Consider the following 72,089-nt stretch of genomic DNA (forward strand, 5'->3'; position numbering starts at 1 on the left):
GGGGATTGTAGGGAATGCCTGTGGTATGTTTAATTTGTAGGGTATTACAGAATTGTAAAAGGCTTTGGCTATATAACCAGGGCCATTATCTGTTTTGATTTGTTTGGGTATTTCTAAGATAGAAAAGCAGTGTAATAAATGAGCTTATGACATGCTTGGTGGCCTCCTGCTTGGAGAGCGCAATAATGAACCCACTATAGGTGCCTATACATGGATATATTTTAATTTGGACCTAATTTGAGTGGTGGAAAATTATCGCCAAATTCTTCCTTGTTGGGGATGAGTCTCGGGGTTAACTCAATGAGGAACAGATAAATACGTTATGCAGTTACGCATTGTTTAACTACTATTTGTCGAAGCTTGTTCTCTGGTAAGTTTAAATTACGAGCCTTAAGGTTTGCTTAAATGATGTAAGGCGCAGGCGTTGTTGTAAATTGTCTATAGTGACTGTGGCTATGGTTTTTGTTAAGCCGCAGTCGGCTGTTATGCTATCTGTGTTAAAGGTCCCGTAATCCTGAATGTGCTCTAATATGCCCAAGGAAAGGAGTAGTCCTTTTTGGAATAAGTTGTTGACATTGTAAAACAGGTTAGCTGTGTCTGAAATATGTTTAATTTGGAGGCACGGCTCTAAGAGGGGTATTGAATGAGCCAGGTAGGCGCTGTCTGTGTAAATGTTAAGGGCTGACAAGGAAAAGCTGATAATGCTGCAATTATAGCTTGCAATTGACCAGCTGAGCTGATGTAAGGGTGGTCTGGAATTTAACGACTACATTATTGTAGGTGTAAGCTGCAAGCCCTGTGGAAGATCCACTGTGCGAAAATTAGTAATGCCGCCATTGAGAGGTTCTTTATCGGTAATATGGGGAAACACAAACGCAGATGAAGTTTGCAAAATTGAATGAGTTTGTTAGGTGGGTAATGGTTGTCAATTGTGCCAGTGTAAGAAGCGCAAGCAATTGCCAGCCTGCATTTTGTAACAGCCAATGAATGTGTGATTGAGTGTAGGGCTGTATAATGGTAGAGGGTTCTATTCCAAAGTATTTTCTACTGTTTTCTCTTCCCAAAGATAATTAGATCAGCTATTGCATTCACATTAAGGCACAAAACCTTTTAGGAGTGAGGGTAGGTACCCACATAATGGGATTGTTCTGCCAGAATAAAACCATAGGGGTTATTGTTGTGCTAAAAATAATGAATATTAATGGCTGAGAATAATCAATACTGGTAACAAATTGTGTTGCAATGGTATACGCTCTTACCTGTTGGAGTGCTATTAATGCTTCTTTTGGTAATGGACCTGGGAGATTTTGGATTAGAGCCTCTTTAATATATCGAAAAGAGGTTTTAACTCTCCTGTAGTGAGTTTTAAATAATGGCCGGCCAATTTATGTCTCCAGTATTTTGGAAATCATTTAAAGTTTTAAATGATCACTTACGATAACGGCCTTTTGATTAATGATTTTGGGTCCATTAATTTGGAAACCAAGATAGGTGTATGGATCTTGTAATTGTACCTTTTCTGGGGCTATTTGTAGTCCCGCTGCCGTTAACTCTTCTTGTTTGGATGGGCAAAACACTGTAAGAGACTTGTTCGCCAATTTCTCTCTGCTATTAAAATATCATCCATATAATGTATAATATACATTTGTGTCCATGTTTTTCTGACTGGCTCTATAGCAGCAGCTACATTTTGACACAAGGTAGGGACTATTGGCCATACCCTGAGGTAAGACTTTCCATTGATAGCTTTCATTGGTTGCTTTTAAAATTTGTAGATGGAAGACTAAAGGCAAATCTTTTTGGTCAGCAGGTGAAGGGAATTGTAAAAAGCAATCTTTAAGATCAATAATGATTTTAAAAATATTTTTGAGGAATCGCGAACCCGTGAAGGCAATCCTGGTTGTAAGGCACCCATAAGGACCATAGTGATATTTACTGCTCTTAAATCTTGTAAGAGTCTCCATTTTACCAGACTTCTTTTTAATAACAAAAATAGGTGTATTCCCAAGGAGAATTACTTTCAATATGTCCTGCCTCCAGTTGTTCCTGCACTAACTGTTGGGCGGCACTTAAATTTATCATTGGAGTAGCTGCCACTGATCAACCCAAACGGGCTCATCTGACTTCCCAAGTATCGGGGTCAGCGACCTTTGGGGTGCAGGTATGTCAGTGACCTGAGCTAAAAATTTCCAAACCCCTTTTTATCAAGTTGTCCTGAAACCAGTATAGGCTGTGGGATACCGCTTTTCTCCCTTTTTCAAGACCTTTACCAGGTGTATCCTTGAGTTAACATTTGTGCAGTAACTATATCATTTGACTACACATTATATTCTTTTCATTTGAGCGGTAGCAGATTCCCACAGGTTAACAGGTAGGTAAGGGATGACAAATGGCTTAATGAGTCTGAATTGTTTCTTTATCTGTCCATGTTAGGTATTTAGAACTTTTGTTTAGGATTACTGCTTTGCCCACCTCTCAAGTGAGTTAAAAATCTCTGTGGTAGGCCAATGAGAGGGCCAATCTTCTTGTTTAATGATAGTTACATCGCCCTGTGCCTATTGTACCCAGTGAATGTACTCTCTCTTTCCGCCTTTAACCATAAGGTTAGAGATTTTGATTTGTAATTGGTTGCACCCAATATATATCTGATGATCCTAAACCTTGGTATTTCTAATTAGAGTGTTGGATATTATTATCTGGTTTTAACCAAAGGTAGTAGGATTAACTGAGCTTATTCTAACTCCTTGAGGACAGTAATATTATCAATAGCTCTGGCCATAATTTTAATTTCTCCTCATAATCATTATCGATAACTCCAGGGAGGACTTGTAAGTTTCTCATGGTGACACTACTTTCTTCCTAAAAAGTAGCCCAAAAGTGTTAGGTGGTAAGGTCCATATATTCCAGTATTTAAGGTTTGTGGTCCCATTTCAGGTGTTAGTATCAGGAGGTGGAACTGGGAGGTCCAGTCCTGCACTTCCTGGGTTGCTCTACTAAGCTTTGAATGGATTGTTGCTGGCTGGAACAAAGCTGACTGCCCCATATGTTTGTTTCTGGGCCTGGGCTGGCCCTCATCCCGTTTCCCTGCCTGGGGAGATAAAGGATTTCCCTTGACTGTCAGTTTTAGATTTACATTCGTTTGCCCAGTGCTTTCCTCTTTTTACACCTTGGGCAAAGGCCTGGGATTTCGCCTTGGATTTTATTTTGTTTTCATGGCAATCTTGCAAAGTGTCCCTTTTACCACACCTAAAACATCCTTTATCTTTACCTTTGTTAATGAGGAAGTCTTCACTGTTTGGCCACTGTGCCGGGCGCCATTGCTAGGGCCTTGTTGATATGAGGGCCCAATATCTGAACAAAGGCTTAATGTATCCTGTTAAATCTGTTTCTTTTCGATATGTTTGATTGTCAGCTTGGCAGGCGTAAGGTGTTTTCATAAGCTAACTGTTTAACATACCTACACCCGTTTTTGCATTTCCAAAATTCTACCTGTCAGTCATAAGTCTATGCACAAAGTCTGAAATCGCCATCGGTCCTTGTTTAATCACGGAGTGAGTTCCTGATCTCCTTCTTTAACGGAAGTTTTCTCCAGGCTTTTGTAGCAGTTCTGGATTTGTGAGAACAATCCAGGATCATATTGCATTTGGGCCCGAGTGTCTGCATAATTACCTGAACCAGTTAACATATCAAAATCCCAACAAGCTTCCTGCCTGTTGATTTCTTTTAGCTGTATCTCTAAGCAATTTTCAAAGAACCTGACTTCCAAATTAGTGGTTCCCCCAGGACAACTGCCCTAACTAAGGTATTCTAGTCTGTAGGAGTGGAGCCAATTATCACACAGATTCTACTATAGCAAGAGTATATGGAGCAGTAGCCCCATACTGAGAGGCAGCAGTCTTTAACTCTTTTATAATAGTAAGGTCAAACCCAGTATGATAACCCCAAGCCTGTCCCTGTTCATCTATGGTTTCAGTGACCGGAAAAACGCCTTTGGGGAGGTGAGTCTTCTTACGCTGCTAGCAACCAACCCCTCTTGAACATACAGTTGTCCAGGTCAGCTGAGGTGGGCGAAGGAACCCTCCATAGCTCTGAGTTGGGTATTTTTCATTTCCTGTTTTAGCTTTTGGAGCCCACTATTATCAATGATTGATGTAACTCTTCAGTTTAATTTGCTCTTCTAGTTGAGCAATTTTTGTTTTAATTCTTCTTTGGGATCTATTGTTGCCATAACAATGGCACAGAAGCCTCATTATATGTCTTATTATATGGGGATGGTATGAAGTAAAGGAGGCAGATCAGGCCAGGATATTTAGCCGCTCTCTTCCTCTAAATCATCCCAATTTATGTCTGATTGATTAGCGGCTAATTCTCCTCCTCTTTTGAAGCATCTGTAAAATTGGGCATTTTTGGTTTGTTTCGTGGCATTTCTTTTATCTGTTACTGAAGGAGACTTTAATTTCATGATCACTTTCAGGAAATGAGATCCTCCTCCGTGATCTTTGGCGGAGGCTTTATGCAGGTTAGAGCGGAGCTAACCTTTAAAATATGTTTGTCTGAGCCGGACTACAGCCATGACTCTGTTATGGATCGGCCTCTTTCTTATCTATTAAATCTCTAATGAGGTCTCCATTAAGAGAAGGCGGTCACAGGAATTTTTTCTGGCCCAAAAGTATTATAATAGTCCTGAAAAACAATCCCCTACTTCCACGCCATCTTTTTAATATCAATAGTTCCTCTTCCCTGTGGGAACCAAGGCGCGTCTTTTACAAAATCAAAAACTTAAACAAATCATTACCTTTAACCTTTACTTCCCGTATCTTTAAAGCCTCTTTTAATTGTCCTACATAGATCTGATGCCATTTAATTCTTGTCCCATTTCTCGACGCATTCACTTACCTTTCGGACCAGACGCTGCAGGTTCCCAAGGTGGTCGGAAGAGCTTCATCTTTTGTCTGCTAGCTGCCCACTGGCCTTACGCCTCCTTTCACGGAGTCTCTCGCTTCCAGGTCCCTGTTCGGCCACGCATCCCAGCCCGCTGATCGCCGGGCAGGCCCTGAGGAGGAGTGGGAATTTGGGGACAAGAGACACGCAGAAATGGAGACAAGACAGTTTGATCAAGTCTCATTTAATGGCGTAATGCAATGCCTATATACACTTTTGGAGGGGAAGGGGTTGGGCCAGAGGCGAGATGATCCATCGCGGAGGGTGTGGCTAGGTATTGGTTTGTCGGACGCCATGTTGCGCCTAAGCTGTCAGTTGGTAATTTTCCGGCGAGATGGTGCCTGCGCTTACAAAAGTAACAATTTGTATGCTGGGGAAAAACAGGTGAAGAAAACAGGAAGAGCACCATCTTTATGAGGTATTGATACAAAAGAGAAACAAATGTGGGAGAGGTAGAAGGTGGAAAGGAATAGAGCTCGGCTTTAATCATTAATTATTATTTGCTATGGCCGGGCCAAGAGCCCGACAGGATGGCTGGGTCATATGGTAATTTAGTTATAGATCCTTGAGGAATCGCCATACTATAATGGTTGAACTAGTCAACAATCCCACCAACAGTGTAAAAAGTGTTCCTATTTCTCCCACATCTTCTCCAGCACCTGTTGTTTCTGATCTTTAATGATCACCATTCTAACTGGTGTGAGATGGTATCTCATTGTGGTTTTGATTTGCATTTCTGATGGCCAGTGATGATGACATTTTTTCATGTGTCTGTTGGCTGTATGAATGTCTTCTTTTGAGAAATGTCTGTTCATATCCTTTGCCCACTTTTTGATGGAGTTGTTTGTTTTTTCTTGTAAATTTGTTTGTGTTCTTGGAAGTTCTGGATATTAGCCCTTTGTCAGATGAGTAGATTATGTGTGTAAAATTCTTTTCTCCCCGCTCTCTAGGCTTTTCTGCCAGTTCACTTGATGTAGTTTCTTTGCTGTGCAGAAGCTCTTTAGTTTAATTAGATCCCATTTGTCAATTTTGGCTTTTGCCATTGCTTTTTGGTGTTTTGGAATGAACTATCCATGCCCATGTTCTGAATGGTATTACCTAGGTTTTCTTCTAGGGTTTTATGGTATTAGGTCTAACATTTTAAGTCTCTAATCCATGTTGAATTAATTTTCATATAAGGAGTAAGGAAGCGATCCAGTTTCAGCTTTTCTACTTATGTATTAGCCAATTTTCCCAGCACCATTTATTAAATAGGAACTTTTCCCATTTCTTTGTTTTTGTCAGGTTTTGTCAAAGATCAGATGGCTGTAGATGTGTGGTATTATTTCTGAGGACTCTGTTCTGTTCCATTGGTCTATATCTCTGTTTTGGTACCAGTACCATGCTGTTTTGGTTACTGTAGCCATGTAGTATAGTTTGAAGTCAGGTAGCGTGATGCCTCTCCAGCTTTGTTCTTTTGCCTTAGGATTGTCTTAATGCGGCTCTTGGTTCCATATGAACTTTAAAGCAGTTTTTCCAATTCTGTGAAGAAAGTAATTGAAAGCTTGATGGGGATGGCATTGAGTCTATAAATTACCTTGGGCAGTATGGCCATTTTCAAGATATTGATTCTTCCTCTCCATGAGCATGGTATGTTCTTCCATTTGTTTGTGTCCTCTTGATTTCACTGACAGGTTTGTAGTTTCCTCCTTGAAGAGGTCCTTTACATCCCTTTGTAAGTCAGATTCCTAGGTATTTTATCCTCTTTGAAGCAATTGTGAATGGAAGTTCATTCATATTTGGCTCTTTGTCTGTTACTGGTGTATAAGAATGCTTGTGATTTTTGCACATTAATTTTGTATCCTGAGACTTTGCTGAAGTTGCTTATCAGCTTAAGGAGATTTTGGGCTGAGACAATGGGGTTTTCTAAATATACAATCATGTCATCTGCAAAGAGGGACAATTTGATTTCATCTTTTCTCACTGAATACTCCTTTGATTTCTTTTCTCTTACCTGATGGCCTTAGCCAGAACCTCCAACACTATGTTGAATAGGAGTGGTGAGAGAAGGCATCCCTAACTTGTTCCAGTTTTCAGCTGAAATTTTTCCAGTTTTGCCCATTCAGGCGATATTGGCTGTGGGTTTGTCATAAATAGCTCTACTATTTTGAGATATGTTCCATCACTAAACGGTTGAGCATTTTTAGCATGAAGGGCTGTTGAATTTTGTCAGCTGGGCCTTTCTGCATCTATTGAGATAATCATGTGGTTTTTGTCTTTTGGTTCTGTTTATATGTTGATCATACTTATTAATTTCATATGTTGAACTTTCAGCCTTGTATCCCAGGGTTGAAGCCCACTTGATCATGGTGGATAAGCTTTTGGATGTGCTGCTGGATCCGGGTTTACAGTATTTTTATTGAGGATTTTACATCAATGTTCATTTAGGATATTGGTCTAAAATTTTCTTTTTGTGTCTCTGCCAGGCTTTGGTATCATGGGATGATGTTGGCCTCATCAAATGAGTTAGGAGGATTCTCTTTTCTATTGATTGGAATACTTTCAGAAGGAATGGTACTAACTCCTCCTTGTACCTCTGGTAGAATTCAGCTGTGAATCCATCTGGTCCTGGACTGTTTTGGTTGGTAGGCTATTAATTATTGCCTCAATTTCAGAGCCTACTATTGGTCTATTCAGGGATTCAGCCTCCTGGTTTAGTCTTGGAAGAGTGTAAGTGTCCAGGAAATTATCCATTTCTTCTTAGGATTTTCTAGTTTATTTATGAGAGGTGTTTATAGTATTCTCTGATGGTAGTTTGTATTTCTGTGGGTCGGTGGGTGATATCCCCCTTTATCATTTTTTATTGTGTCTGTTTGATTCTTCTTTCTTCTTTTTTTATTATTCTATAGAGATCTATCAATTTTGTTGATCTTTTCAAAAACCAACTCCTGATTCATTGGATTTTTGGAGGGTTTTTTTTGTGTCTCTATCTCCTTCAGTTCTGCTCTGATCTTAGTTATTTCTTGCCTTCTGCTAGCTTTTGAATGTGTTTGCTCTTGCTTCTCTATTTCTTTTAATTGTTATGTTAGAGTGTCAATTTTAGATCTTTCCAGCTTTCTCTTATGGGCATTTAGTGCTATAAATTTGCCTCTACACACTACTTTAAATGTGTCTCAGAGATTCTGGTATGTTGTATCTTTGTTCTCATTGGTTTCAAAGCACGTCTTTATTTCTGCCTTCATTTCGTAATGTACCCAGCAGTCATTCACGAGCAGGTTATTCAGTTTCCATGTAGTTGAGTGGTTTCGATTGAGTTTCTTAGTCCTGAGTTCTACTTTGATTACACTGTGGTCTGAGAGACAGTTTGTTATAGTTTCTGTTCTTGTACATTTGCTGAGGAGTGCTTTACTTCCAATTATGTGGTCAATTTTGGAATAAGTGTGATGTGGTGCTGAGAAGAATGTATATTCTGTTGATTTGGGATGGAGAGTTCTGTAGATGTCTATTAAGTCTGCTTGCTGCAGAGATGAGTTCAATTCCTGGATATCCTTGTTAACTTTCTGTCTCGCTGATCTGTCTAATGTTGACAGTGGGGTGTTGAAGTCTCCCATTATTATTGTATGGGAGTCTAAGTCTCTTTGTAATTCTCTAAGGACTTGCTTTATGAATCTGGGTGTTCCTGTATTGGGTGCATATACATTTAGGATAGTTAGCTCTTCCTGTTGAATTGATCCTTTTACCATTATATAATGGCCTTCTTTGTCTCTTTTGATCTTTGATAGTTTAAAGTCTGCTTTATCAGACACTAGTATTGCAACCCTTGCTTTTCTTTGTTCTCCATTTGCTCGGTAAATCTTCCTCCATCCCTTTATTTTGAGCCTATGTGTATCTCTGCATGTGAGATGGGTTCTTGAATAATGCAAACTGATGGGTCTTGACTTTTATCCAGTTTGCCAGTCTGTGTCTTTTAATTGGAGCATTTAGTCCATTTGCATTTAAGGTTAATATTGTTATGTGTGAATTTGATCCTGCCATTATGATATTAACTGGTTATTTTGCTCGATAGTTGATGCAGTTTCTTCCTAGCCTTCATGGTCTTTACATTTTGGGCATGTTTTGCAATGGCTGGCACCGGTTGTTCTTTCCATGTTTATGCTCATTCAGGGTCTCTTTGTGGCAGGCCTAGTGGTGACAAAATCTCTGTAGCGATTTTTATCTCTTCACTTCAGAAACTTGTTTGCTGGATATGAAATTCTGGTTTAAATTTTCTTTACACTGTTGAATATTGGCCTCACTCTCTTCTGGCTTGAGAGTTTCTGCCGAGAGATCTGCTGTTACTCTGATGGACTTCCCTTTGTGGGTAACCCGACCTTTCTCTCTGGCTGCCCTTAAGATTTTTTTCCTTCATTTCAACTTTGTGAATTTGGCAATTATGTGTCTTGGGAGTTGTTTTCTCGAGGAGTACCAGGCGTTTCTGTATTTCCTGGATTTGAATGTTGGCCTGTTCCTCCTAGGTTGGGGAAGTGTTCTCCTGATGATATCTATTCTTCCACTTTTTTCAAGATTTTAGTTTCTTTTGCATCAAGTACATAATTCCTCCCTTTAGTTTGAGAAATTTGATGGACTGAAGCCTCTTCTTCATCTCTTCAAAGTCATTCTCCATCCAGCTTTGATCCCATTGCTGGCTTATGAGCTTCGCGCGGCTCTCAGCAGGAGATGCACTCTTTTTTTAATTTCCAGCTTTTCTGCCCTGCTTCCCCCATCTTTGTGGTTTTATCTGCCTCTGGTCTTTGATGACGCAAGACGCATTTCCATGGGCTTTGTGTGGGTGTCCTTCCTGTTTGTTAGTTTTCTCCTTCTAACAGTCAGGACCTCAGCTGTAGGTCTGTTGGAGATTGCTTGAGGTCCACTCCAGACCAGATTTGCCTGGGTATCAGCAGCAGAGGCTGCAGAAGATAGAATATTGCTGAACAGCGAAAGTGTACCTGTCTGATTCTTGATTTGGAAGCTTCCTCTCAGGGGTGTACTCCACCATGTGAGGTGTGGGCTGTCGGTCTGCCCCTAGTGGGGATGTCTCCCAGTTAGGCTACTCAGGGGTCAGGGACCCACTTGAGTAGGCAGTCTGTCCCTTCTCAGATCTCAACCTCCATGTTGGGAGATTCACTGCTCTCTTCAAAGCTGTCAGACAGAGTCGTTTGCATCTGCAGAGGTTTCTGCTGCTTTGTTGTTGTTGTTTTTGTTGTTGTTTAGCTGTGTCCTGTCCCCAGAGATGGAGTCTACAGAGACAGGCAGGCCTCCTTGAGCTGCTGTGAGCTCCACCCAGTTCGAGCTTCCCAGCAACTTTGTTTACCTACTTAAGCCTCAGCAATGGCGGGCGCCCCTCCCCCAGCCTTCCTGCTGCCTTGCTGTTAGATAGCAGACTGCTGTGCTAGCAATGAGGGAGGCTCTGTGGGCGTGGGACCCTCCTGGCCAGGTGTGGGATATAATCTCCTGGTGTGCCCGTTTGCTAAGATCCTTGTTAAAGTGTAGTATTGGGGTGGGAGTTACCCGATTTTCCAGGTGTTGTGTGTCTCAGTTCCCCTGGCTAGGAAAAGGGATTCCCTTCCCCCTTGCACTTCCCAGGTGAGGCGATGCCTCGCCCGGGCTGCAGCAGCTGACCAGCACCAATTGTCTGGCACTCCCTAGTGAGATGAACCCAGTACCTCAGTTGAAAATGCAGAAATCACCTGTCTTCTGTGTCACTCGCACTGAGAGCTGGAGACTGGAGCTGTTCCTATTTGGCCATCTTGCTCAAAATTTAAATATTTTAACAAAGAAAACAGATAGATCAAAGTAAGACAATAAGAAATGACAAAAATGACATTACAACTGATCCCACAGAACTATAAAAGATCCTCAGAGAATACTATAAACAGCTCTATGCACACAATTTAGAAAACCTAGAGGAAATGGATAAATTCCTGGAAGCACCCAATATCCAAAGATTGAATTCAGAAAAGATTTAAAATCCTGAATGAACCAATATCAAGCTTTGAAATAAAATCAGTAATAATATTTTTTTAAAAAGAAAAAGGAAAAACACTACCAACCAAAATACAATCCCTGGGCCAGATGGATTTACAACTGAATTCTACTAGACATACAAAAAAGAACTGTTACTAATTTTACTGAAATTATCTCAAAAAATAGAAGAGAAGAAACCCCTTCTTAATTCATTCTTTGAAGCCAGCATCAGCCTAATATCAAAACCTGGCAATGACATGATGAAGAAAGAAAACTTCAGGCCAATATCCCTGGTGAACGTAGACACAAAAATCCTGAGAAAAATACTCACAAACAAAATCAGGCAGCACATGAAAATGTTAATACACAATTATCAAGTAGTCTTCATTCCTGGAATGAAAGGCTGGTTCTACATACACACATCAATAATTGTGTTTCTCCACAAGAACAGAATTAAGAGCAATAACCATATGATCATTTCAATAAATATGGAAAAACTTTTGATAAAATCCAACATTACTTCCTGATAAAAACCCTTAACAGACTAGGCATCAAAGAAACATACTTCAGAATAATAAGAGACATCTGTTTCAAACCCACAGCCAACATCATACTAAACAGGCAAAAGCTGATATTATTTTAAGCCTATACCTAGGAAACCCTAAAGACTTTGCCAAAAGGCCCTTTTAACTAAATATGGCTTTAGTAAGGTTTGAAGATACAAAATCAATATACAAAAATCAGTACATGTTTATACACCAATAACATCTGGGCTGAAAATCAAATCAAAAACACAATTTTATTTACAATAGCTGCAAAGAAAATGAATTACCTATGAACACAGCTAACCAAGGAGGTGCAGGATATCTACAAGGAGAACTAAAAAACAATGCTGAAAGAAACAAGGAACAACACAAATAAATGGAAAAAACATTCTATGGTCATGGATGGGAAGAATCAATAGCACTACAATGGGCATACTTTCCAAAGCTATTTACAGATTCAATGATATTCCTATCAAAATATTTTGAACTAAATGAAAATGAAAATACAACTTATTAGAATTTGTGGAATGCAGCAAAATCAATGCTTTGGGAAAGCATTATAGCATTGAATAAATACATTAGAAGAGAAGAAAATCCAAATCAATATCTAAACTTCAATCTTAAAGAACTAGAAAAAGAAGAACAAATTAAATTCTAAGTAAGGAGAAGAAAAGAAACAGAATTAGAGCAGAAATAAATGACATTTAAAACAAGGGAACAATAAGAAAAATCTACAAAACCAAATACTGGTTCTTTGAAAAGATTATTAAAACTTCTTGCCAGGCTAAGAAAACTGAGAGAAAACACAATTTTCTAATATCAGAAATGAAACAGGGAATAAAACTACAGATGTCATGGTCATTAAAAGGATAACAAATAAATATTATGAAAACTATGCCCACACATTATCAAATGTTTATCAAAATTAGATGACATGCACCACATGCATGGAAGTCCTGGAAAAATGCAGTCTACTAGAAGTCACAGAAGAAGAAACAGACAATCCAATTAGTTTGATACCTATTAAATAATTTGAATGAATAATTAATAGCCTTCCAAAATAGAAATCACAAGGCCCAGATGAGTTCACTGGTGAATTCCACCAAATGCTTAAAAATAAAATTATACCAATTTCTATAATCTATTCCAGAAGATAGATGCAGGGGGAATACTTCCCAACTCATTCCACGAGACCAGCATTATTCTAGTATCAAAGCCCTCCAAAAATATTACAAGAAAAGAAAACTATAAATGAATATTTCTTATGAAGATAGATGCAAACATCCTTGGCAAAATATGGATCCATTATTGATCAAAGGAATTATACACTACAACAAGATAAGATGTATCACAAGTATGCAGGGCTGGTTCAACAGTCAAAAATGAATTAATGTAATCCACCATATGAAGAGGCTAAAGAAGAAACATTATGTAATTATGACAATGATGCATAAAATGCATTTGACAAAATCCTGCATTCATTCATGATAAAAATTTCTCAGTAAACTAAGAACAGAAGGAAGCTTCCTTAACTGATAAATAGCATCTACGAAAAGCCTATAGTTAATATTTTACTTAATGATGAAAAACTTGTTTTTTTTTTCTGCTTCAATCAGGAATAAGTCATGGATGTCTCCTCTCACCACTGCTTTTCAACATCATATTGGAAAGCCTAGTTAGAGCAATAAGACAGGAAAAGGAAATTAAATAGTATATGAATTGGGAAGAAAGAAATAAAACTATCTTTGTTTACACATGACATGATTGTGTATGTAGAAAACCCAAAAAAAAATTCACAATAAAAACTTCCTGAAACTAATAAACAATTATAGCAAAATTGCAAAATACAAGTTTAACATAAAAAGTCAATCCCTTTCGTATATAACAGTAACAAGTGGATTTTGAAATTTAAAAGACCGCATTACCATTTATGTTAGCACTAAAAAAAATATGTAAGTATAAATCTAACACAATAGGTACAAGATGTATATGAGGAAAACCCCAAAACTCTGAACAAAATAAAATAAACAAAAAAGGGGAGATACTCTATGTTCATGGATAGAAAGACTCAATATTGTCAAAATGTCAGTTATTCCCAACTCAATCTATAGATTCAATGTAATCTTAATCAAATTCAATTTATTTTGTGGCTATAGACTAACTGATCCTGTATTAGTCTGGTCTCATGCTGCTAATAAAGACATACCCAAGACTGGGTAATTTATTTTAAAAAGAGGTTTAATTGACTCACAGTTCCACATGACTGGGGAGGCCTCGAAATTACAGCAGATGGCAAAAAAGGAGCAAAGTCACGTTTTACACAAAGGCAGGCAAGAGAGCCTGTGCAAAGGAACGCTCCTTTATAAAACCATCAGATGGCATGAGACTTATTTGTTATCACAAGGACAGCATAGGAAAGACCTGCCCCCATGACTCAATTACCTCCCACCAAGTCCCTCCCACAACAAGTGGAAATTATGGGAGGTACAATTCTGGATGAGATTTGGGTGGGGACACAGCCAAACTATATCAGATCCTAAGGATAATATGCAGAGGCAAAGACTCAAAATACACAATATTGAAGAACTAACACTATCCTACATCAAGACTTACTATAAAGCTACAGTAATAAAGACAGTGTCATGTTGGCAAGAGAATAGACAAATAGATAAATGGAACCCAACAGACAACCCAGGAATGGACTCATATAAGTACAGTCAACTGATCTTTGACAAGGGAGTAAAGGCATTATAATGAAACAAAGATCATCTTCCAACAAATGTTGCTAGAACAGCAGGACATCCACATGCAAAAAAAAAAAAAAAAAAGAATCTAGACACAAACTTTACACCCTTTACAAAAACTAACTCAACATGGATCATAGACTTAAATGTAAAATGTAAAACTAAAATTTCTAGAGGATGACATAGAAGAAAACCTAGATGACCCTGGGTATGGCAGCAACTTTTTAGATTCAGTAGCAAAAACATGATCGATGAAAGGAATAACTTTATTCAAATTTAAAACTTCTGCTCTGCAAAACACTGTGTCAAGAGAATGATTAGACAAGCCACATACTGGGAGAAAAGATTTGCATTACAAAGCACTGCTCAAACAAATCATAGATAACACAAATAAATGGAAAAAACATTCCATGCTCATGGATAGGAAGAATCAATATTTTTAAAATAGCTATACTACCCAAAGCAATTTATAAAATCAATGCCATTCCTATCAAACTACCAATGACATTCTTCACGGAAGTAGAAAAATACTATTTTAAAACTCATATGAAACTAAAAAGAAACACAAATAGCCAAGGCAATCCTAAGCAAAAAGATCAAAGCAGGAGGCAATGTGTACTACAGGGCAACAGTAAACAAAATGTTACTGTCACCAAAATGTTACTGTCAAACTACAGTATAAGACTATATTAACCAATACTACATGGTACTGGTACAAAAACAGACACATAGACTAATGGAAAGGAATAAAGAGCCCAGAAATTAGGCCACACAAATACAACAATCTTATCTTCAACAAAGCAGACAAAAATAAGCAATGGGGAAATGACTCCCTATTCCATAAATGGTGCTGGGATAAATGTCTAGCCATATGCAGAAAATTGAAACTGTATCCCATCCTTACACCATATACAAAATCAACTCAAGATGGATAAAACACCTAAATGTAAGAACCCAAAACTTCAAAAACCTAGGCAATACCGTTCTGGACATAGGAACAGGTACAGATTTCATGAGGAGGATGCCAAAAACAATTGCAGCAAAAGTAAAATGGGGAAATGAATTTAATTAGACTAAAGAGCTTCTGCACCACAAAAGAAATTATCAACAGAGTAAACAGACAACCTACAGGATGGAAGAAAATATTTGCAAACTATGCATCTATTGGAGGTCTAATACCCAGCATCTATGAGAAACTTAAACAAATTTACAAGAAACAACCCAAATAACCCCATTAAAAAGTGGGTAAAGTTTACATTCAAAAAAAAAAAAAAACTTTACTAAGTTCTGGGATACATGTGCAGAATGTGCAGGTCTGTTACATAGGCATATGTATGCCATGGTAGTTAGCTGCACCTACTGATCCATCCTCTAAGTTCCCTCCTTTCGCCCCCACCCCCTAACAAGCCCTGGCGTGTGTTCTCCTCCCTGTGTCCATGTGTTTTCATTGTTCAGCTCCCATTTATAAGTGAGAACATGTGGTGTTTGGTTTTCTGTTCCTGCATTAGTTTGCTAAGGATGATGGTTTCCAGCTTCATCCATGAACCTGCAAAGGACATGATCTCATTCCTTTTTATGCCTGCATAGTATTCCATGGTGTATATGTACCACATTTTCTTTATCCAGTCTATCATTGATGGGCATTTGGTTCCATGTCTTTGCTCTTGTAAACTGTCATCATGAACTCCTTTGGAGCATAGGTCTTCATACATATAAATGTTTCCTTGACAGTTCAGAATGACTCTGCATGCCCTGCTAGCCTAATTATTTGGAATGAATCATTACCTTCTATGGTCACTAATCTCCATGTGTTCACATTTATCAATATATTTTATTCTTATTTAAAGTGCTATTTTTTCTGTTTATTGACTATATATATTCTCTGCTTTAGTGCCTTGTAACAGTCCTGCTCTTCAGTTGCAATCAACAGAGGCTAGCTCTCCCTGAAATAAGGAAAACAGCAACTTATTAAGAAGACATTGGCTAGCTCATAAAAATATTAGGAGGGCTAGACAACTATACATACATTAAACAGCTAGGAAAACCACCCTAGATCATACACCAGATCATATTTGCTGAAAAAATTGCTGTTATCACAAAAATAGCAGGCAGGAAGGTCAGCGAGAGAAGAAGAAGGAGGAACAGGAGGTGGAGGAGAAAGATGGAGAGGAGAGATATTTTATCATTTTCTTTTTGGCTTTCTACATCTCATGTCAAAACTCTCTGCACCCTAACTGCCAGGCAGACTGGAAAAGCAGGTATGCTGCATTCTCCACTCTTATTGCCATAACTAAAACTTAATTTTCACCAAACCTCATAAATTGGATATTTTCTCATACACAGAAAAGGATGCTGGGAGGCCAAAATTAATACCACCTGCATTCTACAGCTCTTTAGTACTATTTCATAAGTTGTGGAAGGCTCATGTTACATGATTTATAACAGTATAATAAATTTACATATGAGATTATAACATAATGATAAAACAAGTAGAAAAAACAAAAATGTAGAATAGGAAGGAAAATGAAACATGTTTTGCCCCATCTTGTAGATTTATAATGACCACGAGCATCAAAAGTACCCTAAAATTTCCATGTCAAAGAACATTTGAAATAAAATTAAACCCAAAATGTTCTAAAAAAAATAAAGTGAGCAAAGGACATGAACGTTTTTCAAAAGAAGACATACATAGGGCCAACGATCATATGAAGAAAAGCACAACATCACTGTTCATTAGAGAATGCAAATCAAAACCACAATGAGATACCATCTCACACGAGTAAGAATGGCTATTACTAAAATGTCAAAAAATAACAGATGCTGGTGAGGTTGTAGAGAAAACGGAACGTTTATACACTGTTGGTGGGAGTGTAGATTATTTCAGCCATTGTGAAAGACAGTGTGGTGATTCCTCAAACACCTAAAGACAGAAATACCAGGCCGGGATTCGTGGTTCATGCCTGTAATCTCAGCACTTTGGGAGGCCGAGGTGGGCAGATTGCTTGAGGTCAGGAGTTGAAGACCAGCCTAGCCAGCATGGCAAAACCCTGTCTCTACTAAAAATACAAAAAATAGCTGGGCGGCGTGGTGGTGCGTGCCTGTAATCCCAGCTACTCGGGAGGCTAAGGCACAAGAATTGCTTGAACCTGGGAGGTAGAGGTTGCAGTGAGCCGAGATCGTGCATTGCACTCCAGCCTGGGTGATAGAGTGAGAGTCTGTGTTAAAAGAGAAAAAAAAGAAAGAAATACCATTCAACCCAGCCACTCCATTACTGGATATATGCCCAATGGAATATAAATGTTTCTATTACAAAGACACATGCACACATATATTCACTGAAGCATTATTCACAGTAGCAAAGACATGGAATCAACCTAAATGCCCGTTGATGGTAGACTGTATAAAGGAAATGTGGTACATACACACCATGGAATACTATGCAGCTGTATAAAAACAAGATCATGTCCTTTGCAGCAACATGGATGGAGCTGGAGGTCATTATTCTAAGCAAACTAACATAGGAACTGAAAACAAAATACCGCATGTTCTCTCTTACAAGTGAAGGCTAAATTATGAGAATACATGGACACAAATAGGGGAACAATGGGGACACTTGGACCCAGCTGAGGTTGGAGGGTGGAAGGAGGGAGAGGAGCAGAAAAATAACTATTAAGTACTAGAATTAGTACCCAGATGAAATAATCTGTACAACAAATTTGTGACACGAGTTTACCTATGTAATAAACCTGCATATGTACCCTTGAACCTAAAATAAAAGTTTTTTTAGAAAGAAAATATACAAAGAAGTTGTAGAACACAACAGTAAGAAAGCAAATAACCTGGTTAAAACATGAACAAAAGACCTAAGCAGACATCTCCCCTGAAAAAAACAGATAAACAGATGGCAAATAAGCATATACATGGTTATTCAGCATTATATGTCATTAGGAAATTGCAAATTAGAACAATGAAATATGTACTATATGCCTATCAGAATGGCCAAAATCCAAAACAATGACAACACCTAATGTACTCAAGGATGTGAAGCAACAGGAACTCTCATTAGTTGTTGATACAAATGGAAAATAGTACAGCCACTTTGTAAGACAGTTTCACGGGATTTTACAAAACTAAACATACGGTTATCATACAATCCAACAATCATGCTCCTTAGTGTTTACTCAAATAAATTGAAAACTTAATGTTCTTACACAATCCTGCATGTGGATGTTTATAGCTGCTTTATACATAATTGCCAAAACTTGGAAACAACCAAGATGTCCTTCAGTAAGTGAATGGATAAACTGTCACACATCCAGACAATGAAATATTATTCAGTGCTAAAAAGAAATGAGCTAGCAAGTCATGAAAGATATGGTGCAACCATAAATGTATATTACTATATGAAAAAAGTCAATCTGAAAAGGTAACACATTGTATGGGTCCAACTATATGACATTGTGGAAAAGGCAAAACTATGGAAACAGATAAAACATCAATAGTTGCCAGGGGTTGGGGGGGGGGGGATGACAGGCAGAGCAGAGAGGATTTTTAGGGTGTGAGACTACTCTGCACAATAATTCAATGGTGAATACACGTCATACATTCATCAATACCCATAGAATATACAGCACCAAGAGTGGACTTTAATGTAAATCATGGACTTTGGGTGATAATAATGTGTCAGCGTAGGTTCATTGATTATAACAATTGTACTACTATAGTGTGGGATGTTTTTTGTTTTGTTTTTTGCTTTAGCTTGAACACATTTTTTAATTGAAATATGTTGTTTAATTTTCTATTCCAGGAGCATCCATCAAGCTGCTTTCAAAGGGTAAGCTGCCTGCTTCCTGTAGATGTTCTTAATCCTGAAGTTAAGGAACAGTATAGAATAAGACATTTGTATACAAGTCATCTTAGTAATCCTAATCCCTAAACGTTTTCTATGGAATATTAAATGACTATATTCCCCCAAAGATATAAATTGAATTGTTGCATCCAGATGTTGATAATGGGGGAGGTTATGGAGGGTCTATATTTCTTTTATCAACTTGTTCACCTATCCCGGGGCTTTCTGGCCATCAGACTGAACATATTCTTCTTCAGAACTAATCTAAATCTCTCCTATTATAGTCTTGTCAATTTTCCATTTTATACTATGTTTAGTAAATATAGGCACTACTGTAAGGTCATTATTCTCCATCATGATCTCCAGGACCTGCATAAATGTTGTAGTCAGTCTGGAGTATGTTTTACCAGCTGCTGCTTAATGGACATTTTACCTTGAACCCATTACTAAACCTCAGTGAGGTTTAGTTCTGTATTCTTCACCTCTATAAAATAAGGCTGATCCTATTTTGATTATAGTGAGCCTGATGAGAATTTGCACAAGCAAGGACCCAGCACAGGCTCTAGCCTAAAGTGCCTGCTCTGTGAACTAGATTTCTGGTTTTCTTTCTCTAAGCAGACAGCCAAGACTTGCACTTATCTTTTTATTTTAGAGAATCGGCCTCCTTCATCCTCTCAGACTGTTAGTTTGAGACTCTCCTACCAGGGCTAGAGTGTCAACTTTGCATTGTCTCCCCATTCTTCATTGGCCTATCTTTCTTTTATCTCTCTCTTCTGCAAAATCCCTCCCCTGCATGTCCCTTCCAAGTCTGGGTTCTTGGCATTAGTCATTGAGCCCTACTTGCCTCCTCATATACACCTCTTTCCCAGAGTTGAGCCATCCTTGGAAGCCAAAGAAGCCTGTTTCTTCACCGCTTTGTCCTTTGGCCTTCATCTCAGAGCCCTGGGCCTTTCTCACTCTTTTTACCCTAATCCAGAACCAGGTTGCTAGATCCGGTGACGGTGGGGTATAGAGTCCCAGTCCTCTACCACTCCAGTTGGTACTTGCCCTAACTACTCATGTTCCCACAAAAGAACCTTAACTTTTCTCCAAAACATACCTAGGTCCTGCCTCAACTGAGATGCTTTAGGGCAGGCCCAGAGCCTAGTGTTGCTCATTTCCCAGAGTGTCTAGTCCTGGAAGTGCAAAGCCCATCACAGTGATCAAGAAGGTGGATGGAAAGGGCTTGAGGTTTCCCTCCTTCCAGAAACCCAAGCACTGGTGTTGCTAAGGTTCCAAAGGGATTGAGGAGGGAGATAGGAGTGAGCGAGTGAATGAGGGCTATGTTCAGAGCCCAGAGTGTAAAGCTTGAATGAAGAGGCAACAAGCAGCATGTTCAAATTGCTCTGGGCCTTCACTCCAATTACTAAGCATTTTGCATGCAAGGATGTGGACCAGAAAAGGCACAGTAGGCCCATACTCTGTGGAGTCCCAGCCACTCTCCAGATGACAATAATAATGGCTATGCACTGAACACACTACTGGTGCACTTAATCCTCCCAACATCCCTATAGAATGGTCTCTATTGTCTGCCCCATTTATAGTATGTTGGAAACTGAGGCTGAGAGAGGTGGAGTGCCTTGCAGAGGTCTACATTCAGTCATGTTTGGGTTTAGACCGTAGTTCCACAGATCACCTAATAGTGTCTGCCTTGGGTAAGACCCTGCCCTACTCTCAGCTTCAGTTACCATATAAACAAAAAAGAACTTAAACTCTGGATTTCTCATCTCCCTCCCAGTAGTAGGAGGGCCCAATGATTGATGACTGGAGCTAAGTTCCATAGCACAGAGACCCAGATCAGGCCTGAATCTGAGCCAGGGTAGTGGAAAAGGGTTAGGGAGGGGTGTAGTAGGGTGGAGAGTAACCTTTGACTACTATCACAGAACTGAGAGGCCAGACCAGGCTTAGAGAATATTTACCAGGCACTCGGATTCTCCCAAAGCATTATGGCTGCTAAAGAAAAGGTTTACCCAGATCTCCATAGTTCATCATAGGTGGATCTCATTATTTACAAAGCAATTTCGCATTCATTATCTCCCTCAAGCCTTAAAACAAATCTGATCAGTGGGAGTCAGCCCAGAGTCCAACAGATGCCCTATTTGATACCTGCCTCTCTAAGTCTCAGAAAAACTAAGAGATTACTCCCTAGTGACAGTAAGATCTCTGCAGAGAAGCTGCCTCTCTGGTTAATCTTCAGGTTAAGAAATAAATCAAAAATTCCAGTTAAATAAACCAGACTAAACCTCCCTGTCTGTTCCTCCCCATCACCACACACACACAAACAAAAACCAGAGGAAACCTGAAGCCAAGTTCTGTCAAGCACTGGGCAATGTTCTTACTCGCTTCTCTTCCACACATCCCTGGAGCTGGATCAAACAGTGATTTCCAATCTACAGTTCCAAGGTAATTTACTGATTCAGTACACAAATATTTCCCAAGACCCTACCATGTACAAGGGCGCTTTATTCCACTGGGTTCAAACATACTTCCCTATGCCCCTTCAAGGTGCTCAAATTTCAGAAGATTCAGATAAGATCTCATATAACTCTAAGGTAGACAAAATAGTCTCCATCAGTCCATCAGGAAGGGGGAATTGATAATGGGATTCATAGAAGAGGAAGAGTGTTTTCTGAGAGGAGCATCACTACATAGGGCTTCAGGGAGAAGGGCACATTTCAACTGAACCTTGACGAATAGAGACAGCTGGGCAAGTTGGTAATGTGCCTGTAGTCCCAGCTACACAGAAGGCTGAGGTGGAAGGATTGCTTCATCCCAGGAGTTCGAGGCTGTAGTGAGCTATGATAGTGCCACTGCACTCCAGCCTGAGTGACAAGTGAGACTACATCTCTTAAAGAAAAATTGGGAGATTTTGAACAATTTTTTTTCTTTCTGCAATTAGAAGATTGTAGAGAGAAACAGCCTAGTAGAAAGAATTGCATACGCAAAGATAGTTTTATTTTCGTGGAAAGAGTGCTGACCTGGTAGTCAATGGACCTGGGTTCACTTCCTTAAAGATTATCTTCCTCTCTCAAGCCATCAGTTTCCTAATCTGTTAAATAATAATATTGGGTTAGTCAGCCTCTAAAGATCCTCCATGTGCTTCCACTCTGACATATTTTTTCAAATATCAGATAGTATAGTTTGCCTCAGAATTGAACAGGTGAAAGAATAATGGGAGGTAATTGGGTCTATATTGTGAAGACTTGAATGTCAGGCCTGAAAGCTTGAGCAGAGAAAGAAAATAGAAGCTAAGCCCCAATTCTAAACCCTGATGTTGTGTATTTGGCCCGGACCAATTGAAGAACTCTGCCTTGCAGTCAGGGTGGCCCAGAATTTGAACCTAGCTTTACCACACACCAGTCATGTGCATTTAAATAGTCATGCCACCTCTCTAAGCCTCAGTTTCTACATCTCTAAAATGGGAATGACAATAACTCATGGGGCTGTTGTGAAGATAAAATAATATGCAAAAAGTGTAAAAAGTGCCAACAGCTATATTACTTTCCTGCCTCTTAGTCCCTTCTCCCCAGCACCAGACTTTAATTGGTCTTTTCTGATCAATTACTCATTTTCCTTCTTCTCTGAAACAAGTTTCAAAACATATACAGAATCCAACCACTTATCTTCACCCACACTGTCATTAACTTGTATTATTGCAATAGTCTTTTTTATTATTATTATTATTATACTTTAAGTTCTAGGGTACATGTGCATAACGTGCAGGTTTGTTACATATGTATACTTGTGCCATGTTGCTGTGCTGCACCCATCAACTCGTCAGCACCCATCAACTCGTCATTTACATCAGCTATAACTCCCAATGCAATCCCTCTCCCCTCCCCCCTCCCCACGATAGGCCCCGCTGTGTGATGTCCCCCTTCCCGAGTCCAAGTGATCTCATTGTTCAGTTCCCACCTATGAGTGAGAACATGCGGTGTTTGGTTTTCTGTTCTTGTGATAGTTTGCTAAGAATGATGGTTTCCAGCTGCATCCATGTCCCTACAAAGGACACAAACTCATCCTTTTTTATGGCTGCATTGTATTCCATGGTGTATATGTGCCACATTTTCTTAATCCAGTCTGTCACTGATGGACATTTGGGTTGCTGCCTGATTCTGTCTACTTACAGTCTATTTTTGATCCAAAGGCCAGAGAGAGCCATTCAAAATTTAACTCAAATCATGTCACTCCTCTGCTCTAAACCCTGTAATGTCTCCCTACCTCAAAGCAAAAACTAGAATTTTTGCAATGGCCTATTTCCCTTCAGCTTTTAGACCTCATCGAGTCTTTAGCTACACTGTCTTCCTTGCACTTTCTCCAACAGAAAATGAACATTCTCTTTCCACTTGTTTTTTTCTTCTGAATCCTCTCTCCTCTTACCTCACTCCATTAACTCTTTCATATTTTACTTAAATGTCAATTCTCAGTGAAGTCATCCTAGACTATCACATTTAAAATTGCAACATCCACCTCCCAGCATTCTGTATATTCCTTCCCTGTTTTTTTTTTCTCCATAGAGTCGATTACTGTCTGATATACCATAAAATTTAATTACTTATCAGTGTTTCTCCCCACTGTTATATATGCTTAATAAAGCCAGAGGCTTTATCTGCTCACCACTGATGTCTCCATACATAGAACAGAACTAAGTACTCAATAAATATTTGTTGAGTGAATACAGTGGTCCCATACTGTATGCCAAGCACTAAGTTAAGCAGTTTGCTTGCATTATCTGAGGAAATACTGCTTGTAAGGTAGATACAATTAGGTTCTCTATTTTTAAAAGGGGAAACCCGTGAAACTCAGAGAGGTTAAGTGACTTTCCCAAAGCCATAGAGGGATTAGCTAAATGGGGATGGGGGTGCCAGGTTATGTTGGATTTTGTGTAGGAGCAAATTTCCTGAGTAGGAAACAGCCTGGAGTAAAGGCTGTGGTAGGTCTTGGGGGCGCTGGGTGGAGAGGAGGAACACAAGAGGTGACCTGGTTTCTTGAGGCAAGATACTGATTTCATTGGCATCTACTAGCAAGTCTATGTCTTTTTCAACGATTGGAGTTTTACAAAGAAAACTTTTTTAGTTTGCTGCAGCTGCTATGGATTTGAGACTGCAAGAGTTCTGGCCCCTTGAGGCACTGGATTTCGGACAGAAGCCATACCTGGCAGAAAGAGACACCTGAGAGTAGTGGACTGACATGAAAATAGGAAAGTTTATTATCTACATGGTTCTTCTCTCTCTCCCCTACCATTTTTCATAACCTACGTTATTCATCTTTCTTTAATTTGTGCATATTTGTAAAACATTCGATTAATTCAGCCTGCCATCCACTACAGTGTAATCTTAGGAAGGCAGAGCAAGAATTGTCTTTTATTCACTGCTGTATCCCCATGCCTACACAGTATCTGGCACACAGTAGACGCTCAACAGAGTTGTGAAATGAATCTTTGCTCTTGGAAACAAAGGCGCCCTCTTGATGGAGGGAGTGAGGAGAGTAAGGGAAATCTCTTTTCGTTGGCAGCCTGGGCCAGTGCCATGCGGTAAACCCCTGCGAGGGAATTTGGGCAGAAGGAGACTGCAGATGCAGGTTGGACGCGGGAAGATCGGTGAAAGGGAGGAGGCCGCGGTGTAAGGACTGATTCCTAGAGAGCGGAACTTTGCCCGGTTTCTGCAGGTCTCTGTCTGACTTTGCGGGGAGCTGGTCAGAAACCCCTGGAGGAGTTCCTGTCCCCAAAAGCACAATACTGACGCTATGGGGACCAGATGGACAGAATCAAGAAAGATGAGACAGAAAGGCCTGGGAGCTTGGGGAGTGGGTGAACAAGTTCCTGTGAAAGTGAAATGGCCCTTCATTTGAATGCAAATGGTATGTAAAAGCCTGAAGCCCCTTGACGTCAGCCCAGCCATTGGTGGCCTATCTATACAGGGCTACCAGTCACCTGGATACCCTCGCAGGAAACGTGGGATGGAGTAGTCTGAGGGGTGCAGAGGAGTTTGCGGCACAACTACGTACTGATAAATTTATTATCTGGGCTTCTGAAAGTCGAGTTGGGGCCTTACAGGGACCTCAGGATGGCTTAGGGAGCGCCTTCTACCCAAGCCACGATGTACGGAAGCTGCCTTTTGGAGAAAGAAACAGGCATGTACCCGGGCACTCTCAGGATCCCTGGGGGTGGAGGCACAGCTGGGACTGGAGGCACCGGGGACGGTGGGAGTCCGATACCAGCCTCCAATTTCGCTGTGGCACCGGCTTTCTCGCACTATATGGGCTATCCTCATATGCCCAGCATGGATCCTCACAGGCAGTCTCTGGGAGACTGGGGCTCACCTTACAGTCCCCCGCGAGAAGACTGGAGCGTGTATCCTGGGCAGTCTAGTACAATCGGCACAGTGCCAGTGAACGACATGACCTCGAGCCCCGCCGCTTTCTGCTCGACTGACTACAGCAACTTGGGCCCTGCGGGCGGTGGAACTAGCGGTAGCAGCCTACCAGGCCCGGCTGGTGGGTCGCTTGTCCCGACGGACGCAGGCGCCGCCAACGCCAGTTCCCCCAGCAGGAGCCGCCACAGCCCCTATGCATGGATGCGCAAGACCGTGCAGGTGACGGGTGAGTAATCAATTCCAATGCCCACACACTTTTCCTTCCTTCCCTTCTGCGCTAGTTCTCTGGGTCGGCCTGCCCTCGCACTTCTCAGGCCTCTCCCAAGAGGGCTTAGCTGAGGAGACCCCTATATGACTGACTGACCTATTAGGCATCTCCCTCGCGTTCGCCTGGGCTCAAAACTCACTCACTGAGTGCAGCGATTGGGACTAAACCTACCCTAGAGGTGATTTTCGCCTTTCGCTGCTCCATGAAGAAAGTGAGTGAGTGAACAATGGGTATGTTGAGCCACAAGGTTGAGGATGCAATCCTGTAGTTGCCCACATGGGAAAAGAGATGCATGAGAAAGTTCAACGAGTGAATGAAGAGAGAGGGCAGCTGTGGTGTCTCGTTGTTCAGGCACTGCTGCTTGACTTCCATTTCCAAACCCTTACCCATCCGAGTGGGCTGTCTCCCACCTCCCCGCCCCCAAAGCTGGTGATGCTCAATTTAGCTTCACAGTGCTTGGCTGGCAACAGACTCTCCAGTTTAACCACGAAGTCCCCGGCGGCAAAGCAGCCTCGTCACCCTGGCCTCTCAGGGAAGTTCCAGCTTCCTTCCTACAAGTTGGCAGAGGCAAATTGGCCTAAAATCCATTGCCGTCTTACAACGTCCTTTCTTCTAACCCAAGTGTTAAGGCAGGCGAGAAGGCTAGAGCACTGACCTGGCACATAATACGGTGACTAACCCTCACACCCGCTGGGCACGCAAACGAATCAGCTCCAGCACTAATAAATGGCTAAAGCCCTCATAACTATCAATGCAGGCGTCTCTCAGGCATAGGGGCTGAATACAGGTCTGCGGCAGCGCCCAGGAAGGCACAGCGATCGCGATCTCAGCCTAACCAGCAAGCCAGTGGGCGACTGCTGGGAGCCAGGGCGAGGGAAGTGGCTGTTCTACTTTAATCTTAGACCGGAGCGCGGGGCGGGGGGAGGAATGTTTGTTTTCAACTGTTGTTCTTTTATTACATTCTTATTATTCCAACCCTCGCTCCCTGTCATTAGAGAAAATTAGTAAAAATCGACTCTGAGTATTTTCATCCCTCTGGGGAGGAAATGGCATTTCAATAGCATTTGTCCACAATGATTATGCTCCTGTTCTCAGTTCTGCACTTTGTCTTTCCTCCAAAAAGCAAAGGCAGGAGGGTGGGAAGTGACCCATTTTTACCATTAGGAGAACGTTTAGCCAGGAAGAGGAAGTTCTGTGTATTAGAACATCACTAGAGTAGCAATCCCAAGGTAAAAGTAGAGTTCAGATACTTGGCTGAACTCGTTTCAAGCGTTTGCAAGTAAGTCTGCATTTTTTTAAAATATGAGTGAGTCTGTCGACAAAGTAGAACAGAAAAAGAGGTTAGGGTGGGGCATTCCCGGAGTTTTTATTACATCTAATCTCGGGGTTATAATTAACATCCACTCACTAAACCCTAACAATCAGAAAAAGACACAAAAGCTAGAAAAGTAGTTGCTCGCAGTCTAGGATTATGTTTTGAAACACATTAAGAGGAAAGTCACTGGTGTGCTGTTTGCAATAGAGAACAAGAGAGGAAATGGATGAGATAAAAGAAATTATCTCCTGCCTTGGTTTTTCTGTTTTTGAGGAAAAATATGACAGTTTTGTCTGATTAAAGGTCTTCCATTTACATTTGCTTTTATTAGCCTGAGTCTGTCTCTTGGGTAATTCTAATGCCGGGAAAGGTTTCGAAAAGGGCTCCTTAGTCTCTTGCACCTTCATCATTAGCTAAACCCTCAAACCTGACTTTACAATGGCACCTTCACAAGATTTTCTATCCAATTTCTATGAGAAGTTTAAAATTGAATGATATTGGAACCCTTTAGATTATTGGCAGCCTATTCTATAGATAAGGCTTCATTCAATTAAAACTTTGTTTAATTTTAATGTCTTATAAATGAAAATAACCCCTTAGCTGTATTCTTATAGTCTAAGGTGCATATTTAGCAGCAATTTAAGAATATGATGAAAAACTTTGGTTATCTCCCTAGAAAAATGCACAAAGGCACAGCAGCACACACACAAGTAATTTGTTACATAATTTCAGGAGATTCATGGATCCATTGAAGCCCTTTCAAGGAACATCAGGTTATAAACCCCACGAAAAAAGTTAAACCGATCACCTCACTGGGCCACCCACTGAGGACCAAAATGCACCCATTTATGTGCTTAGCGCATAGTGGATCTTAAATATTTGTTTAATGAATGAATGAGTCAGATCCTCCTAAATTTTCCACTTCACCCTGTAGTATTGTGGGACAACATAAGGTTTATGACTGAGAGGAAAAGATGAACTTCAATATGAAAGTAACCCTTGATTAAGGTAGTCAAATGAAAGTTATTTCCATTACTGAAAAATGTTTTAAATAAACTTAAAAAAAGAAAAATACACGTATTAGTGGACAATCAGAAAATATTTCATAGCGACCATTATAGCATGTGATTTTCTAATGAGAGCAAAGAGGCTGACACATAGAGTAAATGACTGCTCCCTTAGTGATCTGATTTAAATGGAAGACATGTTTATTTACTCTTAGTTCTCTAAGTGGTCTATTTCTATACATATCTAACTTTAAATATTATGCAAAAAGGAATATGAAAGAAAAGTTTCTATGGAAAGTTAAATATTTTCATGTGCTTTCACATTTTAAACATTGGTGAGGTGATAACCTAAGCAGGCTGGAGAGAGACTTTTCTGTTAGAAGTGGAAAAGAGGGGGAGAGGAGGAAGTAATTGTGATTGATTCTGATTCTGATTGATTGTTTTAAGCCACTGGACAACATGGAGGAATTTATGCTTAAAAGGCATTATTCAATAAGGACACTTCATGAAATTAGTTGCTTAATAATTCTTGAGAGTTATCATTGTCTTCCTTGGTTTTGCTCATTTCACAGGACAACTTTTAAAAAATGAATTTGGATGCAATTTTTAGCTATAAACAGTGAAATAAATCCCATAAGATGAAAAGTCCTCACAGTGGGGTCAATTAGACAGTACTTCCTACAGAAAAATATTTGTTTTCATTATCTTTACACTCACTCCCATCATCATCATCACCTCTATGTTTGGAGAGTGACTTTCTGCCTAGCGGCACTTTTGCAGCCAGTCTTTCAAATGAACAGCATTTTAATTTTATTTAGGGTGACAAGTTATCATATATTGTGACATTTGCTTGTGAATTCTGGGGAGATAATGTGGTTGGGAGGATGGGAAGGACTCCATCCATCTTTAACTACAGAAGTTTTTCTGACTCTTTGAGGAGAAGGCAAATACATCTTAGATAGTATTAATTTTCTAAATAAACTCAATAACGGCTGAAAATGGAGCCCAACACACTCAGAAATGTCGTAGTCTCTAGAAGAAGAAAACAGCTTGAACAATAAAAGTTCGTTCTGTTAGTGCTATTTTTTAGTGCTTGGGTATGGGAATATGGACATTATACTTTACCAGAAAATGTCCAAATCCTCTTCATCGTCTATTCTGGTTTCATCATTTTATCTGGTTTCATCATTTAAGAAGAAGAGGCAATGGGATTGGGAGAGACAATTTGAGGAGAGGGACCCAAAAGGAGCACCAGGAAATTCAAATTTATTTCTCTTCGTAAACTGTGTAGTCAGTTTTTTTCCCCTGAGCTACATCTTCTTGGAGTTTCAGGTCTTATCTATCAGATTTTGGCAACAGGCTCTTTTTAACACTTCACATGGCTTTGATATGCAGCCAGGCTCTTCCTTACCCCTCCTTTCTTCAGAGGTTATATTGCCGGAAAGGGTAGGATTTTTATGGCAAATAAAGGGGCCTGGTCTTGACTTTATTGTCGTCAGAAGAAACTGCAAGAGGGGAATTTATGACCAATGGGGGTGGGGAAGGACTACAGTGTTTCCAGAGTTATTGATGTCTGGTTATATTTATTGATCAAAGAGCATAAAACATGGATAAAGACAAGTTGAATTTTTAACCAGTCTGCCTCAAGTTATAATTTAAACACTCAGCAACTTTAAGATTAAGAAGAGTTTTAGAAAACATGATTTCAAAGATACATTTCGATCTCAAGATTCGATGTTCTAGAAATAAATTAAATTTCCAAGTTTTCATTTTTTCTCTAAATATACATTCTGTCTTTGCAACATGCCCAAAGGCAAACTTCTGGTTTCCAGGTTTTTGCTTAGATTCAGAAAACCAGCTCAGAATTTAGGAGTTTAAGGTAGGTTAACTGACTGGACCACATAGTTTTCCTTTTCTAAGGGCAGGGAAAGGAGATTTTATTCAGTTCATTATTTAGCCATTTAGATTAATCTTAAAATATATCACTTATCTAAAATTTGTTTCTTCACTCATGTCCTTTTTTTTTCCTTTTCTGGAGATGAAAGGGTGTCTCACATTTGTTTGGGGCTTGTAAATTCTGAACCAATTGGCTGGTGTTCCTGAATGTAAAGAAGAAGATTCAGAATGGGATCTGATGCTATGTAACTCTTTTGCTCTTTTGTTAGGCCTGTGCTGTATCTTAACACCTCAATGGAGTTTAGGGAATCACTTTAAAGATGTCTTTGTCCCCAAAAAATCACATAAAAAACAACCAGGGAAGATCAGAAGGAGTATTTAAAACCCACAGAGAAAAGGAGGAAGATCCTGGAGGAGGGTAGAGAAATTAAAAAGAAAAGGGAACTTCCTAAGTACCTTTGGAAATTTTGAAAGGAAGGATAAAGCTCTATTTGAAGGAGGGCATGAGGAATTAGTTAAATGTTGTAACACAAAGCAAATGTTTGTATATCCTTTCAAAGGGCATGGAATACTCACTTTATTCTGCTTAAGTCAATACCTCCTCCCTCCCCCATTCACTATCCACTTGGTAATAAAAATTAAGACTCCCACATAAAAACTATTTTTTTTTCTAATAGGTAATGGGGTTTTCTGAAACAGAATCTGCTAAATGACAATTAATATTTTCTTTTTAAATTACTATTCAAACCAAACTCTAGGAAATTATGTAACTATAGTGTCAGGATCCCACAAGTGTTTTCCACTCTTGGGCCATTATTATGCATCCCAGCATATTTGAACTTGGAATAACATTTAGTTAGCATGCTTAAATAGGAGTCAAAGATATATGCTTGGGTCCCCACTCCTCAATTCTCTAACACAAAGTCATTTACCCTGAGTTTCATGTTCTTATCTGTAAAATGGAGATAAGACATGTTCTGCACAATTCAAGAAGGTAGGTAAGAGGTTTAACAGGAACAGTATGAAAAGACTGCATAAAATGTAATGGGAAGTACCTGTATAATGGCATTACTATTACTGCCAATGCTAATCACATATGTAAGTGGGAAGGTAATAAACACCATGGGTTAAAGTGTTTAAGCATTTTCAATGCTCTGCTATAAAAATAGGTCAAGATGGGATGATTGTGATTTGACTAATCATTTTAGGAGAAACATTAATTAAAGAGATATTGATTTTATGTATAAAGAGAGATATAGATATATAGATATATGTCTATGTCTATAGATGGTAGACTGAGATATTGCTATCATAGCCACAGATGAGAATGTATTTAATGGAGAAATGGACTTTTATGAATATTTGATTCAAAAATATATTTATTTTATATTTTAAAGTAAAGATGAGGGTGGGAAGAGTGTCTATGATTTCTTTAACTAAAACAATCTCCAAGAAACAGAAAGTGATTAAATGCAATGCTTTCTCTCCTAACAGGTAAAACCAGGACAAAAGAAAAGTATCGTGTAGTTTACACTGATCATCAAAGATTGGAGTTGGAAAAGGAATTCCATTGCAATACATATATCACCATCCGGAGAAAATCAGAGCTGGCAGTTAACCTGGGCCTTTCTGAGAGACAGGTACACCAGAAGTATATCAAACATGTCCCATATAGTCAATTTCAATAGAATCAGAATTCTAGAATTGTAAACTCCCTTGATGCATTGCCTTATCCCAAGTAGCTTGCATTTTGACCACGTGTGAATGCACATTGATATTGCTCTTGTCTATCTCCAGCAAGAGATATATAATATTTCATCACCCTTGTTCACTCATTTATATGTTTCATTAATACTTTACTAATAGGAAGACAAACTTCCTATTAGTAATAGTATACTAATAGGAAGACAAACTTCCTATCAGTAATAGTATACTATTACTGATAGGAAGATAAATTTTCTATTTTATTTTATTTTATTAATATTTTACTAATAGGACTTTTTAGTGAAATATTAATGAAACATAGAAATGGCTGATTATAATTACCTTTGCTATTTAAATATCTCTCTCTTATCAGCACTCCTCAGCATCTATCATTCCAGCGTTATTTATTTCCACCTGTGCAACAGAGGAGGCGGGTAAGGCATAATATTAAGATTATTGCATTCAGAGTTAGTAGCCCTAGACTTGGATCTCAGTTTCATCTCATGCAAAGTACTTGCCCTCTCTAAGTCTCAAGCTTTTTTTCTAACCTGTTAAGTGGGCATATTTCACAAGGTCATTGTGAGGCTCAAATGAAGTGATGCATATGAAGGGGCTTTGTAAATGCTAAAGTCTGTGTACAATATCAGAAATCACTAAGTTAACTGCATTCAGTATGTTGCTTCATTGTGTTTCAGGTGAAAATCTGGTTTCAGAATCGCAGAGCCAAGGAGAGAAAGATGATCAAAAAGAAAATCTCCGTGTTTGAGAATACTGGAGGCTCGGTGCAAAGTGACTCTGGCTCCATCAGCCCTGGGGAACTGCCTAACACTTTTTTCACCACACCATCTGCTGTTCGTGGATTTCAGCCTATTGAGATACAGCAGGTTATAGTCTCTGAATGAAAGAAAGCAAAGAGAAATTTAAAGTGCTCTGTTTTTAGTGGTGCCTTTTGGGTCTCTAAGCTATGTGCAGGGGAGTTGGAGCAGGGTGTAATTCCCTGTAAGGCAGTATTTGGAACAGATGGATGTACAATGGGTTGAAGATAATTTAGGGGACTCTTACTTTTAGAAACTATCCCCAGAAAACTCCTGTCATGTGCTGTACTATATGTCAGTCACTCAGGAAGCTTAGTAGTAAGCTATATAATTAAAAGCTAGAATCACAGGCCCTTCGAAGTCTGTTCACAATTTCAGAAACTTGCTTACGAATAGACTGTAAAATACAATTTTGCCAGAAAGCACATTTGTGTATGTGTACTTTTGTTTGTTATTTGATGCTAGGTGTTTTCTTTTATGCTATCTTTAAGGAGTGAAAAGAAGGTAAACCGAAGTTTATCTATCTTTAGTTACCTTTCTAAGTGTTTAATTCAAAAGCTAACATAATTTTTATAACAAGATAAATGTTTTAAAAATCATCAGAAGGTGATTCTGATTCCATTGTCACTACTTAACAAGAACAACCAATAAAATAGACAATTTTGGCCCTCAGTCATACTTGTCTGGCATCAATTATCTCAGAACTTTCAACCTGCAGTGTCATTTTAAAATCTTGTCAAAACAATGAACCCAGACTAAAACAAAAGAGGCCAGCTTGGTTGAGTAAGGCACATCTCCAACTCATAGAATAAACTCTACCCCCTCTTTTATCTCTCCATTCCCATTCCAGTAAGACTTGTGTAAGCACAAGACAGTGAACTGATATGTAACCCGTACGTGCCATCACCTTTCAACCTGTTCAATTTTACCCACATCATGTCATGTCAATGTAGTTTACTGGTTTATAATCCAAGAAGCTGCAGTTTACAGATTAAAAACACACAGCTTGACTAAGAAAAGGGGTTGCAGTGATCCAGGTTGCCGAGAGCTTTTAGTGTGGGTCCAGCATACTGTTTGCATATTGAAGTGGACAAAGACTAGGCTGCGAGTCCTTTTGAATTGAGATAGTTTAAAGGAAAGCTTGATTAAAGCGTAAAAGCCATCAGGGTACAACTTTTGCTTTCAAGATACACTTTCATTGTTCTTAAGAAAATTAGAATTTTGAGCACAGCTGTCTGTCTTTGAGTTGGGAGTAAGAAATGTATCCTCCCTTTCCTTATGAAAATCTCAGAAAGAAGTTTTACTTCCCATGGCTGCTCCTGAAGGCACATCATTTAGTTCTGAAAAGATTTAAGGGAAAAAAACTTTTCCATTATTGATCCAACCTCTTGGAATTATATTCTTTACAACACATTTATGAGGAAGCCATCAATTGCCCTATTTTACTGATAGGGAAACTGAGATGTGAGCAATCAAGTCACTTTCCAAAGATACATAGCAAGGATATTGTGGATGCTGATGTGAACCCCTAGCTACATAGGATGATCTTCCTTGGTCTCTAGTTATAAGTCCAAACTCAAAGCATCCTTTTCTTTTCATTTTGTATCTGATTATACTACTGAAGGTGCACACAGCTCCCTGAACACCAATCCGTAGACAATGACCACCTAGGAATGCAGCCTAATTTTTCTTGTTTTCCAGCTCCCTTACCCTTCTGGTTAGTGAGTTTGAAGCTTCTACTAATAATCTTAATAATGCCTTATATACATGTAATATTTTTATATATTTCAATGCAATTTTACATCTGTTATATTATTAGACCCAATATCCTCACGAGATATGAAAGAATTGCTACCCCTATTTTGTACTTTGAGAAGCTAGAGACCAGAAACGCTTAAGTATCTCTGATAAACTAATTCACTTCTCTTAGCCCACATCTACATATTGGTAGATGGTGATAAGGATAGATCAATTTAAATTCTTTCCTCTTCAAAAAGTTACTGACTTTTTCAGTAAATTGTTGGCAAAATCTAAAACTAGATCTCAGGTCTGCTGATTCAGTGAATGTTTATTGAGTGCCCACTCTGTGAGGCACTATGCTAGGGTTTCTTGACTCCCAGAAAAACACATATTCTACTCTACTCACCACCTCCAATAAATTTGAGGTAAACTACACAGCATGCTAATTGATTGGCAGGCCATCTGTAGTGCTGAACATAGAAAATCAACATTGAAATGGGTCCTTCCAATCTGGTGGAGAGATGTGAAGTGTTACTTGCCTATGTACACTCAGAACTTAATTTTGTCATCCTAGTGCTCACTCCACAAAAGGTATAACTTTGGCTATAGCAGCTGGATTTTCTCAGGAGTTTCTCTTTCCTGTTTTTTTCTCTTTTCCTGAGAAAAAAAACAATTTTTCTCCCAAAGAAAAACATTTTCCTATTTTTATAGATTCTGATTCTCCAGACCATGCAAACAGAACCAAAATGGAGCTTTTGTTTTGACTAGCATATTGCGGTCACTTCCTCTAAGAATACATGTTAATTCATTCTCTGAGACCTAAGAAAAGTATACAACCACAAACTTTTATTTCTAGCTTATGGAGGTTTATGCTGGAGGTATGTAGAGAAAAGAAATATAAACACTGAAGCTCAAAAGTTGCATTCAAAGTAGGTTTTAATAGAGGCTTTTTTCTTTTTCATGGGGAAAGCGGCAAGAATTAAAAAATACCAAATAACTGAGTGTTCACTTAGGGTAATGGGATTATGAGGGATTTTCTTCTTTTATTATTACTAAAATTTATTCTGTTTTATAATAGGGAAACAATGTTTCCTTCCTAAATATTTCTTTAGTTCATCCTCAAGTAATTTGCAGACTTTAGAATCCTCCTTGCAACTTGTTCAAGTATTCCAGTTTCCCAGTAACTTTCTTAAGGCCCTTGATCTTGTCTTGGAGTTGTTTGTGTGGAGCTGCAAAGAAAGGTCTTTGGGAGGATCTGGCTTCTTTTCAAAGAAGGAAGGAAGCAAGACCCAAGGAAAGTTTTTCACTCTTGGCTCAGATCCAGAGAATCTGGTTGCTTTTCTGAATTGGAACATTTTAATACTACTATATTACGTCAAGAAGGAAAGAAGGGGCCGGCAAGGGAGGAGGGTGGTGGTAGGGAGAGGTGTATTTATAACAGTGAATAAGGAACACTTTGGGGGTGATGGATTTATTATCTTAATTGTGCTGATAGTTTTATGAGTGTATACGTATGTCAAAACTCATCAAATTTTATACTTTAAACTTGTAGTTTCTTGTATGTCAATTATGTCTAAGAAAGCTACAAAAAACAGCAGAGTTGTTGCAGCCCTGGTGACAAAAAAGAAGGGAGGGAATCACTAGACTATTTAGTCTATAAATATAGTCACTTTATATAACTTAGGTTCAGCCCCACCTTCCCAGGTAGAGATCACTTGCTCATATGTTCACATCTAAATGTGCTACTGAGGAAGGACACCAACAATTGATAATCATTGGGTCTCTCATATCATGGTGAAAGAAGAGAGACAAACCCTCTCATATTGTTTTATACTGTTTTATACTCAGAAAAAGAAAGAGAAGTGAAACTAAAGGCAGGTAGCCCAGCGCCTAGGGACCAGACCCGAAACCAAGGAACCAGACCCGAAACCAGGCCTGGGCTTGCCTGACCTAAGCCTGGTAGTTAAAGATTGACTCCTGACCTAACCGGTTATGTTATCTGTATATTCCAGACATTGTATGGAAAGGCATTGTAAAAATCCCTGTCCTGTTCTGTTTCGTTCTGATTACTGGTGCATGCAGCCCCCAGTCACATACCCCCTGCTTGCTCAAATTGATCCCGACCCTCTCACGTGGACCCCCTTAGAGTTATGAGCCCTTAAAAGGGACAGGAATTGCTCACTCAGGGAGCTTGGCTCTTGAGACGGGAGTCTTGCCGATGAATAAACCTCTTTGTTCTTCAACTCAGTGTCTGAGGAGTTTTCTCTGCGGCTTGTCCTGCTACATTTCTTGGTTCCCTGACTGGGAAGCGAGGTGACTGGCAGATGGACAAGACAGTTCCTTAGGCGGCTTAAGCCTGCCCTGTGGAATATCCCTGCAGGGGACTCCAACCAGCCCGAGGGACACAGATCATGAGAGCACTCCCAGGTAGGTATTTGCCCCGATAGGAATGCCTTGCCAGAGCAGTGTGTGGCAGGCCCCTATGGAGGACCACTGCAGTGGCTGAACACCGGGAAGGAACTGGTACTTGGTGTCTGGACATCTGAAACTTGATAAGACTAGTCTTGAGAACTTGCCCACTCCATTTGAGTGGAAGCGTGGCCTGATCACCCACGGCATGCCTTTATTGGCACTTTGGTTTGGTTTTGGTTTTGGTTTTGACTTGGTTTGAATTGCTTGACAAGACAGGTCTTGGGGACTTGCCTACTCCATTTGAGTGGAAGCATGGCCTAATCACCCACGTTGTGCCTGTACGGGCACTTTGGTTTTTGTTTTTGACTTGACTTGGATTGCTTGATACTTTGGTTTTGGTTTTGACCGAGCCTGGATTTCTGGATACTCTGATTTTGGTTTTGATTTTGGTTTGGTGTAAACTGCAAAAAGTGTGCATGTGTGCCCTTTTTACCTGTTATTTGTTTTGTGGTGTGTGTGTGGTGCGAGCATGGTGTTTTGTCTCAAAGAAGCATGGGTCAGGCACAAATAAGCCCACCCTACTAGAAACTATGTTAAAAATTTTCAAAAAAAGATTGAAAGGAGACTATGGAGTACTATGACACCAGGAAAACTTAAAACTTTGTTTAAAATAGACTAGTCAGCATTAGAGGTGGGTTGGCCATCAGAAGGAAGTCTGGACAGGTTCCTTGTTTCAAAGGTATGGCACAAGGTAACCTGTAAAACCAGGGCACACAGACCAATTCCTGTGCATAGAGGCTTGGTTACAGCTGGTTTTAGATCTCTCCACAGTGGTTAAGAGAACTGCGGCATAAGCGAGGCAGAGAGAGAGAGAGTGACAGAGAGGAGAGAGAGACAGAGAGAGAGAGGCAGAGAGGAGAGAGAAAGAGACAGAGGCAAAAGGAAAGTCAAAGAGAGAGAGACAAAGTCAAGGAGAGATATAGACAAGTGGTTAAGAAAAAAAGCCCATCTATACCAATTCTAAGTTAATTTGGACAAAACAAGGTCTGATTAATAGCAAAGGATAATTAAAATCCCAAACTTACAAGGTTTTCAACAAAAGTAAAGTTTGCTAAAAGTTAACAGTGTAACATGTGTTGTACTAACTTCTATTATTGTGAACTTAGTCAAGTCTACAGACATAAAAGAAATTCACTTTGAAAAAGAATGATTATCATCTTCAAGAAAAGGGGGGAGAATTTATATAAAAAGAGTATTATATGGCAAATTCCTGTCCTGAAATACATTAACTGGTTGTTTAAAGAAAGAAATATTTGTAATAAGTCAGAAAGTTGAGGCATGTTGAAAAATTGTCTGCAAAAGTTGTAAAAGAGAAAAATGTTACAAAAAAGGAATTTATGCAAGAAATGTTGTATAGTTTAAAAGTAATTAGGCCTCCTAAATGTAAAACTAAAACAAAACAAAACAAAAAACAAAAAAACAGTTTATATGTTAGGTGTATAAGGAAAGTAAAATATACAACTGGTTAAAAAAAAAAAAAAAAAAAAAAAATTATAGCTTTTTCCTAGCCAGGGGAACTGAGACACACAACACCTGGGTGGATGCTCCACCCCAATGGCCACTTTGGCAAACAGGCACCTGGGAGATCATATTCCACCTGGCGGGAGGGTCCCAGCCCATGGAGCCTCCCTCTGTTGCTAGCACAGCAGTCTGTGATCTACAGGCAAAACAGCACCAAGGCTGGGGGAGAGCCGCCATTGCTGAGAGGCTTAGAGAGTAAGGTAAAACAAAGCTGCTGGGAAGCTCCAACTGGGTGGAGCTCACAGCGGCTCAAGAAACTCCTACCTGTCTCTGTAGACTCCACCTCTGAGGACAGGGCACAGCTACACAACAACAACAACAACAAAAAAAAAAAAAGCAGCAGAAACCTCTGCAGGCGTAAGCAGGCTCCTGTCTGACAGCTTTGAAAGAGAGCAGTGGATCTCCCAACATGGAGGGTTGAGATCTGAGAAGGGACAGACTTGACTGCTCAAGTGGGTCCCTGACCCTGAGTAGCCTAACAGGAGACATCCCCACTAGGGGCTTGATCCTGACACCCCACACCTCACAGGTTGGAGTACACCTGAGAGGAAGCTTCCAAAGCAAGCAGACAGGTACACTGGCTGTTCAAATATTCTATCTTCTGCCCAGGCTCTGCTGCTGATACCCAGGCAAACAGGGTCTGGAGTGGACCTCAAGCAATCTCCAACAGACCTACAGCTGAGGGTCTGACTGTTGAAGGAAAACTATCAAATGGGAAGGACACCTACCTAAAACCCACATCAGTACATCACCATCATCAAGACCAGGGCAGATAAAACCACAAAGATATGGGGAAAAAGCAGGGCCAGAAAAGCTGGAAATTCAAAAAATAAGAGCACATCTCCCACGGCAAGGGCGCAGCTCATGCATGTGGATCAAAGCTGGGTGATGACTTTGTGAGATGAGAGAAGAAGGCTTCAGTCCATCAAAATTTCTCCAGAGCTAAAGGGAGGAATTACATTGCCCAAGCGCAAAAGAAACTAAAATCTTGAAAAAGTGGAAAGAATTGACTGACTAGAGTAATTAATGCAGAGAAAGGTCATAAAGCGAAATGAAAGAGATATGAAAACCATGACGAAATCGTGACAAATGCACAAACTTCAGTAACCGACTCCGATCAACTGGAAGAAAGAGTATCAGCGATTGAGGATCAAATGAATGAAATGAAGCGAGAAAGAGAAACCAAAAGAAAAAGAAAAAATGAACAAAGCCTACAAGAGTATGGGATTATGTAAAAAGACCAGCAAATCTCAAACCAGTTGGGGTGCCTGAAATTGAGGGGAAAATGGAACCAGAGTTGGAAGAAACACTCTTCAGGATATGTCAGGAGAACCACAACCCTGAGTAGGGCAGGCCAACATTCAAAATCCAGGAAATACAGAGAGCATGCAGATACTCCTCGAGAAGAAAACTCCAAGACACATAATTGAATTCACCAAAGTTGAAATGAAGGAAAAATCTTAAGAACAGCCAGAGAGAGAGAAAGGTCGGGTTACCCACACAAAGGGAAGCCATCAGACTCACAGCAGATCTCATTAGAAACTCTACAAACCAGAAGAGGTGGGGCCAATAGTCCAGCATTCTTAAAGAAAAGAATTTTAAACCCCAGAATTTCATATCCAGCAAACTAAGTTTCATAAGTGAAGGAGAAATAAAATCCTTTACAGATAAACCAAATGCTTAGAGATTTTGTCACCACCAGGCCTGCCTTACAAGAGAGACCCTGAAGGGAAGCACTCAACATGGAAAGGAACAACGGTACCAGCCATTGCAAAAGCATGAAAATGTAAAGAAGGCCATAGGGCTAGGAAGAAGCTGCATCCAACTAGCGAGCAAAATAACCAGTTAATATCATAGCGGCGGGATCAGAGTTCACACATAACAATCTTAACCTTAAATGTAAATGGACTAAATGCTCAATTAAAGGCACAGACTGGCAAACTGGATAAAAAGTCAAGACCCATCAGTCTGCTGTATTTCAGGAGAGACCCATCACATGCAGAGGGTATACATAGGCTCAAAATAAAGGGATGGAGGAAGATTTATACCAAGCAAATGGAGAACAAAAAAGCCCAGGGTTGCAATGCTGGTCTCTGATAAAACAAACTTTAAACCATCAAAGATCAAAGAGACAAAGAAGGCCATTACATAATGAGTAAAAGGGATCAATTCAACAGGAGAAGAGCTAACTATCCTAAATATATATGCACCCAATACAGGAGCACCCAGATTCATAAAGCAAGTCATAGAGACTTACCTGAGACTTAGACTCCCCATACAATAATAATGGGAACTTCAACCTCCACTGTCAACATTAGACAGATCAACAAGACAGAAAAGTTAACAAAAGGATATCCAGGAATTGAACTCATCTCACGTAAGCGGACCTAATGAACATCTATAGAACTCTCCACACCAAATCAACAGAATATACATTCTTCTCAGCACCACATCATTACTTACTCCCAAAATTGACCATATGGTGGAAGTAAAGCACTCCTCAGCAAATGTACAAGAACAGAAATTATAACAAACTGTCTCTCAGACCACAGTGCAATCAGAAGCTAGAACTCCAGGACTGAGAAACTCAATCAAAACAGCTCAACTACATGGAAACTGAACAACCTGCTCCTGAGACTGGCTACTGGGTACATAATAGCAGAAATGAAGGCAGAAATAAAGATGTTCTTTGAAACCAATGAGAACAAAAGATACAACTATACCAGAATCTCACGGTTTATTTAAAACCGGTGTAGAGGAAATTTATAATAAATGCCCACAAGAGAAAGCAGGAAAGATCAAAATTGACCTCTAACATCGCCAATTAAAAGAACTAGAGAAGCAAGAGCAAACATTCAAAGCTAGCAGAAGGCAAGAAATAACTAAGGATCAGAGCAGAACTGAAGGAGATAGAGACAAAACCTCAAAAATCAATGAATCCAGGAGTTGGTTTTTGAAAAGATCAACAAAATTGACAGACCACTAACAAGACTAATAAAGAAAGAGAGAAAAAGAGAGAAGAATCAAATCGGCCCTTGATTGAAAATGATAAAGGGGATATCACCACGACCCACAGAAATATGAAACTACCATCAGAGAATCACTATAAAGCACCTCATAAAATAAACTGGAAAACCTAGAAAGAAATGGATAATTCCTGGACACCACACTCTTCAAGACTTAAACCAGGAAGAAGTTGAATCCCTGAATATAGACCAATAGTAGGCTCTGAGGTGGGCAATAATTAATAGCCTACCAACCAAAAAAGGAGTCCAGGACCAGATAGTTCACAGCTGAATTCAGAGGTATAAGGAGAGTTGGTACCATTTCCTTCTGAAACTATTCCAATCAATAGAAAAAGAATCCTCTAACTCATTTTATGAGGCCAACATCATCCTGATACCAAAAGCCTGGCAGGAACTGTAAAAAAAAGAGAATTTTAGACCAATATCCCTGATGAACATCGATGCAAAAATCCTCAATAAAATACTGGCAAGCCCGGATTCAACAACACATCAAAAAGCATCCACCATGATCAAGTGGGCTTCATCCCTGGGATGCAAGGCTGAGTTCAACATTAGCAAATCAATAAACATAATCCAGCATATAAACAGAACCAAAGACAAGAATCACATGATTATCTCAATAGATGCGAAAAGGCTTTTGACAAAATTCAACAGCCCTTCATGCTAAAGCGCTCAATAAATTAGGTATTGATGGAGCGTGCCTCAAAATAATAAGAGCTATTTATGACAAACCCACAGCCAATATCATACTGAATGGGCAAAAACTGGAAAAATTCCTTTGAAAACTGGCACAAGACAAGTGCCCTCACCACTCTATTCAACATGGTGTTGGAAGTTCTGGCCCTAGAGCAATCAGGCAAGAGAAAGAAATCAGGAATTATTCAGTTAGGAAAGAAAAGAAAGAATCAGAATTGTCCCTGTTTGCAGATGACATGATTGTATATTTAGAAACCCCATTGTCTCAGCCCAAAATCTCCTTAAGCTGATACTTAACTTCGAAAGCAAAGAATCTCAGGATACAAAGGTAATGTGCAAAAATCACAAGCATTCTTATACACCAATAGCAGACAAACACAGAGCCAAATCATGAATGAACTTCCATTCACAATTGCTTCAAAGAATAAATACCTAGGAATCCAACTTCAAGGGATGTAAAGGACCTCTTCAAGGAGAACTACAAACCACTGCTCAGTGCTGAAATAAAGAGGACACAAACAAATGGAAGAACATACCATGCTCATGGATAGGAAGAATCAATATCGTGAAAATGGCCATACTGCCCAAGGTAATTTATAGATTCAATGCCATCCCCATCAAGCTACCAATGAGTTTCTTCACAGAATTGGAAAAAACTGCTTTAAAAGTTCATATGGAACCAAAAAGAGCCATCTCAAGACAATCCTAAGTCAAAGAACAAAGCTGGAGGCATCCGCTACCCTGACTTCAAACTGCTACAAGGCTACAGTAACCAAAACAGCATGGTACTGGTACCAAAGCAGAGATAGAAGACCAATGGAACAGACAGAGTCCTCAGAAATAATACCACACATCTACAGCCATCTGATCTTTGACAAACTGAAAAAACAAGAAATGGGAAAGGATTCCCTATTTAAAAATGGTGCTGGGAAAATTATTTAGCCATAAGTAGAAAAGCTGAAACTGGATCACTTTCCTTACTCCTTATCACGAAAAATTAATTCAAGATGGATTAGAGACTTAAATGTTAGACCTAATACCATAAAATCCTAGAGAAACCTAGGTAGTACCATTCAGGGACATAGGCATGGGCAAAGACTTCGTAATCTAAAACACCAAAACAACGGCAGCAAAAGCTAAAATTGACAATGGGATCTAATTAAACTAAGAGCTTCTGCACAGCAAAAGAAACTACCATCAGAGTGAACAAGGCAACCTACAGAATGGGAGAAAATTTTGCAAATCACTCATCTGACAAAGGGCTAATATCAGAACCTACAAAGAACTCAACAAATTTACAAAGAAAAAACAAACAACCCATCAAAAGTGGGCAAAGGATATGAACAGACATTTCTCAAAAGAAGTATTCTAACTACAACCAACAGACATATGAAAAATGCTCATCATCACTGGCCATCAGAAATGCAAATCAAAACCAGTAAAGATACCATCTCACCGGATTAAATAAGTCATTAAAGTCAGGAAACAACAGGTGCTGGGATGTGGAGAAATAAGGTACTTTTACACTGTTGGTGGTATTGTAAACTAGTTCAACCATTATGGAAAACAGTATGGCGATTCCTCAGGATCTAGAACTAGATGTACCATATGACCCAGCCATCCCATTACTGGGGATATACCCAAAGGATTATAAATTGTGCTGCTCTAAAGACGTACTACATTATGTTTATTTGCAGCACCTTATTCTAATAGCAAAGACTTGGAATCAACCCAGATGTCCATCGTGACAGATTGAATTAAGAAAATGTGGCACATGTACACCATGGAATACTATGCAGCCATAAAAAGGATGAGTTCTCCTTTGTAGGGACATGGATGCAGCAAAACCATCATTCTTAGCAAACTATCCACAAGAACGAAGCCGAAGCACATGTTTGTTCTCACTCATAGGTGGGAACTGAACAATGATATCACTTGAGACTCAGGAAGGGGAACATCACACACCGGGGCCTATCATGGGGAGGGGAGGGGAGGGATAGCATTGGGAGTTATACCTGATGTAAATGACGAGTTGATGGGTTGCAGCAGACCAGCTTATGGCACAAGTATACACATGTAACAAACCTGCGTTATGCACATGTACCCTACAACCAAAAATTATAATAATAAATAAATTAAAAAAAATTATAAGGAGGCATAAGAATGTATGTTTTTACCTATATTAAAAGGTTAAAAATATGTGTATTTTATTTTAAAGGTTTAATCAAGTTTTAAAATGTTAATTGGAAAGAAAATTCTGTGTGTAAACCTTGGCTAAAGTTAAAGAGGTATCATCCAGTTTTTCTGTAAACTGGACATTAAAATAAAAGCAAGCAGATTTTTTCTTAAAGCACCAACCTGCTCTTTAGCAAAAATTATAAAAAGTTAAAAAGAGTCTATAAAATATTACCTTATAGTCAAATATTTAAAATTGGATAAATATGTCTACGAGGTTTTATTAAAATTAGGTTTAACATTAATAACGCACTAATATAAAGGTAAAATTTAACTTACCTGTTATAAAAGTCATACAGGAAGCAATGTCAAATATAAAATGGTATTTGGCTTTCTTTGGTTTAAAAACTAATAAAAATAAGTGCTAAAGGATATTTCTCATTAAAAAGGCACTAAGGACTAAGTTCACTGCCAAGGTCCCCACATTTAAAACAAAAGGTCAATTTCTTAAAAATTAAATACTTGGTTTATCTTCCATTTCCCTTTCCCTCAAAAACTAAAAGTCTTATAGTACATGTACTACCCCTAGAATTTCCAGTAAACCAGCACCAGCCTCAACATCACTTTCTCATCAAAAGGTGGAAAGAAGAAAAAATCGAGCCAGCCTGGGAAAGACCCTACCTTTTGCTGCTAACCACAAAGACTGCTGTTTGTACAGCAAAAAAAGGATGGACTCATCACACTCGAGTCAAGAAAACGCCACCCCCTCCAGAGTCGTGGGCCATAGTCCCAGGGAAAAACCCTACCAAATTGAAGCTAAGAAAAATTTAGCTCTTTTCATCTATTCCATTAGTCTTTTTTCTTTCCTCATTCTATTGCTGACCATCTAGTTATTAACATAACCAAGTCAATTTTGCCTAAAACTATTGCATTTAATGCTTGCCTTGTTATACCCTGTGGAGACTTGCCAAGTCAAAGATAGCTTTCTACTTCAGAAAAGTACTTCTGTCCCATTCCTCAATCTCAGACTGGACATTAGCAAAGTAGGACCATTTAATCCAGGGAGATTTTGATAAAGACCCCAGTGCCAACCAGGAGTCTTGCCCCCCGATGTAGAGCTTTCATGTCATAGTTGGTCCAACGTCCTGTGGACCACTAAAGAGCAAGGATGGATTGCTCCAACCAGTTTTTGTAATTACCTAAAATAATACATTCATTTTACTAGAAGATCATAGAAATTAAAGACTTAAACTTTAGCAATTGAGACAGGATACCAAGATGCAAATGCCTAGTTAAAATGGATTAAATATTCCATCTACATGTTAAACAAAGCAATTGTTATGCTTGTGCACATGGCATGCCAAAGGCCCAGACTGTCCCCCTTCCACTAAGGTGGTCCTCCAGTCGACCAGGCATAGGCTGCATGGTAACTGTTTTCCAGGATTCTATAGCCTAGAGTAGTAAGTCATGCCAAGCTCTCTCTGCTATATCCCAAAATCCAGCACCCTGTGGGTCAGCCCCTGAGGGCCATCCAGCTTCCATCTCCTGACACTATGTTCACTTTGTGTCTCTCACGACAGGGAAACCTTAGGGAAGCTTAAGAATTTTCAAGAGTTTATCAATCAGTCAGCCCTTGTTCATCCCCGAGCAGATGTGTGGTGGTATTGTGGACCTTTACTGGGCACTCTGCCAAATAACTAGAGTGGCACTTGCACTTTAGTCCATTTGGCTATCCCTTTCACCCTGGCATTTCATCAACCAGAGAGAGAAAAAATAAGACATCGTAAAGCAAGAGAAGCCCCTTGTAGGTCTTTCAACTCTCACATCTATTTAGATGCAATTGGAGGCTCGCAAGGAATACCAAATCAATTTAAAGCTGGAATCAAATAGCTACAGGATTTAAGTCAATATTTCAGTAGGTGACAGTTAATAAAAATGGAGATTAGATAAACTACACCTATTACAACAAACAGCAACAAGCTATTTATGAATTAAAAGAAAAGCTCATGTCAGCCCCAGCCCTGGGGCTACCTAACCTGACAAAACCCTTTACACCCTATGTGTCAGAAAGAAAAAAAAAAAAGGCAGTTGGAGTTTTAACCCAGACTGTATGTAGTTCCCTGGCCAAGGCCAGTGTCCTATCTCTCAAAACAAATAGATGGGGTTTACAAAGGCTGGCCCCCATGTCTAAGGGCCCTGGCAGCAACAGCCCTGTTAACACAAGAAGCAGATAAGCTAACTCTTAGGCAAAACCTAAACATAAAGTCCGCCCATGCTGTGGTGACTTTAATAAATACCAAAGGACATCATTAGCTAACGAATGCTAGACTAACTAGATACCAAAGCTTGCTCTGTGAAAATTCCCACATAATGATTGAAGTTTAAAACACCCTAAACCCTGCCACTTTGCTCCTGGTATCAGAGAGCCCAGTTGAACATAACTGTATAGGGATATTGGACTCAGTTTATTCCAACCTCTGAGATCATCCTTAAACATCAGTAGACTGAGAGCTGTATGTGGATGGGAACAGCTTCACCAATTCCTGCAAAGTGATTCTGAAGAAGACAACAAGCCCTGTTCCAGTCACACCTGGAAGTTGACTGGTCCACACATGGCCAAAGCATGAGAAAACTCATCACAGATCTCATTTTCCTTAAAATTTGGACTTGTACAGTAAGGAATTCAATTTACCTTCCTCAGACTGAGGGCCGTTCCCAGTGTATACAGCAAGTCACTGAGGTAGGACAAAAGGTTGCTATAGTCCTATTATTCTACAATTATTATAAGTGTACTGGAACTCTAAAAAGAACTTGTTTGTATAATGTTACTCTACACAAGGTACGTAGCCCAGGAAATGACCAACCTAATGTGTGTTATGACCCATGTGAGACTCCCATGACCACAGTTTTTAAAATAAGATTAAGAACTGAAGACTGGTGGGGGCTCATAAATGATACAAGTAAAGTGTTAGCCAAAACAGAAAAAAAAGAGGTGCCCAAACAAGTCACCTTGAAATTTGGTGCCTGTGCTGTCATTAATAGTAATAAGTTAAAAATAGGATGTGGTTCTCTTAATTAGGAAAGAGGCTATGAGGCAGAAATAAGTACATTTATCATACTGGTCTTGGGTCATTTAGGTGACTTGGATAAAAAATGAAAAAATCCTGTCCACCTTTAGCAAGGGAAAAGTGGCCTTTCCTGTACCAGTGGTCAGTGTAACCTCTTAGAACTAGTAATAACCAACCCCCTTAATCCTCACTAGAAAAAAGGGGAACATATAACCCCAGAAATGGATACAGCTAGATTGGATCTTCAAATAAATATCACGGTTTGAGGAAAAGTTTATAAACAGTCTCCTGAGCCAGTATTTCAAATCTTCTATGATGAACTGAATGTGCTAGTACCAGAAATTCCCAGGAGCTCTTGAGAAATTTGTTCTTGCCTGAAGGAGATAGAGACACAAAAAAACCCTCCGAAATCAATGAATCAGGAGTTGGTTTTGAAAAGATCAACAAATTGACAGACCACTAGCAAGACTGTAAAGAGAAAGAGAGAAAGAATCAAATCGACGTAATTAAAATGATAAAGGGATATCACCACCAAACCCACAGAAATACAAACTACCATCGAGAGAATACTATATAAACACCTCTACACCGAATAAACTGGAAACCTAGAAGAAATGGATAATTTCCTGGACACTTACACTCTTCCAAGACAAACCAGGAAAGTTGAATCCCCTGAATAGACCAATAGTGGCTCTGAAATTGAGGCAATAATTAATAGCCTACCAACCAAAAGTCCAGGACCAGATGGATTCACAGCTGAATTCTACCAGAGGTATAAGGAGGTTGGTACCATTCCTTCCAAACTATTCCAATCAATAGAAAAAGAGAATCCTCCTAACTCATTTATGAGCCAACATCATCTGATACCAAAGCCTGGCAGAACACAACAAAAAAGGAATTTTTAGACCAATATCTGATGAACATCGATTAAAATCCTCAATAAAATACTGGCAAACCAGTTCAACAACACATCAAAAACTTATCACCACGATCAAGTGGAGCTTCATCCACAGGATGCAAGGCTGGTTCAACATTCGCAAATCAATAAACATAATCAGCATATAAACAGAACCAAAAGAAAAGAACCATGATTATCTCAATAGATGCAGAAAAGGCTTTGACAAAATTCAGCAAGCCCTTCATGCTAAAAAGCAGCTCAATAAATTCGGTATTGATGGAATACCTCCAAAATAAGAGCTATTTATGATGACAAACCCACAGCCAATATCATACTGAATGGGCAAAAACTGGAAAAAATTCCTTTGAAAACTGGCACAAGACGAGGATGCCCTCTCTCACCACTCCTATTCAACATAGTGGAAGTTCTAGCTAGAACAATTAGGCAAGAAAGAAATCAGGGTATTCAGTTAGGAAAAAGAAAAGAGAATCCATTGTCCCTGTTTGCAGATGACATGATTGTATATTTGGAAAACCCCATTGTCTCAGCCCAAAATCTCATAAGCTGATAAGCAACTTCAGCAAAGTCTCAGGATACAAAATTAATGTGCAAAATCACAAGCATTTCTTATGCACCAATAACAGACAAACACAGGCCAAATCATGAATGAACTTCATTCTAATTTAGCTAAAGAGAATAAAATACCTAGGAATCCAACCTGAGGGATGTAAGGACCTCTTCAGGAGCCACAAACCACTGCTCAGTGAAATCAAAGGACACAAACAATGGAAGAACATGCCATGCTGTGGATAGGAAGAATCAATATCGTGAAAATGGCCATACTGCTTAAGGTAATTTATAGATTCAATGCCATCCCATCCAAGCTACCAATGAGTTTCTTCACAGAATTGGAAAAAACTGCTTTAAAGTTCATGGAACAAAAAGAGCCCACTGTCTCAAGACAATCCTAAGTCAAAGAACAAAGCTGGAGGCATCAAGCTACCTGACTTGGAAACTATGCTACAAGGCTACAGTAAACCAAAACAGCATGGTACTGGTACCAAAACCTGAAGATATAGACCAATGGAACAGGAACAGAGTCCTCCAGAAATAATACCACATCTACAGCCATCTGATCTTTGACAAACCTGAGGAAAACAAGAAATGGGGAAAAGGATTCCCTATTTAATAAATAGTGCTGGGAAAATTGGCTAGCCATAAGTAGAAAGCGAAACTGGATCCTTTCCTTACTCCTTATGCAATCAATTCAAGATGGATTAGAGACTTAAAATGTTAGACCTAATACCATAAAATCTAGAGAAAACCTAGGTAGTACCATTCAGGACATAGGCATGGGCAAAGACTGTGTCTAAAACACCAAAAGCAATGGCAGCCAGCTAAAATTGACCAAGTGGGATCTAATTAAACTAAAGAGCTTCTGCACAACCAAAAGAAACTACCATCAGAGTGAACAGGCAACCTACAGAATGCCGGAGAAAATTTTTTGCAATCTCTCACATCTGATAAAGGGCTAATATCAGAACCTACAAGAACTCCAACAAATTTACAAGAAAAAAACAAACAACCCATCAAAAGTGGAGCAAGGATATATGAACAGACATTTCTCAAAGAGGACATTCATACAGCCAACAGACATATGAAAAAATGCTCATCATCACTGGCCATCAGAGAAATGCAAATCAAAACCACAATGAGATACCATCTCACACCAGTTAGAATGGCGATCATTAAAAGTCAAGGAAACAACAGGTGCTGGAGAGGATACTGGAGAAATAGGAACACTTTTACACTGTTGGTGGGATTGTAAACTAGTTCAACCATTATGAAACAGTATGGCGATTCCTCGGGATCTAGAACTAGATGTACCATATGACCCAGCCATCCCATTACTGAGATATACCCAAAAGTTATAAGTATGCTGCTATAAAGACACGCTGCATTATGTTTTGTTGCAGCACTATTCTAATAACAAAGACGGACTCAACCTTAAATGTCCATCATTTGACAGATTGGATTAAGAAAATGTGGCACATATACACCATGGAATACTGATGCAGCCATAAAAAGGATGAGTTTGCGTCCTTTGTAGGGACATGGATGCAGCTGAAACCCATCATTCTTGTAAACTATCCACAAGAACAGAAAAACCAAACACCGCGTATTTCTCTCATAGGTGGGAACTGGTCACTGAATCCTTGGACTCCAGGAAGAACATCACACCCGGGGCCTATCATGGGGGAGGAGGGAGAGTTACATTGGGGTGCTACCTGATGTAAATGTGAGTTATGGGTGCAGCAGACTAACATGGCACAAAATACATGTAACAAACCTGCATGTTATGCACATAACCCTACAACAAAGTATAATAATAATAAATAAATTTAAAAAAAAAGAAATTTGTTCTTGCAATTAGCTGAGCATATAGCCCAGTCTCTCAATGTCACTTCCATGTTATGTATCCCAACACAAGTGTACTATGAAGATCATTATCAACCTATTGCACCGGAAGACATAAGTAGCAAAAATAAGAGTGAGAACTCCCACTAATAAAAAAGTGAGAGTCTCAAAAGTGGGGAAATAAGAGAAAAGATACAGACCCTCTGTATTGTCTTATATTGTTTATACTCAGATAAAGAAGAAAGTGAAACTAAAGGCAAGTAGCCCAGTGCCTAGGAGTCCAGACCCAAAACCAAGGAATCAGACCTAAGAAACCAAGCCTGGGCCCTTATGCCTGACCTAAGCCTGGTAGTTAAAGATTGACCCCTGAGCCCTAACCAGTTATGTTATCTAGTCTATTTTCAGACATTGTATGGAAAGGCATTGTAAAATCCCTGTCTGTTCTGTTTCATTCTGATTGCTGGTGCATGCAACTGATCACATACCCCCTGCTTGCTCAAATTGATCCCGACCCTCTCACATGGACCCCTTAGGTTGTGAGCCCTTAAAGGGACAGGGAATTGCTCACTCAGGAGCTTGGCTCTTGAGACAGGAGTCTTGCCAGCCTCTGGCTGAACTCGCCTCTTCCTTCTTTAACTCAGTAGTCTCTGAGGTTTGTCTGCAGTGTGTCCTGCTATTAGAATGAGTTTGGAGGGTAGAGGGAGACAGAGATTATGTAGAGTTGAATTTTCAAAGTGAAAAAATGCAAAGCAAAGAAGTGCAGTGCCTTCAGGAACAATATTGTGAGTTGTTAGTAAAAGTAGATGCTTGGCTGGGCATGGTGGCTCACATCTGTAATCCCAGCCCTTTGGAAGGTGGGCAGGTGGATCACGAGGTCAGGAGATCGAGACCATGTAAAAAAAAAAAGCCAGGCATGGTGACAGGAGCCTGTAGTCCCTGCTACTCTGGAGGCTCAGGCAGGAGAATGGCATGAGCCCGGGAGGTGGAGCTTGCAGCGAGCCAAGATTGCGCCACTGCACTCCAACCTGGGTGACACACCGAGACTCTATCTCAAAAAAAAAAAAGCAGATGTTCATGTGGTGTGGTATAAGAAGTACTGAATTGGGAAATGAGACCTGAAGTTCTAGTTTCACCCAATTCTGTAACTAAACAGCTGTGTAATTTTTTGTTAAGTCAAAAAAATATTCCACCAATAAAGTCCTTAATTTCATTGTAAAAATCTGAAGATTTGACTTGGCTTTAAGGGTTTATTTTAGCTCTAATTTCTACATGACATTTTGAGAAGACTCTATATGCTTTCCCACTTCCCCACCACTCACACAAAGTAAACACACACACACACACACACACACACACACCCCTCCCTTCCTGGCTTCCCAGGGCTTATAGTATCACTGTTGGGAGAGTCACCCTTTGGTCTCAAAGAGTTTTTCTGCCTTCTAGAGTTTACTATGTGGGCCTACTCTTTCAGAGTCCCAGTGTCTCCATCTATAAAATGTGAATCTTGAGTTTAATCTCACCAATTTCCAAAATTCTACGTTTGTGGATCTTTAATTAAAAAACAAATGTCTCTGAAAAAGAAATGCACTTAAGCTGCTATAAGTTATTTCTCTAATCCCTTTCAAACCAGAAAAGCCTTACAAAGGTCTGCTCTAAATGGATCACACGAAAATGTCCCCCCAAATAGGAATAAACCCCCAAGACAGGACAAATATACCATAGAGCAATAAATTCAAATTACTTGGACTTTAGAAGTTTGCCTTTAGTTGTACTTAAGCACACATATTTGATTCTTCCCTGTAGATAAGGGAAGAAGCAATTCAAACCCCTTTTAGGAAAAATGGGGAAAATTATCCTTTTTCTTTTTCTATCACAGTCTCTGCTTGCCTGACAAAAGAAAAGTGGATGTAAAATGGAGCCTGTAATGAGCCAAATTGTGGTTTCCCAAAAGACATGTCCATATCTTAATCCACATAACCTCTGAATATGACAAAAGACTACATATTATCTCTTGTGATAAAAGATATGATTAGGTTAAGGAACTTGAGAGGAGAATCTTATCCTGGATTGCCTGGGTTGACCCTAAATACAATCATGTATACTTATAAGATAGTGGCAGAAAGATATTTAAAACAGAAGAGGAAAAGGAAGCAATGTAAACATGAAGGCACATATTGGAGTGATGTGATCAAAAGACAAGTAATGCCTGGAACCAAGAGAAACTGGAAGAGACCAGGAGCAAATTTTCCCTGAGAGCATCTATAAGGTGTAGTCTTACTAATACCTTGATTTTGAACTTCCGACTTCCAGAACTATGAGAATATAAATGTATGTTTTGTTAAGCCACCAAGTTTATCGTAATTTGTCATGGCAGCCACAGCAAATGAATACAGAGCCTTTACAAGGGCCCTTCCAACCAAAACTGATCACCACCTTTGATCATTTCCATAAAATGTTTAGTAAAAAAGAAATCACTCTTAGAGCAGTGTCGGCAAAATGGCAAAGTAGGCAGCTTCAAGGGCCCTTCCCTTCACAAAAACATCAAAAAATTAATCAAAACCTGTTAGAATCAACATGATCAGAGCTCTGGAGAACAGTCAAAGGTTTCCAGCAGCCAAGTAAATGCTGAATCAAGAAAAGTGCAACTTAAAGGCAATAGGAAAGCTTTGTGACATTTTTACTTGTCTTTTGCCTCACCCCCCTGCCAGTTCAGTGACAATCTTAAAAATGGAGGCTCATGTTACCAGTGTGGAACTTTGATGCCTTGTTCTGGAGGGAACAAAAACAATCCTATTTGCAAAGAACTTTGTTTGTTCTAACCTGTTTGGAGGATACCTGAAGGACTGATGCAAAGCACTTGTCTATATTTTGCTTAATTCGGAACTTACTCAGATCTGAAAAGTGATGGGTACTCCTCAAAAACATTGTGACATTAACAAATAACTGAAGCTGCCTGGAGCAAACATTTATGGTTGACACATAACAATAGAATGACAAAAGCCTGGAAAGAAAAACATGGAAGAGAGCTTCTTTGGGAAATTAGGGCATTTAAAATTGCTTGTGTGTACTGGGAAATTTAAAAAGTGACACAAATGATCAAGGGAAGATTCAAGTTCATAAAAGACTTAAGAAGATGTTAAGTTTTCACTTCCGGCTAACCTCTAGGCTCAATGCAAGCAGAGAGTGAAGACTAAGCCAAGGTTGCTGCAATCTTTCTTCACAAGGAAGCAGACTTCAGTCTGCTCCTGTTTTCCAACACTAAGCTCTACTTTATAATTTTAGTTCCCAGCATTCAAGCACTGCTGTAATACAGAGCCAAACTCTAAAGACTAAGAGAGGGGTTTTTTCTTCATCTTTCTCCCTTTCTCGCTCCTTCTCTCTCTCTCTCTCTCTCTCTCATTTTCTTTCTTTCTCTCTTTCCCCATTCTTCCCCACTCTTCTTCTGTTCAGAGAAACCTCTGTCAGAACTCTAGCAGACACACTTAAAGGAACAGAGACTTCCTAGATCACATATGACAGATAAAGACTTTACAAAAATAGTTTTAAAAAGTATCAAACAAACAGTTACAGTGACTGCACACAACATAAACTGAGAAGAGGAATAAGAATCAGACTACCAGAGTTACTACGTTGTAATATTCAAAATGTTCAGTTTTCAACAAAATTGCCAAATAATGGAAGCATAAACAAGGAAGTATGACCCATTGAAAGAACAAATTAACAGACACTGTCCCTGAAGAAGCACAGACATAGGACATAATAAACAAGAATTCTAAATCCACTATCTTAAATTTGCTCAAGGAGAAAAGAAAATCACAGAAAAAAATCTAAAGGAAAGACAGAATTATACATGAGCAAATCGAGAGTAACAATAAAGAATAGAGATTTACAAACGAACTAATCAGAAATTCTGGAGTTCAGAAGTACAATAACTAAAATGAAAAAAAAAAAGTGAACTGGAAGATAGGTCTTTTGACATTATCTAGTCTATGGAACTGGTCATCATCCAGTCTATGAAATGATAGTATCTAGTCTATATATTGACATTATCCAGTCTACAGAATATAAAAGAATGAAGAAGAAAATGAACAGAACCTGAGGGTCCTATGACACATCATGAAGTTTAACAACATACACATTATGGGAATACCAAAAGGAGAAAATAGAGCAAAACAACGAAAAAGAATACTTGAATACATAATATTTTGAAAAATAATGGCAAAAAAGGTCTCAATTTTAATCGTAGACATGAATATATCTGTGAAGCTCAATGAATTTCAAGTAGGAGAAAGTCAAAGAGGTCCACATTGAAACACATTATAATGAAACTATTGAATGTCAATGGCTAATAGAGAATCTTGAAAGCAGCAAGATAGAAGCAACTTGTCACAACTAAGAGATCCTCAATAAAATGAATAGCAGATTCCTCATTGAAAACCATGGAGGCCAGAAAGGAGTGGAATGACACTTTCAAACTGTTGAAAGAAACAGAACCTGTCAAAAATTGGCCCCAGGATGTTGAGCTGGTAGTCCTTCTTTTTCTATTGTGACAAAATATACATAACATAAAATGTATTATTTAAACTATTTAAAATTTATTTTTATTTTTAATTAATATGGGTACATAATAGGTGTATATATTCACAGGGTACATGAGATGTTATAATACAGGCATACAATGTGTCATAGTCATATCAGAATAATTGGGGCATCCATCCCCTCAAGCATTTAACAGTTCTCTGTGTTAAGAATCTTGCAATTTCATGTTTTTAGATATTTTAAAATACACAATAAAGGCATAGTGCAGTGGCTCACGCGTGTAATCTCAGCACTTTGGCAGGCCTAGGCGGGCGGATCACAAGGTCAGGAGATCAAGACTATCCTGGCTAACATGGTGAAACCCCGTCTCTACTAAAAATACAAAAAATTAGCCAGGCATGGTGGCGGGTGCTTGTAGTCCCAGCTACTCGGGAGGCTGAGGCAGGAGAATGGCATGCAACTGGGAGGTGGAGCTTGCAGTGAGCTGAGATCGTGCCACTGCACTCCAGCCTGGGTGACAGATCGAGACTCCATATAAAAAAAAAAAATTGTGCATATATATATATATATATATAAAATAAATTATTGTTGACTACAGTCATCCTGTTGTGCTATCAAATACTAGATATAAGTCATTCTGTTGACCTATATTTTTGCACACATTATCAATCAATATATGTCCCCCTCTCTCTAATATGCATCTCCACCCTGCCCAGTACCTTTTCTAGCTTCTGATAACAATCATTCTACTATGTGCATGAGTTCAATTGTTTTAATGTTTGATTCCCACATATGAGTGAGAATATGTGAAGTTTTTCTTTCTCTGCCTGGCTTATTTCACTTAACATAATTGCCTCCAATTCCACCCATGTTGTTGCAAATGACAGGATTTTATTGCTGTTTTATAACTGAATAATATTCCCTTGTGTGTATGTATCACATTTTCCTTATCCATTCATCTGCTGATGGACACTTAGGTAGCTTCCAAATCATGGCTATTGTGAATAGTACTGCAATAAACATGGGAATACAGTTACCTCTTCAATATCGTTATTTCCTTTCTTTCAGATATATACCTAGGAGTGAGATGGCTTCATCAATTTTATAATAGGTCCATTTTTTGTTTTTTTAGGAACCTCCATACAGTTCTCCATAGTAACTAGATCAATTTACATTCTTAACAGTGTACAAAGGTTCCCCTTTCTCCACATCCTCACCAGCATTCATTATTGCCTGTCTTTTGGATAAAAGTTGTTTTTACTGGGGTGAGATGACATCTTATTGTAGTTTTGATTTGCACTTACCAGATGATTAATGATGTTGAGCATTTTTCCATATACTTGCTGGCAATTTGTATGTCTTCTTTTCAGAAATGTCTATTCAGGTCTTTTGCCTGTTTTTAAAATTGGATTATTTATTTTTTTCTGTCAAGTTGTTTGAGCTCCTGTTAATTTCTGGTTCTTAATCCCTTGTCAGATGGTTAGATTGCAAATATTTTCTTCCAATCTGTGGGTGAGCTCTTCACTTTTTTCATTGTTTTGTTTGCTGTGCAGAAGTTTTTTAGCTTGAAGTGATCCCATTTGTTGATTTTTGCTTTTGTTGCCTATGTGTTTGAGGTCTTACTCAAGAAATTGCTGTCCAGATAAATATTCTGGAGAGTTTTCTCAATGTTTCATGTCTTAGATTTAAGTCTTTAATCCCTTTTGGTTTCATTTCTGTATATGGTGAAAGACAAGAGTCTAGTTTCATTCTTCTGCATATGGGTATTCAGTTTTTCCAGTACAACTTACTGAAGAGATTATACTTTCCCCAGTGTATGTTCTTGGCATCTTTGTCAAAAAGGAGTTTTCTGTAGATGTGTGAATTTATTTCTGGATTCTCTGTTCTGTTTTATTGGTCTATGTGTATGCTTTCATGACAGTACCATTCGGTTTTCATTGCTATACCTCTGTAGTATAATTTAAAGTCGTCAGTTAATGTGATTTATCTAGTTTTGTTCTTTTTGTTTAGGATAGCTTTGGCTATTCTGGGTCTGTTGTTCCATATAAATTTTAGAATTGCTTTTTGTATTTCTGTGAGGAATGTAATTGGGATTTTCATAGGAATTGCATTGAATCTGCAGATTTCTTTGTGTAGTATGGACATTTAAACAACATTGATTTTTTCAATCTATGAACATGGAGTGTATTTCCATTTTTTTGATGTCTTCAATGTCTTTCACCAATGTTTCACAGTTTTTATTATAGAGATCTTTCACTTCTTTGGTTAATTCTTAGACATTTAATTTTATGTGTGGCTATCATAAATGGGATTAGTCTATTATTTCTTTTTCAGCTGGTTGATTCTTGGCATATAGAAATGCTACTGATTTTTGTATGTTTATTTTGTGGCCTACAACATTACCAAATTTGTTTATCAGTTCAAATAATTTTTTGGTGAAGCATTTAGGTTTACCTAGATATAAGTTTACATTTCTAAAAGTAAAGATAATTTGACTTCTTCCTTTCCAATTTGGATGCATTTTACTTATTTCTCTTGTCTAATTGCTCTAGCTAGGAATTTTAGTACTATGAGGAATAACAGTTGTGTAAGTAGGCATCCTTTTCTTCTTTCAGGTCTTAGGGGGAAGGCTTTCAGCTTTTCTCCATTCAGTTTGATACTAGCTATAGGTCTGTAACTTATGGCATTTATCATGATGAGCTCTATTCTTTCTATATTCAGTTTTTGAGAGTAGTTATTAATGGATGTCAAATTTTATCAAATGCTTTTTCAGCCATCTGTTGAAATGACTATATGATTTTGGTCTTTTATTCTTATTTGGTCCTCAATTGATGTGATGTATCATATTGATTGTTTGTGTATGTTGAACCATCCTTGTATTCCTTGTCATAATGAATAATCTTTTTAATGTATTGTTGAATATGACTTGTTAGTATTTTGTTGAGCATATTTGCATCAATACTCATCAGGAATATTGGCCTGTGCTTTGGTTTGCTTGCGTGTTTGTCTGATTTGGTATCAGAGTAATATTTGCCTTTCAGAGCCATTTAGATTCATTTCACTTCTCAACTTAATGGCTGGATAGTTTAGGATAAGATTGGCGTTAGTTCTTTTTTTTATTTTTTTATTTTTATTTTATTAAACCCCATTATACTTTAAGTTCTAGGGTACATATGCATAACGTACAGGTTTATTGCTGTATGCTTGTGCCATGTTACAACATTGCTGCGCCCATCAACAATAGATCAACACCCAACTACTCGCGTCCGTTTACATCGTTATAACCGATTTTAAATCCCATCTCCCTCCCCCCACTCCCCATAATAGGCCCCGATTATTGTGATGTCCCCTTCCGGGTCAAGTGATCTCATTTGTTCCAGTTTCCCCACCTATGGTAGGAACATCGCGGTGTTTGGTTTTCTGTTCTTGTATTAGTTTACTTCAGAATATTGATGGTTTCCAGCTGCATCCATGTCCCTACAAAGGACACAAACTCATCCTTTTTATGTTACCTTAGTATTCCATGGTGCATGTCTCATGCCACATTTCTTAATCCAGTCTATGCACTTTGATGGACATTTTGGGTTGATTCCAAGTCTTTTACTTCAGCCCAGCTTGAATGATTGCCTTAATGGCTGTTCTGATAACCGTAATAATATGCCGCTAGCGTTTTCAATCGCTGGGTGCATGCACCCGAAATACCGATAGGATGGCTTCAGAGTCATATGGTACATCTAGTTCTAAGATCCTTGAGGAATCATGCATACTGGCTCATAATGGTTAAGACTAGTTAACAATCCCACCAACAGTGTAAAAGTATTTCTATTTCTCCATCTCTAATACCCTATTTGTTTGACATTTTTAATGATTGCCATTCTAACTGGGTACAGATGGTATCTCATTGTAGTTTGGTTGCATTCCTCTGATGGCCAGTGATGATGAGCATTTTTTCATGTGTCTATTGGCTGTATGGGAATATCCTTCTTTTGAGGGAACTGTGTTTATTATCAACACCCACTTTTGATGGGGTTGTTTGTTTTCTTGTAAATTTGTTTGAGTTCTTTTTATAGGTTCTGGATATTAGCCCTTTGTCAGATGAGTAGATTGCAGAAATTACACCTGCATTCCTGGCAGGTGCCTGTTCCACTCTGATGGTAGTTTCTTTTACGTGGGGTACTAATTTTAACAGATCTATTTCATCAATTTGGCTTTTGCTGCCCGTTGCTTTGGTGTTTTTAGACATGAAGTCCCCTTTGCCCTTTCATGTCCTGATGGTACTACCTAGGTTTCCTCCTGGGTTTTATGGTAATTAGGGTCTAACATGTAAGTCTCTAATCCATCTTGAATTAATTTTAAGTATGGGGTAAAGGAAAGGATCAGTTTCAGCTTTCTACTTATGAAGCACAACAATTTTCCCAGCACCATTTATTCCAAAGCTTGTGAGATCTTTTCCATTTCTTTATTTTCTCAGGTTTATCAAAGATCAGATGGCTAGATGTGGTGGTATTATTTCTGAGGACTCATTTCATGTTCCATTAGTCTCTATCTCTGTTTTGGTACCAGTGCCATGTGCTGGTACTGGTGCTGTAGCCTTGTGAGTATGGTTGAAGTCAGGTAGTGTGATGCCTCCAGCTTTGTTCTTTTGACTTAGGATTGTGCTTGGTAAGGTGCTGGTTTCACTTCTGAACCAAAACAGTTCTTTCTCCAGTTCTCTTGAGAAGAGCTGTTGGTAAACTGGGTAGGGATGGCATTGAATCTATTCATTCTGATGCTGTGCATTTTCTGATCTGTTGATTTCTTTCCCTATCCATGATGTTGTTTGTTTGTGATATCTTCACTGAGCAGTAGTTTGTAGTTCTCCTTGAAGGTCCACCTTTACATCCTTATCAGTTTAGTTCCTAGGTATTTCTTCTCTTTGAAGCAATTGTGAATGGAGACTGTTCATGATTTGGCTCTCCTGTTTGTCTGTTACTGGTGTATAGAATGCTTGTGATTTTTGCACATTAATTTTGTATCCTGAGACTTTGCTGGAAGTTTTGCTTATCGAGAAGCCACAAAAATTTTGGGCTGAGACAATGGGGTTTTCCTAAATATACAAGTCCTTGTCTGTCCTGCAGAAACCAGGGACAGTGCGACTTCTTCTTTCCTAACTTCAGATACCTTCCAGTTTTGCTTTCTCTTGCTTACCACGGATTGCCCTAGCCAGGACTTCCAACACTATGTTGAATAGAATTGGTGAGAGAGAACATCCCTGTCTTGTGCCAGTTTTCAAGGAATTTTTCCAGTTTTTTACCCATTCAGTATGATATTGGCTGTGGGTTTGTCATAAATAGCTCTTATGATGATTTTGAATGCGTTCCATCAATTACAGATTTATTGAAGCGTTTTAGCATGAAGGGCTGTTGAATTTGTCAAAAGCCCCTTTTTCTGCATCTATTAGAGATAATCCATGTGGTTCTTGTCTTTAGTTTCTGTTTTATATGCTGGATTATGTTTTATTGATTTCGCGAATGTTGAACCAGCCTTGCATCCCAGGGATGAAGCCCACTTGATCATGGTGGATAAAGCTTTTTTAGCTCACAGAAGTTTGATGGACTGAAGCCTTCTTCTCTCATCTAAAGTCGAAGTCATTCTCCGTCCAGCTTTGATCCGTTGCTGGCCGATGAGCTCGCGGCTCCTTTGCGGGGGAGATCGCTCTTATTTTGGTACAAGCTTTTCTGCCCTGCTTTTTTTCCCCATCTTTGTGGGTTTATCTGCCTCTGAGGTCTTTGAGGATGGTGATGTACTGATGGGGTTTTGGTGCTAGTTATCCCTTCCTGTTTCCCAGTAGTTTCCTTCTAACAGTCAGGACCCTCAGCTGTGGAGTCTGTTGGTGCTTGGGGTCCGCTCCAGACTCTGTTTGCCTGGGTGTATCCTTGGCAGGAGCCTGCAGAAGAGATAGAGGCCTGTGCTGAACAATGGGAGAGGGGTGGCTGCCCCTCTGTCTGATTCTTGCTTTGGAGGCTTCCCCTTGGGTATGGGCTTCCTTGAGGTGTGGGGGTATGGGGCTGAGTGGGATGTCTCAGTGCACTACTCAGGGTGGGGATTACTTGGGCAAACAGTCTGTCCTTCTCAGATCCTCAACCTCCGTGTTTGGAGGTTCTTTCACTCTCTTCAAGAGCTGTCCAGACAGAGTGGTTTGCATCTGCAGGAGGTTTCTACTTTGCTTTGTTATCTGTGCCCTGTCCCCAGGGGTGGAGTCTAGAGACCAGGCAGGTTTCCCAGCCAGGCTGCTGTAGAGCTCCACCCAGTCGACTTCCCAGGCCGGGTTGTTTTACCTACTTAAGCCTCAGCAATGGCCGAAGAACCCCTCACCAGCCTGGCTGTTGCCTTGCCCGGTAGATCCACAGACTGCACTGTGCTGCCAATGAGGGAGGCTCCGTGGTGGGACCTCCCGGCCAGGTGTGGGATATTATCTCAGGTGTGCCTGTTTGCTTAAGTGTGCAGTATTGGGGTGGGAGTTACCCGATTTCCAGGTGTTGTGTGTCTCTGGTTCCCCTGGCTAGGAAAAGGATTCCCTTTCCCTTGTTCTTCCCAAGGTGGCTGATGCCTCCCTGCTTCAACTCTGCGTAGGGCTGCAGCAGCTGACCAGCGCATGATTGTCGGCCGCACCTAGGTAGAGATGAACCAGTACTTGTAGTTTGAAAATGCAGAAATCACCCGGTCTTCTGTGTGGCTCGCGCTGGGAGGACTGGAGCTGTTCCTATTGGCCATCTTGCTCCATCCCGGCATTAGTTCTTCTTAGTTTTAGTTAGATTCATCAGTGAAGTCATTTGGGACCTGGGCTTTCTTTGATATACTTTTATTATGGATTCAATATTGTTACTTGGTATTGTCTACTCCAGGTTTTTGAATTTCTTCATGGTTCAATCTTGGTAAGTTGTATGTCTTGGAATATATCCATTTCTTCTAAGTTTTCCAATTTATTGCCATGTAGTTAATCATAGTAGTCTCCAATGATCCTTGGAATTTCTGTGGTATCAGTTTTAAAGTTTCCTTTTTCATCTCTGATTTAATTTATCTGGGTCTTCTCTATTTTCTTAGTCTGGCTAAGGGTCTGTCAATTTTATTTATCTCTTCAAAAAATAACCTTTTATTTTGTTGACTGTATTTTTAAAAATTTTATTTCTTTTTGTTCTGATCTTTATTTTTCTTCTATTAATCTTGGATTTGGTTTGCTCTTGCTTTCCTGATTTTTTAAGATGCATAAGTAGGCTTTTTATTTGAAGATTTTCTACTTTTTTGACATAGTTGCTTATTGTCACTAGTTTTCCTCTTAGTACAACTTTCACTGTATCTCACAGGTTTTGGTATATTTTGTTTCCATTATCACTTGTTTCAAGAAATTTTTTAATTTCCTTTTAAATTTCTTCATTGATCCACTGATCATTCAGGAGTATATTGTTTAATTTTCATGTGTTTTGATAGTTTCCAAAGTTCTTTCTGTTATTGATTTTTTAGTTTCATTCCATTGTGGTCAGATAATATACTTGATATAATTTACATGCTTTTGAATTTTATAAAACTTGTTTTGTGTCTTAACATAAGGTCTATCCTTGAAAATGATCCATGTGCTTAGGAGAAGAATGTAGATTTTGCAGCTATTAGATGAAATGTTCTGTAAATATGCATTGGGTCTATTAGATTTGTAGTGCAGATTGAGTCCAATTTTTTGTTGATTTTCTGTCTGCATGTTCTGTCCAATGGTGAGTGTGAAAAATGGTGGTCTCTGAGTACTGTATTGAGGTCTGTCTCTCTCTCTTTTGTTCTAATAATATTTGCTTTATGTATCTGGGTACTCCAGTGTTGAGCACATATATTTATGATTGTTTTATCCTTTTGCTACATTGACCTTTGTATCATTTTATATTGCCCATCTTTGTTACTTTATAGTTTTTGTCCTAAAGTCTATTTTATCTGATATAAGTAGTTAGTCTTGCTCTTTTTTGGTTTCCGCTTGCATGGAATGTCTTTTTATCCTTTTATTTTCAGCCTGTGTATGTCTTTATAGGTGAAGTGAGTTTCTTGTGGGCATCATATACTTGAGTCTTGTTTTTTTAATTCATTCAGTCACTCTTGGTCTTTTGATTGGAGATTTTAGTTTACTTAAATTTACTGGTAACAATAATTAAACAGAAAAATGGAGAATACTCTAAAACTGTTTTTGTAGTGTGTCCATCACTCACATCTTTAATAGGAAGACAGAAAGAAAAACCTATCAAAAATAATAGCTACACCAACGTTTTAAGAGTCAAGTAGTATAAAAAGATATAAATAGAAACAATAAAAAGTTCAAAAATGGGGAATGGATGGAGTTAAAGTGTAATTTAATGCAATTATTGATAAGTTAGGACATACTACTGCCATTTTGTTACTTGATTTCTGGTGTTCTGTGGTCCTCTCTGTCTTCCCTCTTATCTTCTTTTGTGTAAAAGTGATTTTTCTGGCTGGGTGCGGTGGCTCACGCCTGTAATCCCAGCACTTTGGGAGGCCAAGGCAGGAGGATCGTGAGGTCAGGAGATCGAGACCATCCTAACACGTGAAACTCCATCTCTACTAAAAATACAAAAAATTAACTGGGTGTGGTGACTGGCACCTGTAGTCCCAGCTACTCTGGAGGCTGAGGTAGGAGAATGGCGTGAACCCGGGAGGTGGAGCTTGCAGTGAGCCGAGATTGCACCACTGCACTCCAGCCTGGGTTACAGATTGAGACTCCATCTCACACACACACACAAAAAAACAAGAAACAAAAAACAAAAAAACAGTGATTTTCCCCCAGTAATGTGTTTTAATTTCTTGCTTTTTATTTTTTGTGTATCTGTTGTAGGTTTCATTTGATGTAACCATAAGGCTTACAAATAACCTCTTATAACCAATTATTTTGGACTGATGACAACTCAAGTCTGTTACAAAAATCAACCAAATAAGCAAAGAGAAAACTAATAAATACTTTAGATTTTAACTCCATCACCTCCCCATATTAGAACTTTGTATTGTATTAATTTATATTGTTTCATACTATCTCTGAAAAGGTTGGTGTAGTTATTATTTTTGATAAGTTCTTCTTTTTGTCTTCCTACTAAAGATATGGGTGATTTTCACACTACAATTACAGTGTTAGTGTTAGAGTATTCCACGTTTGCCTGTGCACTTACTGTTACCAGTGAGTTTTGTGCCTTCAGATGATTTCTTATTGCTTATTAACATCCTTTTCTTTCAGATTGCAGGACTCCCTTTAGCATTTCTTGTAGGGCAGGTCTTGTGTTGATAAAATTCCTCAGCTTTAATTTGCCTGGGAAAGTGTTTATTTCTCCATGATGTTTGCAGAATATTTTCACTGATTATGATATTCTAGATTGGGAGGTTTTTTTTCTTCAGCACTGTGAGTATATCATGCTACTCTCTCCCTGGCCTATAGGATTATCCCTGAAAAGTATACTGCCAGATGTATTGGAACTCTTTTATATGTTTTTTTTTTTTTTTTATCTTGCTGCTTTTAGGATCCCTTCTTTATCCTTGACCTTTGCAAATTTGATTATTACATGCCTTAAGGTAGTCTTATTTGAGTTAAATCTTCTTGGTATTCTCTAAGCTTCTTGTATATGAAATATTGATATCATTCTGTCTGTTAGAAAGTTCTCTGTTAATTTTTTTTTGAGTAAATTTTCTACCCCAATCTTTCTCTATCTTTTCTTAAGGTCAATAACTCTTAGATTTTTCCCTTTTGAAGATATTTTCTTATAGGCATGCTTTATTCCTTTTTTATTCATTTTTCTCTTCTGCGTATTTTCATATAGCCTGCTTCAAACTCACTAATTATTTTTTCTGCTTGATCAATTCTGTCATTGAAACGCTCTGTTGAATTTTTCGGTTTGTCAATTCAGTCTTTGAACTCCAATATTTCTGCTTAATTTTTAATTATTTCATCTGTTAAATTTCTCGTATAGGATTCTGAATTCATTCTCTGTGTTTTCTTGAAGTTTCTTGAGCTTCCTCAAAACAGCTGTTTTTGAATTCTCCATCCGAAAAGTCACATATCTCTGTAACTCCAGGATTGGTTACAGTGCCTTATTTAGTTCATTTGGTGATGTCATGTTTTCCTTGATGTTTGCCAATGACTGAGCATTGAAGAGTTAGATATTTATTTTAATCTTCACAGTCTGGGCTTGTTTGTACCCATTCTTTTTGAGAAGGTTTTCCAAGTATTATAAAAAAAAATTAGGTGTTTTGATCTAAGTTTTTGGTCACTGTAGTCATTCTGCACTAGGGGAAGCCCCAAGCCCAGTAATGAGGCTACTCCTGCAGACTCTTACCACTAGGCAGATTTTCTCATTCTCTTTTTCCATGCTTCCTCAAATAGAAGGAGTCTCTGTCTCCATGCTAGGTTGCCTGTAGCTGGGAGAGAGGTAATGCAAGCACTCCCATGGGCACCACAGTGGGGACTATGTTGAGATACGCATTAAGCCAGCACACTATTGAGTTTCACCCAAGGCCTGTGGTTAGTATTGCTTGACTACCACTGATGTTTATTTCAGGGCCCTAGGTCACTTTAATCAGTAGATGGTGAATCCTGCCAGGACCAGGTACTTCTCTCCAGCACAACAGCTTTCTTTCTGAGTCAGGGTCAGTCTAGAAATGTCATTCAGGAGGAAGGGGCTAGAATCTAGGGATTCACGTATCTGCCTAGTGCTTTATTTTACAGTGGCTGAGCAGGTATCCAGGTTACAAAATTATCATTACTCTTTCCTCTCCTTTCCAAAAGTGGAAGGAGTCTCTCTCTGAGTTGCACTGGCTGGATTTGGGATAGAGGTGATGTCAGCATTCCTTTGGCCATGATAGCTGTTGTCACACTGAGTCACATGCATCCAAAGTTCCCTGACTCTAAGCCCAGTTCAGCATCCAGAGCTGACAATGTCTGAAGTTCTTGTGGCCTGACTGCTTTTCCAGTTTTTCAGGACCTCAGATCATTTTAGTTAGCCAGTGGTGGAGCTATACAGAACTCAGGTTTATACCACTAAGGTAGAGGATTCCCCTCTGGCCAGAGATAATTTAAATGTTTCCACCATGGTCACCAACAGAATTCTGTTCTGTGTTGTGTTCCACTGCTGCTTACAGTGGAAGCAACAGTTGTACTTCCACCGTTGCTTACAGTGGAAGCCTTATACTATAGTTAGAATTTGGGTAGTGTGATGCCTCCAGCTTTGTCCCCCTCTCCCCCTGCCCCGCTTAGGATTGCTTTGGCTATTTTGACTCTCTTCTGGTTTTGTATGAATTTTAGAATAATTTATCTAATTCTGTGCAGAATGACATTGGTAGTTTGACAGAAATAGTTTTGAATCTGCAATGCCTTGGACTGCATGGCCATTTTAATGATATTTATTCTTTTAATTCATGAGCATAGAATGGTTTCCCCTTTATTTGTGTTGCCTCTGATTTCTTTCAGGAGTGTTTTGAGTTCTCTTTGTAGAGATCTTTCATCTCTTTGGTTAGCTGTAATCCTAAGTATTTCATTTTCTTTGGAGTTAATGTAAATTGGATTGTGCATTTGATTAGAGTCTCAGCCTGGATGTTATTGGTGTATAGAAATGCTACTAATTTTTGTACATTGTTTAGTATCCTGAAACCTTTCTAAAATCGTTTTACCAAATCTAGTAGCCTTTTGGCAAAGTTCTTAGAGTTTTCTAAGTATAGAATCATATTGTCAGTGAAGAGACATATTTTGATTTCTTCTTTTTCTACTCAGTTGCCTTTTATTTCTTTCTCTTGCCTGATTGCTCTGGCTAGGACTTCCAGTAATATTTTGAATAGGAGTGGTGAGAGTGGGCATCCTTGACCTGTTTCTGTTCTCAAGGGAAATGATTCCAGTTTTACCAATTTAGTATGATGTTGGCTGTGGGGCTGTCATAGATGGCTGTTATTATTTTGAGCTATGTTCCTTCAATGCCTAGTATGTTGAGGGTTTTTTTAATCGTAAAACGATGTTGGATTTCATTGAAAGCTTTTTCTTCATGTATTAAGATGATAATATCATTTTGCTTTTAATTCTATGTGGTGAATCACAATTATTATTTTGTGTGTGTTGAACAAGTCCTGCATCTTTGGGAATAAAGCATACTTGATCATGATGAATTAACTTTTTGATGTTCTGGTGAATTCAGCTTACCAGTATTTTGTTGGAAATTTTTGCAACTATGTTAATCAGAGATATTGGCTTGAAGTTTTCTTTTTTAATCGTGTCTCTGCCAGATTTTGGTAGTAGGATTATGCTGGCTTCATAGAGTGAGTTAAGGAAGAGTCCTTCCTCCTCAATTTTTTAGAATAGTTTTAGTAGGATTGTACCAGTTCTTTTTTATACATCTGGTAGAATTCAGCTATGAATCCACCTAGTCCAGGGCTTTTTTGGTTGTTTATTTTTTATTACTGATTCAATTCAGAGCTCAAAATTGGTGTATTCAGGGTTTCAATCTCTTTTGATTCAATGTTAAGAGATTGTGTGATTCCAATAATTTCTCTGTTTTATTTGGATTTTCTAATTTCTGTGCATAGGGTTGTCCATAGTATTCTCTGAAGATTTTTGTATTATTGTAGGGTCAGTTGTAATGTCATCTATGTCAGTTCTGATTATACATATTTGGATCTTTTTTTTTCCTTATCAGTCTCACTAGTGGTATGTCAATCTTGTTTATTTGAGAAAGTAAGTCTTGCTTTCATTGATTCTTCGTGTGAATTTTTGCGCTTCAATTTTATTAAGTTCTTATCTAATTTGAGTTATTTATTTTCTTCTGCTAGCTTTGAGGTTGCTTTGTTCTTTCTCTTCTAGTTCCTTTAGATGCAACATTAGGTTGTTAATTTCAGATCCTTCTAACTACTTGATGAAGGCATTTAGGGGTATAAACTTTCCTCTTAGCACTCTTAATTTTTCATTTAGCTTCATCCTAGAGATTTTTGTCAATTGTTTCCCTATTTTTATTAATTTTAAAGGATTACCTGACTCTGTCTTAACTTTTGTGCTTGCCCACAAGTTATTCAGGAGCAAGTTGTTTAATTTCCATGTATTTCTATACTTTTGAGAGATCTTCTTGATATTGATTTCTATGTTTATTGCACTATCGTTTACTAGTGTACTTGTTATAATTTCAACTTTTTTTGAGTTTATTGAGACTTGCTTTATGACCAAGCATATGGCCAATCCTAGAGTGTGCTCCATGTGTAGAAGAGAAAAATGTATATTTTGTGGTTGTTTGGTAGAGTGTTCTATAAATGTCTATAGGTCTAATTTGTCAAGTGTTGAGCTTAAGTTTAAAGTTTCTTTGTTAGTTTTCTGCCTCAGTTATCTGTCTAATGCTGTCAGTATGGTGTTGAAGTCTCCCACTATTCTTGTGTTGTTAAGTCTTTTCATATGCTAAGAAGAACTTCAATGCTTCAATGTAGGGTGCACATATTTAGGATTGTTAAGTGTTGTTGTTGAATTGTACACCCTATCCTTATGGGATGCCTTTTATTGTCCTTTTTGATTGTTGTTGGTTTAAAATCTGTTTTATCTGACATAAGAATAGTAACTCTTACATTTTTTTGTTTTCCATTTGCATGGTAGATCTTTCTCCATTCTTTACTTTGAGCCTGTGGGTGTCATTACATGTGAGACTGGTCAGTTGAAGAGAGAAAATTGTTGAGTGTTGACTTTGATCCAGCTTGCCACTTTGTGTCTTTTGAATGGTGTGTTTAGTCCATTTCCATTTAAGGTTATTATTATGTGTGATTTTGATTTTGTCATTATGTTGTTAGCTGGTTATTATGTAGACCTAATTGCATAGTTGCTTTACAGTGCCTGTGTGCTACAAGTGTGTTTTTGTGGTAGCAGGTATCATTCTTTCAATTCCATGTTTAGCAAGGAGTATGTTGTTAATAAATTGTGGCAGGAAATAATACAGGCATACCTCAAAGACATTCTGAGTTCACATACAGACTACTGCGATAAGGTTAATATTGCAAAACAAATTAGTCATGCAAATTTTGTGGTTCTTTAGTGCATACAAGAGATATTATGTTTACACTATACTGTTGTTTATTAAGTGTGCTATGGCATTATATCCAAAAAATTGCATACTTTAATTTAAAATTAATGTGTTATTAAAATGCTAATGGTAATATAAGCCTCCAACAAGTCACAATATTTTGCTGGTGGAGGGTCTTGTTTCATGTTGATGGCTGCTGACTGATCAGGGAGGTGGTTGCTGAAGGTTGGAGTGGTCATGGTAGTTTCTTAAAATAAGACAATAAAGAGGTTTGCAAGATTGGTTGACTCTTTCTTTTCTAAAAGATTTCTCTGTAGTATGTAATGTTGTTGGATAGCATTTTACCCATTAGAACTTATTTCAAAACTGGAGTCAATCTTCTCAAATCCCACCACTACCTTACTAACTAAACTTATCTAATAATTAAAATCCTTTGTTTTCATGTCAATAATTTACAGCATTTTCACCAGGAGTAGATTCCATCTCAATAAACAACTTACTTTGCTCATACATAGAAATCAACTTCTCATCCATACAAGTTTTATCATATTGTTGCAGAAATTCAGTCACATCTTCAGGTGCCTCTTCTAATCCTATCTTGCTGTTTTCATCACATTTGCAATTACTTTCTTCACTGAAGTCTTGAACCCCTCAAAATTATCTAGGAGGATTGGGATAAACTTTTTCCAAGCTTAATGTTAATATTTTAATCTCCTCCCATGAATCACAAATGTGTAGTCACATCTGGAATTATCAATCCTTCCAGATAGTTTTCAAAGTACTTTGTACAGATTGATCAAAGGAATTACAATCTGTGGCAGCTATAGCCTTATGAAATGTATTTCTTAAATAACAAGATTTACATTTAAAGTCAAAATAACTCCTTAATCCATGGGCTGCAGAGTGGATGTTGTGTTAGCAGCCATGAAAACAACATTACTCTCCTTGTTCATCTCCATTAGAGCTCTTGGGTAACCAGGTACATTGTCAATGAACAATAATACATTGAAATAAACTTTTTAATGAGCTATAGGTCTTGACAGTGAGCTTAAAATTCTCAGTTAAGCATGCCGTAAATAGATGTGCAGTCATCTGGGTTCTGTTGTTCTAGGGCACAGGCAGAGTAGATTTAGCAAATTCTTAAGATCCCTGGGACTTTTTAAAATATCAAATGAGCATTGACTTCAATTTAAAGTCACCAGCTGCATTAGCCCCTAATAAGAGAGTCAGCCTATCATTGGAAATTTTAAAGCCCGGCATTGACCTCTCCACTCTAGTTATGAAAGTTCTATATATTATATTCTCCTAATATAAGGCTGTTTTATCTACATTGAAAATCTTTGTAGTATAGCCATCTTCATCGGTTATTTTAGCTAAATCTTCCCGATAACTTGATGCAGCTTCTACATCAGCACTTCCTGCTTCACCATGTAGTTTTATATTATGAAGACCACTTTTTCCCTTAAGCCACATGAGCCAACTTTTTCTAGCTGCAAACTTTTTTCTACAACTTTCTCATCTCTCTCAGCCTTCATAGAATTGAATACAGTTAGAGCCTTGCTCTGAATTAGACTTTGGCTAGAGGGTATGTCATGGCTGGTTTAATATTCTATTATGACTACTAAAACTCTCTCCTTATCAGTAATAAGGATGTTCAACTTTCTTGTCACTTATAAATTCACTGGAATCACACTTTTAATTTCCTTCAAAAACATTTTTTGGCATTCACACTTTGGCTGTTGGGCACAAGAGGCCTAGCTTTCATCCTCTCTTGGATTTCTACATGCCTTTTCACTAAACTTAATCATTTCTAGCTTTTGATTTAAAATGAGAGAGATGTGACTCTTCTGTTCACTTGAACATTTAGAGGCCATTACAGAACATTTAGAGGCCATTACAGGGTTGTTAATTGGCCTGATTTCAATATTGTGTCTCAGAGAATAAGGAGACCTGAGGAGAGTGAGAGTGATGGAGGAACAGCCCATTAGTGGAGCAATCAGAATGCACACAACGTTATTGATTAAGTTTTCCATCATTTATGGGTGCAGTTTGTGTGCCTCCAGACAATTACAATGGTAATATCGAAGATCATTAATCATAGATCACTAGAACACACATAATAATGATTAAAAAGTTTAAAATGTTGCAAGAATTATCAAAGTATAACAGACACAAAGTGAACACATGGTGTTGGTAAATGATACCAGATTTGCTCAATGCAGAGTTACCAGAAACTGTCCATTTATTAAAAAAAATAAAAATAAAAAAATGCAATATCTGAGAACTGCAGTAATGCAAAGTGCAATAAAACAAGGCATTCCTGTACCTCAATGCAATGTTTGTCAATCAGCTACTCTACAAATTTGAGAGACCACAGTATGCTGAAATCCTAGGAGATCACCCTGGTACACCCATGTCCCAGATGTATGGAGCACCATAGCTAGAGAGATCATTTGTACAATTGGGAGGAACTTTGGATTATACACCCTGGATGAGAATAATCTTGCTTAATTAATGAATCTTTATGATAATTCCTAAAAAACCAGGAAAAATATTCTGCAACTTTGTTTACTGTCAGTAATTGTGACGTGATTCCTCCTGAGTATCATCAAAACATGTGTGAGAGGTGATAACACTCTCTATATAGTTGGATATCTGTAAAGATATTTTTTGTTTTTAGTCCTTCTCTTTTATGAGTGATATACATTGAAGATAGGTATAACAGAATTGATTATTGTTTTCTCTTTTATTTTAAACCAAGAAAATAAAAAAGCATATAACTCCTGTTGTGTTTTCTTACCATTTTTGTTATAAAGTTGCTACCTGTTTATTAAATAATGGACAACTGAGCGGCATGCTGTAGAGTATTTAAGTGCTTAATTGACAAAGCTCCTTTTGAGTGTCAGTGGTTCTATTCCTTTAATATCATGCACTTTTATACCATGCTAATGTTATATGACACAATGCTCTAAGTCTTAGAATCAAAGATTCAATTCAGTTTAA

The 72,089-nt window shown here is 38.7% G+C and overlaps 1 protein-coding gene across 1 annotated transcript; it reads left to right on the forward strand.

Moving 5' to 3' along the window:
- The first annotated feature begins 23,215 nt into the window (after positions 1-23,215).
- CDX4 (caudal type homeobox 4) lies at positions 23,216-34,243 on the forward strand. The gene is made up of 3 exons (XM_021933106.2): positions 23,216-25,700; positions 31,455-31,600; positions 32,360-34,243. The coding sequence occupies exons 1-3, from the start codon at positions 25,199-25,201 to the stop codon at positions 32,564-32,566; spliced, it is 855 nt and encodes a 284-aa protein (XP_021788798.2). The 5' UTR covers positions 23,216-25,198; the 3' UTR covers positions 32,567-34,243.
- The last annotated feature ends 37,846 nt before the right edge of the window (positions 34,244-72,089 follow it).

Source organism: Papio anubis, chromosome X (genome assembly GCF_008728515.1).
Source record: "Papio anubis isolate 15944 chromosome X, Panubis1.0, whole genome shotgun sequence".
Classification (NCBI taxonomy): Eukaryota; Metazoa; Chordata; class Mammalia; order Primates; family Cercopithecidae; genus Papio; species Papio anubis.

What these genes read in the sequence shown, in the direction of transcription:
- CDX4 (XM_021933106.2), top strand. Translation starts at nt 25,199, where the DNA reads ATGTACGGAAGCTGCCTTTTGGAGAAAGAAACAGGCATGTACCCGGGC. An exon ending in CAAGACCGTGCAGGTGACGG is followed by an intron (nt 25,701 to 31,454) that starts GTGAGTAATCAA and finishes CTCTCCTAACAG; the next exon opens with GTAAAACCAGGACAAAAGAA. An exon ending in TGGGCCTTTCTGAGAGACAG is followed by an intron (nt 31,601 to 32,359) that starts GTACACCAGAAG and finishes ATTGTGTTTCAG; the next exon opens with GTGAAAATCTGGTTTCAGAA.